This window comes from Sminthopsis crassicaudata, chromosome 3, assembly GCF_048593235.1.
Source record: "Sminthopsis crassicaudata isolate SCR6 chromosome 3, ASM4859323v1, whole genome shotgun sequence".
Lineage (NCBI taxonomy): Eukaryota > Metazoa > Chordata > Mammalia > Dasyuromorphia > Dasyuridae > Sminthopsis > Sminthopsis crassicaudata.
In genome coordinates this window covers 464305644-464377326 of record NC_133619.1, presented here as the reverse complement: position 1 = coordinate 464377326, position 71683 = coordinate 464305644, and the positions used below count along the sequence as shown (strand labels likewise).

General features: G+C 40.2%; 6 protein-coding genes across 6 annotated transcripts; all 6 read left to right on the top strand.

The window, feature by feature from the left end:
- The first annotated feature begins 6273 nt into the window (after nt 1–6273).
- LOC141559685 (E3 ubiquitin-protein ligase TRIM11-like) lies at nt 6274–8336 on the top strand. The gene has a single exon (XM_074297426.1). The coding sequence runs from the start codon at nt 6378–6380 to the stop codon at nt 7872–7874; it is 1497 nt and encodes a 498-aa protein (XP_074153527.1). The 5' UTR covers nt 6274–6377; the 3' UTR covers nt 7875–8336.
- Nucleotides 8337–23370: 15034 nt separating this feature from the next.
- LOC141559683 (E3 ubiquitin-protein ligase TRIM11-like) lies at nt 23371–25260 on the top strand. Its single transcript, XM_074297425.1, has one exon. The coding sequence runs from the start codon at nt 23421–23423 to the stop codon at nt 24909–24911; it is 1491 nt and encodes a 496-aa protein (XP_074153526.1). The 5' UTR covers nt 23371–23420; the 3' UTR covers nt 24912–25260.
- A 7230-nt stretch (nt 25261–32490) lies between these two features.
- Nucleotides 32491–34499, top strand: LOC141562975 (E3 ubiquitin-protein ligase TRIM11-like). The gene has a single exon (XM_074303434.1). It carries the CDS (start codon nt 32491–32493, stop codon nt 33985–33987), a length of 1497 nt encoding a protein of 498 aa, XP_074159535.1. The 3' UTR covers nt 33988–34499.
- A 7067-nt stretch (nt 34500–41566) lies between these two features.
- LOC141562974 (E3 ubiquitin-protein ligase TRIM11-like) lies at nt 41567–43575 on the top strand. Its single transcript, XM_074303433.1, has one exon. The coding sequence runs from the start codon at nt 41567–41569 to the stop codon at nt 43061–43063; it is 1497 nt and encodes a 498-aa protein (XP_074159534.1). The 3' UTR covers nt 43064–43575.
- A 7068-nt stretch (nt 43576–50643) lies between these two features.
- LOC141562973 (E3 ubiquitin-protein ligase TRIM11-like) lies at nt 50644–52652 on the top strand. Its single transcript, XM_074303432.1, has one exon. It carries the CDS (start codon nt 50644–50646, stop codon nt 52138–52140), a length of 1497 nt encoding a protein of 498 aa, XP_074159533.1. The 3' UTR covers nt 52141–52652.
- A 9067-nt stretch (nt 52653–61719) lies between these two features.
- Nucleotides 61720–63579, top strand: LOC141559682 (E3 ubiquitin-protein ligase TRIM11-like). Its single transcript, XM_074297424.1, has one exon. It carries the CDS (start codon nt 61720–61722, stop codon nt 63214–63216), a length of 1497 nt encoding a protein of 498 aa, XP_074153525.1. The 3' UTR covers nt 63217–63579.
- Nucleotides 63580–71683: the final 8104 nt, after the last annotated feature.

Below are 71683 nucleotides of genomic sequence, written 5' to 3'. Positions count from 1 at the left end.
TGTAGAAATTATATGTAGATTAGGCTTTCATAGAGACTGGGATAAGGTTTTTTTTGGTTGGATCATAAATTGAAAACCTTCTACAATTAGATGAGCTCAATTTACCTTAATATTTTGTCAGTATTTTATAAGGATTTTTTTTGTTTGCTTACTTAAGCCAATATAAAAATGTTGGTAAGTTAGGATATAGCTAAAACGAATCCTTTTGATGAACTGAATTTAAAAATAACATGTTTACATAATACCTCATTATGTAGTCTATTTTCTTTGTCTAATACTTCTCAACATATATTTCATACTCTATAAGAGAGTTGTTTTTGTCTCAAGCTCATTATTTCCATTAAGACTAGAACTCTTAGGAGTAATTTTTTTAGGATTCATTTCCTGTGTTTTTTTCATAAAAGAAAAAAAAATTAAATTATGATGTGCATTATGATTGAACCTTAGCCAAGTTCAGAAATGCCTGTGTCCTAAAAATAGCAAAATATGGAGTTAATTTATTGTCAAATAGTAATCTATAATTTAGATTGATAAAATATGCAACACTTTTTACAAATTATTAATTTCCTTTATTCAGCAAGCACTTATTGTTATAGCACTGTACACAGAATATTGTGCTAAGATTAAAGGATCACACAAAGTTTAAACAATATATAAATCCCTACCTTCCAAGAGCTCAAATTTTGGAAGTAAAAACATAGATGTACATAACTATACTACAGAACATTATTTTACTGGAGAGGCAAAAGAAAATGATATTTGAAATTTGGGGAGGAAGGTAATATCATTTCCAATCAAAGTTATCAAAGAAGCTGTTTTGAAGGGTAAATAGAGAGCTATTGAAGATTTGGAGAGGAATGTGACATGTATGGAGTCATACTTTAGGGATATCCATTTGATAGCTATGTACTGGGTAGACTGCAGAGCAATTGGAGACAAAGCTACCAATTGGAAACTAGTGCAATAGTGCAAGTAAGTGAAGATGGAAGTGGTCAATACTGGAGAGACTGCAAGAATTCTGGGACAGTAATCCTAACTTTATTGGTTAAAATAGAAACTAGCCTCACAATTCTGGGGTAGGGGAATGTGAAAGTGCATTTGTGAGGAAAAATGTTCCTTTACCTGGTGATCTCAGTGCTGACCCCAAAGCAGTCAAAGATATGAAGAAAGATGCAATGCAATCCAAATATTTGGAGTAGTGATTTTTTGAAAATAAAGAACTACAATCAGAATCCATCCATGAGGAATGGCAAGAAACTTTGGTATATGGATATAATTCTCTATTTTGCTTTAAGACATAATAAACATGAGGAATTCAGGAAAAAAACATCAGATTTCATAAGAATTACTGCAAAACTAAAAACAAAATAGAACCTAGAAGAACAACACGTATGATGATTACATTTGTGTAAATGAAAAGAACAAGATGGATAGTCAAAATCTGAATAATTATAAAATCTAATTTTAATCCTTTAATAGAGATAATGGAGTATACCATCCTCCTCTTCACTGAAGGCTATGGCAACAGAATGTTGCATATGTTGATAGACATGGTCACAATTGATAGATTGAATTAAATTATTTTTATTTGTTGAAGGTACAATTTTGAGGGGAAATGAATGGGATATAAAAAAGTCTCAATATACTTTTAAAGTAGAGGAAGAAAGAGTTATAAAGATGTGGTGTTCTCTTTGGGGTCTCTGGGAGCAACCTTCGTTTCAGTTCAGTAATCACCACAAGAACTGTAGCCAGGTGGTAAAGTCCAAAATTTTTATTATCTCCTTGCCTGGGGCTTGGGCCAGCTTACTTGAGGTCCTCCTAAATGTATCTTGGTTTCTGTGGTGGAGGCAGGAGGACTACCACAACCACTGTCTCTGTCTAGTTCTGATTCTGACTGAGTTTGTCTGAGCTTATATGCTCTCTTATTATAGGTGTGAATCTTGTAGAACTATATTAAGTAATAACTACATATATTGAACTACCATAATCTTTATTAATTCCACTGACTTAACACCTTGTAAGAATCCTTTGTTTCAGATTCAAAGTTCTAGGCTATAACATAAAGATATGTTACAATAGCCCCTTCATGAATCAAAAGATAGAATGAAGTCAAAGTGTTTTGAAGGCTGCATCAGCCACTCTTGAAAATGAATTGGATTTGGGATTTGAGGAAAAGTATGTAATAATGATTTATTATCAAGTTTTTAGATCTGGATGAATAGAAGACTGATGGTATTATTAAAAAAAAATAGTAAAGTTTAAAGGAAAAATGCATTCAGTTTAATATAATAAATTTTATTTTGATCATGGTGAATTTCAGATGCTGGCAGAATGTAGAGTGTGAAACTTCATACAATATAGCAAATATTAGAATTGGGATTTGAACTAAGGCCCCTAGACTCCAGAACTAGTGTTCTTTATAATTTTTCTCACCATCTTTCTTGATAATACACCTTAAGACATTCACACAAATGGGTATGGAAAATATTTGATGGTATTTGATTGTCCATTCAACTTCCCTAGGGTTAACTGCACTTCTCATAAAGCTATTGAAGAAGAGGGGAGAGAGAGAAAAGAGCTGAACTGAGAGCAGAAGATGTTGCTACCAAATGTTATTTGTGCTTATAAGTGTTCTTGTTTTCTGGAGGTCTCTGGGGCAGCTTTCTTTTCAATATAATAATCACCAGGAAAATAGACAGATGTTAAAGTCCAAAATCTTTACTTGGTCCAGATTAGTTTTCTTGAAGCCGTTCAGATGGGCCTTGGTCTCAGTGGGCAGAGCAGAAGGACAGGCCAGCCACCATGGCTGATGAATTTGGAAATGAACCTCTCTGAGTTCCAGGGCTTGTGCTTCTGCCTCCAGCCACCATAAAGGTGGACTATGGAATGAATCTGTCTCTCAGCCCCATCCTGGCTGAGTTTGTCTTAGCTTCTATGCTCTATTCTCATTACATTATCATAGGTGTGAATCTTGTGGAACTATGTTAAGTACTAAGTACATGTACTGAACTAGAGAACTATTAATCACCATGCTAAACTAGATAACCATTGTCTTTATCAATTCTACTGAGTTAGCACCTTATCAGAATCCTTGTTTTAAATACAGAGTTCTAGCCCATAACACCTCCCACATTATTTTCTTTTAGAACATAGGGAGTCACACTCTCCCTAGCTTCTCAGAGAGTTGAGAATACCAAAAATGAAGTGAGCAGGCACTTCCTGACATCTCATAAAATGGGGGAGAAAACTAAAAAAGGAGGTGATCACACCCTCCCTGACACCTCAGGAAGGGAGATGAAAACCCCAAAGGAAAATGAGGACTCAAACCAGAGTAGTGGGTTTCTGAAGGGTCTTACTGGAAACAGGTATGAATAAATCCATCAACCTGGGAAGTATTACATAGCAAACAACACAAATCAACATGAGGAATTATACATGTTCATAAATCCTAGAAATAGTCCAAAACCAACCTATTGTCCATTACTTCAGGTATCAGAGAATCCAATAATTCCTACAAGTTTTGAAGTCCTACAATAGTCTCATCATGTGTAAGGGAATCCAATGATTCCTGCAGATGTTGAAGTCCTTAATCAGTCTTATCAACAACTTTTCATCATAGGGAATCCAATGATTCCTGCTTGTTTTAAAGTCCTGCACTAAAATTTAGGCTCATTATCATCCATCCTTTTTCAGTGTCAGATGTTTCTTAGATTTTCTCCTTTGTATTCTACATAGTTCACTGTACTCTGAAAGCCACAAGTTTTGTCCAGGCTCTAAACATGTCCTTGCTATGGATTTCCAATCACTAGGGATTAAAATTTCATAAGCCAAAATCTCTGGTACCATCATAATATAATTTTACATAACATAATATAGCCCCATAAAAAGTACAATCCTTTATCAAATCTTTAATTTTTTCTAGATCAAAGGAGTCAAACTCTTCAATAACAGGGTATGCTTCGATAAAATCTGATATATCCTGTCTTTTTTTTTTTTTTTTCCTTTACCTAGTGCCTTTTGTAATCTTGTCATAGGCTGCTTCATAGGTGCTTCACAGATTATGTCACTGCCCCACCCCTCCTCCTTCTTCCTCCACCCATAAAGGGTTAATTGAAGGAAGTAGGTCAGCGGTTGGAGAATGCCCTAATGGCTCCTACTGTGAAGCAGAAGTGTACTTAACTCCTTTCTTGGCTAATTCTTCATCCTTTTCACCTGGTTTATCTGGATCCTTCCCCCACCTGCACTTTCTTCTTTTTCCTTATTCTATATGTAATTTCCTAATTAGGCAGGTATCATTCTTATTAACATTTCAGCTAAGAAAAAGGGAATTTTGAGAAAGAAAGAAAAAAAAAAAAAAAGAAGAAGCAACTAACAAAAGAGGTGGAAACAATTTGTCAGGATTCACTTTCAGTTTCCAGTCATCTTTCTAGATGCAGATGGCTCTTTCCACATCAAGATTTTGGAAATGGTCTAAATCATGTCATTTATGAAGAGTCATTCCATCAGACTTGATCAATCCATAATTCCATATCTTCATATTATAGTGTACAATGACTCTTGGGTCTACTCACTTCACTAAGCATCATTTCATGGAAGTCTCTCCAAGACTTTCTGATCTTAACCTGCTGATCATTTCTTATAGAACAATAATTAAGGTGACTCCTTAATAAAGGTTTTTTTTAACTTGATTTCTTTATGCATCATTTTGATGTTTTCATCATTTTGACTTCAAATGTAAAAATCTTCAAATATTTTCCCTGAATATATAATAGTTAAAAAGACCTTATGCCTATGTGTCTGCCATCAAATGCACATTAAAGAAGGTGGAATTTCTGAGAAAATCCTCAGATACAATGCAGGTTACATTCCTTTTAGGAACTTAAAGATGTTTTTTTTTTTTTTTTTTTTTTTTTCCGGACTGTGTCTTTACCAAAAATCCCCTGGCAGCCATTCCTCTGTTGCTTAGCTCCTTCAGCCTTCAGGAAGCTAATCTTGAGGAAACAGAGGAAGAGTTCACACCAAACCTTCACTTTAAAGCTAGTCTACTTAGTTGAACCTTTAAGAAATGACAGTATCCTGATATTGCCTTTGGGAAAGCAAGATGGAGTCTGTACATCTGGCTAGTTGTGGCTTTGAAGCAGCTCCAGGAGCTCTTTGTGAGCATCCAAAAACTCTTCATTTACCTTCCTTCCTACTCCCTTCTGCCTTAGGTTTTATGATTTCTGCCATAGTCCCTTGAAAGTGATGTAAAGTATGGGTCTTCTGGGTAACCATGCAGCGTGAAAGTTTGAGCTTTTGCACTCCTACAAATGTATTATACAAATGTATTATATCTTCTCAAGGAGCTGAGGGATCAAACATGTTGCATTATTCCAATGGAGAAGGGAGAGACAACCTTCCCACTAGATTGGGAGATAATGAGACTAGAGAGGGAAAATTTAGAGAGTCAAAGAAAGGGTTGTAATAATGAATATCAAATGAGATACCCAGAGGCAGGGCAAGAAAAGAGAAAATAAATGCTCACAGGAAAAGAAAAGATAAAATATAAAGATAAACATAAATCCAGAGAACTCCAACGTTCAACTCTCCACCCAAGAGGAGATAAAGAAATGTATATGCTTATAGAGCTATTGTCTCACTTTGAATAGGTAATTAGCCTTAAGTACTCAACTGTCTTCTCAGAGTTTCAGGCCTCTAGAGGAAGACCCTCAAGAAGATAAAGCTAAGTCCAGAGAACTTCAATGTCCAACTCTACACCCAAGAAGACATGACAAAATACATCTTTCCTCTGGAGAAGACAACAAAAATTAACATGAAATATTTCAAATATTTAGTGTGGAGGCTGCATCACTTCAAAGAACTACATTTTTTTCTATTTTTCTTTATTTTTTGTGATCCAGGACTACTTGTTGCCTATTTAAAAGCATGAATTATGCTCAGAACTCAGAGAGATGTAAAAATAAAAGCTGCCTAATTAATTTTATTCTTTCAAAGGAATCTTCATGCTAAATGTTTTCATGGAACATGCAGGAAAAATCTCTACTGTGCTTAGTCCCACACATTCCCCTGTCCCTCTAAGCCAAGGTGATTATTTTATTCATTCATACTTCTTGGTGTGTAGAAAATGTGCTTATGTGCTTTTCTTTCAAATAAAGCTTTTGAAAACCAGATGAAGGTATTGCACTCTTGAGGAGACCAAGGAGGCCAGAGGGGAGATGAGCACTGTGGGTGGATGGTAGGAAGAGCTTGGTTGCTGCCTCTTGCACTCAGGACTTTCTGAGGTGAAAAGAAGCCTCCCATTCAAAAGGAGGTCAAAGAGTTCACACCTTGAAGGAGGGTGGGTCTTCTGTGTGCCAGGCTTCTATATAAAGCCAGGGATGAGACAGACTCAGACATTCCCTATCCTGCAAGCAGAGTTCAAGGCTGGGAACTGTGAGGCTGAAGCAAAGATTCTGGGAGAAGCAGAGCAGAAAATGGCCTCTTGCCCAAGCTTGACTCCTTTTGTCCAGGAGGCACTCATCTGCCCCATCTGCAGGGAGTGCTTCACAAACCCAGTGTCATTTGAGTGTGGCCACACTTTTTGTCAAAGTTGCCTCCTCAGGAGCTGTCAGGAGAAGTCTCCCCTTCTCTTGTGCACAGAGTGCAGGAGGATCAACAGGCTGAGGGCTTTCCAAGCCAAGGGCAGTCTTGGGCTGAAGGCTGCTGCTGCCCCAAAGCAGAGAGCCCATTGCTTGCAGGGCCCTGTAGCACACGACAAGTGTGAAGTCCATCAGGAAGTCCGGAAGCGGTTGTGTGGGGAACATCGCCGCCCCATCTGTGTGGCCTGCTCTCAGTGCCAGGGGCCTGAGGCTCCCATCCTCACTGGGATTTACAGGGCTGCAGAGGACTTTAGGAGGAAACTCCCAGAGACTGTGAAAGAATTGTGCAGGCAAAGGGAGAAAGTTGCACAAATGCTGCAGAAGGAGAAGGCCTTGTTGGAAAAGTTGCAAGAGGAGGCAGAGTTTCACAAGAAGCATATTATGTATGCATTCCAGAAAACATTAGAGTTCCTGGAGGAGGAGGAGCAGAAGTGCCTGTCAAAAGTGGAAAAGCAGGGTAGGGCCCAGGTGGAAGCCCAGGAGAGCAGAATTACAGCACTAGTCAAACAGAATGAAGAATTCAGGAAGAGAATCACAGAGTTGGAAGAGGCGTGCATGAATCCTGACCTGGATTTGCTGAGGAATGTGAGAGAAACAGTCAAAAGGAATGAATCTGTGCTTCATGAGGAACCACAAAACTTCTGCCTCAAGAGCATTGTGTGTCCCATCCCTGCAATCATAGAAGCAATTTCCCGTTTCAGAGTGGACATCACTCTGGATCCTAACACAGCTGCCCCGGGTCTCATAGTATCTGAAGATCTGAAGAGTGTGTACAGAGGAGCAATGCAAGGGCAGAGCCTCAACCCTAGTGGGGAGTTGGGAGGTTTGCTTCTGGTTCTTGCTACTCAGTCCTTCATTTCACAGAGATGTTATTGGGAGGTGCAGGTGCCTGGCCACACTTCCTGGTGCCTTGGTGTTTGTAAAATATCACCTTGGCTAGAAAGCTTCTTTACACTTATGGCTATTCATAAAGAAAATGGCCACTATCTTTATGCCATATCCAAGTCCCAGCTGCAACAAAGAATTCAGTTGAGATACCTCTGCCCCAGTGAGTCAGCCTTCAAAGTTGGAATTTTCTTGGACTACCATGGTGGAGACATATCGTTTTATCATGTGAATGAAAGGTCTCTTATTTATACATTCCCCACCATTTCCTTCTCAGGATCTCTCAAGCCCTTGTTCTCTCTTGCAACACAAGGGCTGGTAAATGATTGCTCTCTAACAATCTGCCCCTGATTCAGAGTTCTCAAGTAATGCTTACCTGCTTATTGGCCAACAAGACTTCACACACTGAATTCTCCAATTCCTGTGGGTTCTCTTACCTGAACATCATTGTCAACCTTTCTCCAGCTAAAGATCACAGCCACTCCTTCAGTGTATGTGGGACACTTACTGACTCTGGGCAAGGATTGTTGGGAATTCCCCCTCTTGATTCTTCCAAGAGAAAGAACAGAAAAATTCTAAATTCTGGAATGGCTCCATTGTATAAACAAAATATGCCCCAAACTGAACAACAAAATTCTAGACAGGTTCAAGTAGCTGGCCTAACATGGCAGATTTTCTAAAACATTAAATTATATTTTAGTTATATGGTATGGATCGTGTATATGCTTTTTTGGGGGTTTACCTTCTTCAGGGATCACAGAAGAATGGAAGCTCTATGAGGCCTGGCACTCTTGTGCTTCTTGTACCTACATCTCCACCACCTAAATCATCTTTAATAAAAGATTTTTGAATTGCATAAAAAATTTGTTACTGTCACTGCTTTTTTGGAAGGGTAATTTCTTAACAGATAAATGCAAAATAGGAAAACAATGACCCCACAAAAGGGGATTACAAAGGAAAAAAATCTCCACAGTGTCGCTGGAGGATGCTACATATAAAACAATTCATTTCAAGAAAAATATATAAGAAATAATGTACATTGTGTTTACAATTGTCTATCCTTCTTTCCTTGTTTGTAGATTTGCTTTTGCTCTCTGCTTCTGTGTACCTTTTTTTAACCTGTTTGCCCATTTCCCTCCTATCCCAAGTCCCCCTAGTTTTGGAGATTTGGTCCTAGCACTTGCTACTTAGTCCTTTAAGACAGGTGTCATTGGCAGGTGTAGATACAAGGAGCATTGGCTACATTTAAGAGGGTATAGATTGATATGTACATATCTATACACATACATACATATATATATACATATATATATACACACACATATATATAATATATATATACAAAAACACACATATAAATATATAATATATATATACAAAAACACACATATAGCAATACATGCCATAACTTTGTATATATATATATATATATTTGCACATATATAGACTTCTAAAATCATACACACACACACACACACACACACACACACACACACACACACACATATATATATATATATGTCTTTATGTGTATGCAAATATCCACACCTTCACATACAACTAATTATGCATTCATATACATCTCTTGAATTTTTATTATGGTTGTTTGTATTCTTTTTCTGTGAAACTGGGGGACATCATCCATGTCTATCCATATTTTTCTAAATCCACCAGTCATTTTCTACACCATGTAATATCCTACACTTATATTATGTAGTATTTTGTACTCTCCGGGTTTTGGTAACACACACAACCAACAATTGTGCCTAATTTTCAAGGGAAATTCAAGTACAAAATTAAGGAAGTTACCAACTTCCCTTGAAAAACTGGTTGCTCTGTGTATGTGATTTTAGAAGGAAAACTTCCTTATCAAGTTTACATATATTATTTACCAAATATATTTACTATATATTATATTGATACCTTCAGTATTGTTTTAGCTTTATCAATAAAACATTTTCTCTCTCAAATTTAGGCAATATGTCAATTTTTTCTTTGATATGGCAACTCTCAGGCGATGACATCTCCCTTTACAATGTGTTTTGGCCTCCTTTACCACTTCATGTCTTAGAGTATTTCCTAAAGCATTGAGATGTCATTGCTCCATGATCACATAGCCAAAAGGATTTGAAGCAGGACTGAAAGAGGGATTGCTTTTTTGGAGGTTGGCTCTCTCTCTACCCTTGCCATAGTGCTTTCTTTCATGAATCCTTTAAAATATTATTGGAAAAGAAAAAGTTAGCTTTCTGCTCAGATAGAATGTTTCGATTTTTAATAAAAATAGTATTTGGAATAGTTATATGCTAGCAAAGTGAGTTTTTGTTTTGCCTTTTTGATACAAAGTTATTCATTCATGAAAACAGCAGAAGACACTTATTGTTATGCCACAGTCTCCTTGAGCTGTTCTACCTCAGTTTCCCTGCACTAGTTTCCCTCATTGTCCTGACTGAGTTTCCCTGAATTGTTCTATCTCAGTTTCCTTAACTGTTCTGCCTCAGTCCCTTAAGTGGTAAAACCCCCCTGGTTCATTAAGACTGAGGACCATTTGCTCTAAGGTTATAAATTGTCAATGGGAGAGGAAGAGCAGATCAGACTTTCTGGCTCCTAGCTCCTTCTGCCCCCAAGAATTTATGACACTATCCCTCTAAAATATTCCAAAAGATAAGACTATCTTGGATACTTCACTGACATCTTTACTTCTGTTATTCAGACATTCTGACTCTGGCTTTTAGTAAAAATTTAGTAAAAAAAATTCTGGCTTCTAATTTTTCCCCCTCTTTTTCCTTTCCTTAGTCTGAAAAGCTATAAAAGTGTTTATCATTCCCCCATTCATTACTGGATACTTGGAGATGAGAGTCCTGTCCAGTCAATTAAACTCTCCAATTAATAAAATATTAAAAAACTCTCTAATCTCTCTCTTGCTTCAGCTTCTCTGGCATTACACTATATGCATAGGACCACAAAACATCGGTCTCCCCAACTCCTTGAGAACTTTTCCTTTTTGCCTTGGTCCTGGGGATCCATGACATGAGTTTCTTCCAAGAGTGGATGGATTGTCTCAGGGTGTGTCTTCTCTTCCAAAACCATATACTTCAGTTGTAGCTCTCCACAATTCCTAGATAACACTTGCTATACTGCCTGCTTTTAATAAGAGTAATGTATAAGAACCCCGTTGTTAGGTTTTGGTCATCTTTTAGCTTTATAATCAACCTTGGTTTTGCCTCAAGTGGGAGATGAAAACATTTGGGGCAGGGAGAGAGAAAAATGGTATCAGGGTAGAGCTCAGAGAACCCATGGAAGTGAAGGAGCTGTTCTGGGGCTGGACAGAAAACAATTCTCCTGTCTTTCCCTAAGGTGTCTTCTACCTCTTTGATGACCTTTGGCATCAATCTAAAAATGGCTTCTGGTTTTGGACTCTGAAGTTATCCTGTTTCCTACCCATGTGTGAAGTAAAAGAATGAGTCTGGAAAAAGAAAGGGAAAAGAATTGTTGGGAGGTGTTTTCTCTCTCTCTTTGTATCTGTTTCTTGGGACTCCCCTATCTATTGAAGCAGCACATTCCATTTTTGCATAGCTCTAATTGTTAGAAAGGTTTCTTTTTACACTGACCAAAATCTTCCAGACTAAAACTTTCTCATATTTCATTAGTTCATGTCTTTCAAATGGGTTATCTAGGTTATTAATGATGACATCTTACATTACATGATAAAAAGAAACTAAGGTCAACTAATTCAAGGACCTGATTTTACAGAAGAGGAAACTGGGGCCCAGAGAAGGGGAGATAGTTTTCTAGGTTATAAAGGTACATGAATCCTCTCACCACATCCTTTGACTGGAAGCCATGAAGTTTTTTAAGATTTTCTCAAATAAAATTAGGTGAAAAAAATGTTTTCCTAGGAGATCATCTTACAACTTTTTAACAGGTGAAATAATAATAAACATCTCTGCAGCTTTGAAGCTATTTATAACTAGTTAGGAGGGGAAACAACCTTAAACTGTAAACTTTGGAATTTTAGGCTTATTAGAGACATTAAAATATTGAACATAGGCTGGTCAAAACCTATATCCCAAATTCTAAGGGAACTTGGAATAAAGAGCACTAAATTTCAGAGTTGGAAGGAACTTTAGATTCCAAACCCTCATAATTGGTCAATTCAAACTTCCTCTGATGCAGGAATTCCTTCTACAGCTTTCCTCATCCTGTGGTTGCTAAGTATCTCCCAAAGAGAGAATTCATTCCATTTCAAGGGTGTTTTTTGCCTTATGGTAGAACTATGGTTATTATTATTAATAAAAATAATAGGTCTTATTTTTATGGCACTTCATTGTTGGGGAGAGGATTCTGGGAAGATGGCAGAATAGTTTGATAAATTTCAAGCTCTTCTGATTCCTCAACTGTAACGTGTTCTCCTGGCAGTTACAATCACTAGTCTGTCCTAGATCCACCAGAGTACCTTTGACCACTGTCCTTTGCAGTGTGAGCTCTACCCGGCTCGCCTCCTCTGAGGCCTTCTAAGGTCTCTGGCCACAATCTCTTGAATCTATAGCTTAGTAACCAGTAGCGCACTCAAGAACAACCACATGTAATCTTAAAAGCCTTTATTATACCTACTTACATAATGCCCTAACTGATGCCCTGACTTGTTGGTTCCCTGGTGAACACCTGATCAGAAGACCCATGTGTTCACTACCAAAACCCTTACCTCTTTTGGCTACCCATCTTGGCTTGGCCACCCAGGCTAGGGAGCCAGGGTCAAGAGCACGAGGTTAAAGAGGGCGGTTGCTGCCTGCAGTGGGCTTATATAGGGCCTGTGAGGTCACACACACAGCCAATCAGCGAGAGAGTCACCCATTACGAAGCTATCTCAATATGGCCAGGATCCCGCCCAAGGGCAGTCCTAATATCCACAGAAATTATTTCTGGGCCTCAATCTCCCGATGCACTGTGTCCGCCCATTTAAAGGGCCCTTACAATTCCCTTTCTCTTGTTTTGCGGGAACCGCACATCTCACCAAGCTAAACTTTTAGCACCAGCTATAGTTCACTTGATCCATGAGATGACAGTGTTATGCCCAAGGAGGTACAAAGCAGCAGATCAGTAAACAGAAGTATGACAATAAGAACCAGGCTCAACAGTGGCCCAAGTGTTCAACCCATTCATCAAAGTCATACTCGAGATAAGCCAAAGAGGTTGGATGCCAATGAGGTAGGATGTCAACACTGAGGTGGGAAGTCAACAAGGTAAAACATCACAATTCTAGTTAACAAATATCAGTGGGTAGGTTGTCACAATTCTAGTTACATTTATCACAGTTCTAGACCAATTCTAGTTTCTTACAATTTTCTGTTGCACTTTTCACACTCCTAGAACAATTCTAGCTTATCACAATTCTCAATTGCACTTGTCACAATCCTAGAACAATTCTAGTTTATCACAATTCTCAATTGCACTTTTCACAATTCTAGAACAATTCTAGCTTATCACAATTCTCTATTGCACTTTTCACAATCCTAGAGCAATTCTAGCTTATCACAATTCTCTATTGCACTTTTCACAATCCTAGAGCAATTCTAGATTCACAGGTGCACATAAGCAAAGTCATGTCCAGTAACATTGTCTCAATAACAACGGCAGGTGGGTGCGTTGGTTTTTCACCCACTAATTTAAAAGCATAGTCCTTCAATAGAAAGCATAGGGCAAAGCCTCTCCCCAGGCCACCATATGGCAAGTGGCCACGGGAGAAGCAAGCAGGCCCATTGTCCATTTACAGTCTTTATATTGCGTATCACCCAAAACAGTCCATTTCAGCTGCAACACTGGAACTGTGTCTGGTGTCTCTGGTCACGGTCAGGAGGGGCATCGCTGCCATCAGCGTCTGAAGGGCTGCTGACATCTGGCTGGTCTCTCTGGACTGTTGTCTGGTCCTTCTCTTGGATCCCCAGGTTACAAATGTCTCTGGTGGGGATGAACTCTGCTGCTGGATCTGCACCTAGGAAGGAATGTCCCCGGGGCCCAACTTGGGCCTTTCCAAATGCCATCCAGGCCTTTCCACATCACAGTGGAAACGAAGTTGTTGTCAAAAAGATTAACAAGTCAGACAAAAGTCAGTCTGTCACTTAGCTGCACTTTCTGTGTATGCCCGAAGTGCATTGCTAAGGTAAAATGCAAAGAATTTAAAAATGTAAAACCAAAATAATTTAAAAGTGTAAAACCGAAATAGATTAAAAATATAAAACCAAAATAACTTTAAAATGTAAAATCAAAATACTTTGAAGATGTAAAATCAAAAATTTTTTAAAATGTAAAATCAAAATTTAAAAATTGTAAGCAATCACATATCCCAAAATTCCCTTCTCTTGTTTAGAAGAGAAGATCTTGGGGATAATCTGTGCAGTAATGACTTTACTAGAACACTCGGCTATATCCCTGAATTCTTTTGCCTAAAAATCAAAGTTTGAATTTCTGATACTGAATTGTACTCCAGGAGTGTGAATCAATAAATCTGATATTACTTTTCCTCCTGGGTCAAAGATCACACACTGTCTATTTATTCTAGTGATTAAAACAACAATTTTCCAACCCATTCTAGACATAAACACTGTTTTATAAGTACCCGTAGGGGGTTGGGAAATCAAGCTCACCTGTGGAAGTGGAAAATCCACGAGGTAAGAAAAGAGGAGTTTCAACTCTCCAAAGACGATCCTAGCAGTTTTACAAGTATAAAACTCCACTCTCTCTAACTGCAAGGTCTTGTCCCTGTAAGGTTTCTTAGAAATTAACTGAACTGTATTTTTAAAACTTTTCTGATTATACTCAATACCCCACAATTCCTTTTTGCCTTGGGGCATAAAGCCTACTCCGGTCCTTTGAAATGAAGACACAGGAGTTTTGAATGGATTAATGGGCAGTGCTGATGATATTATCGCCCTTCCTTTTCCTCCTCCCCCTTCTCCCTTGGCCCAAGAAGGTGAGGCAGAGGGAAGAAGAATTGGAAAATTCCCCAAAGGCTGATTTAAAATCAAACCTGAGCTTTGCACATAAAAAGAACTAAACTTCTTCTCAATGAAAGAGTAATCAATAAATTCCTTAAAACAACAATGCACAAGGTAAACCAACAAAACGCTAAGAAGAATTTCTACAACTGAAGTCCATGTGATTCGTTTATTTCCTTCTTTAGTTTCTGCCACTGGTTTGAACTCTTCCTGTTCTATCTGTAGTAACCTAGCTTTTTCTTCTTTCTCTATCTCCATCTGTAGTTTAACCTGCAATTCCAGCAACTCTTGCTGTGGCATTTTATACTCTCTACTGTCATACAATCGCATTAGCTCTAGGTTGCTCCCTCTCCTAGCTCTATTTACTGGGTGTGGGGATAGCCTTTGTGGAGATTACAAGCTTCCTGCTGTTCTTCAGTGGTGATCTTTGTTAAAAGATCTTCCATCTGGCTCTTTAACCTCTTGATATAAGCATTATGTTCAGCTGTGTCCTTGAGTCTGATCCCAGATTTACCTGGGTCCATATTGCTTCTCTGTCTTCCCTCTTAAGTGGCGTTTCTACCGGATCTTTCAGAATCTTAATTCTGAATATTAAATATTTTCAAAACCTGATAATTCCTGATGCGTCCACCACGTTGGGCGCCATTTGTAACGTGCTCTCCTGGCAGTTACAATCACTAGTCTGTCCTAGACCCACCAGAGTACCTTTGACCACTGTCCTTTGCAGTGTGAGCTCTACCCGGCTCGCCTCCTCTGAGGCCTTCTAAGGTCTCTGGCCACAATCTCTTGAATCTATAGCTTAGTAACCAGTAGCGCACTCAAGAACAACCACATGTAATCTTAAAAGCCTTTATTATACCTACTTACATAATGCCCTAACTGATGCCCTGACTTGTTGGTTCCCTGGTGAACACCTGGTCAGAAGACCCATGTGTTCACTACCAAAACCCTTACCTCTTTTGGCTACCCATCTTGGCTTGGCCACCCAGGCTAGGGAGCCAGGGTCAAGAGCACGAGGTTAAAGAGGGCGGTTGCTGCCTGCAGTGGGCTTACATAGGGCCTGTGAGGTCACACACACAGCCAATCAGCGAGAGAGTCACCCATTACGAAGCTATCTCAATATGGCCAGGATCCCGCCCAAGGGCAGTCCTAATATCCACAGAAATTATTTCTGGGCCTCAATCTCCCGATGCACTGTGTCCGCCCATTTAAAGGGCCCTTACACTCAACAAATAGAACAAATTTATACCTCAGAGGAACTTTGGCTAATTAGGAAAACCAGGCATAGCTATGCTGTGGGACATGGCCCTGGGCAGGAAGGAACAAGCACACCTGTGAGTATAAAATCAATGGGGCAGAAACAATTGTCTAAACTTCTTTCCTGGTTTGTAGATTTGCTTTTGCTCTCTGCTTCTGTGTACAGTTTTTAAACCTGTTTGCTCATTTCCCTCCTATCCCAAGTCCCCCTAGTTTGGGGGATTTGGTCCTAATACTTGCTACTTAGTCCTTTAAGACGGGTGTTATTGCAGGTGCAGATGCATGGAGCATTGGGTACATTTAAGAGGGTATAGATTGATATGTACATATCTATACACATACATACATATGTATACATATGCATATATATATACAAAAACAAACTTACATAGCAATACACGCCATAACTTTGTGTATATATATATATATATATATATATATATATATATATATATTTGCACATATATAGACTTCTAAAATCATACACACACACGTGCGCATATATATATATATATATATATATATATATATGTCTTTATGTGTATGCAAATATCCACACCTTCACATACAACTACTTATGCGTTCATGTACATCTCTTGAATTTTTATTATAGTTGTTTGTATTCTTTTTGTGAAATTAGGGACATCATCCATGTCTATCCATATTTTTCTAAATCTACCAGTCTTTTCCTACACCATGATATGAGGTTCTTACAGAAGTGCATAGATTGTCTCAGGGTACATGTCTTCTCTTCCAAAACCATGTAGTTCAGTTGTAGCTCTCAACAATCCCTAGATATTAGTGCCTGCTTTTAACAATAATAATGCATAAGAATCCCATTGTAAGGTTTGGGTCATCTTTTAACTTTGTAATCAACCTTGTTTTTGGCTCCAGTGGGAGGTCAAAATCTTTGGGGGAGGGAGAGAGAAAACTGACATCAGGGTAGAGCTCAGAGAATGCATGGAAGTGAAGGAGCTGTTCTGGGGCTGGACAGAAAACAATTCTACTGTCTTTCCCTGAGGGTCTTCTCATTCTGCCTTTATGCCAACATTGAGCTTTCAGATGTCCTACTTTACCACATTTAAAGCACTGACTAGACTCTCTGGAAGTCCCTTGCCAAACGGGATCCTGTATTCCCATGTTCAGATGTTGAAAAGTCTGTATCATAGCTGGCCTATAAAAGGCATTTATGCCCACTGTGGCACAGCGTCTTATGATCTCCTCTAAAGGAGCATCCTGGTGTAGTCTTAGTATAATTCTTCTACAAACCTCATTAGCATTTTTTTTCCCTGAGGCTGGGGTTAAGTGACTTGCCCAGGGTCACACAGCTAGGAAGTGTTAAGTGTCTGAGGCCAGATTTGAACTCAGGTCCTCCTGAATTCAGGGATGGTGCTCTGTCCACTGAGCCACCTAGGTGCCCCTCATTAGCATTTTCTATAGCAATTTGCCTTAATTCCTGTAGCTGTCTTTTCACCCATAGTTCCTATGGCAGTTGTCTGCAGACGTCCCACAAAATCAGCAAAAGGTTCATTTGGACCTTGCTCTATTTTCATGGAGGCCTCCCTTCTTTCTTGTCTTCCTGGGAGGAAGCCCCATGCTTTGAGAGCAGGAGAAGCAATTTGCTCATATGCCTCTAGGGGGTAATTAATCTGTGCTGAAATATCTGCATAAGAAACTACACCTGTGAGTTGCTCAAAGGTGATTGCTGTATTAACTCTGATTTGCCTATTTTGCTGGGCTTGTATCCTGAATAATTCACTATACTCTGAAAGCCACAACAAGTTTTTTCCAGGTTCTGAACATGTTCTTGCTATAGATTTCCATTCAGTAAGGGTTAAAATTGCATAAGCCAAATTCTCTAATAACATCTTAACATAAGGTGATGTGGACTTATAAAGAGTGAAAAGAAAGAAAGCCTTTTTCAAATCTTCAATAATTCAATAATTTCTGGATTAAAAGGAGTGTATCTTCTCCTGAAGATTTAAGCTGTTCAATCACAGGATAAGTTTCAAAACTTATCAAATCAGCTGCGTTGTGTCCTTCCTCTTTGGCTGTAAGTAGTGCCTTCTGGAATTTTGTCCTGGGGGAGGAGCAGTAGTTGCTGAGGGGAGGTGCTGGTGGTATTCCTGCCCTTCCCCCTCCTCCTCCCTCCACCCAAGGAGGGTCAAGAGCCTGCTCCAGTGTAGGCTCAGGCAAAGCTGAGCTGTGAGAATGAAAATCACCATAACCTTTAATTTCACTCAGTCCTCATGCCTCTGGGTGATTTTTTCCAGTACCCTCCATCTTCTCTTCCTTCTTCTCCCCATGCTTCCTTGTCCAGCTGTTCTAATAAAAACTTTTCTTTTTCTTAGAATGTGGGGATTCTTTAACACTGATTGTATAATGTTGTAGAGTTAGAATGTTTCCTTAGAAATGGAATCAGGACCATTGTCTAAGGAATATTCACTTAGTTGATCTGCTACTAGTTTCCAATGATCTGCCTCTATTTCTTCTTCCTTGAAGAATCAAGGGGACCTGCACTCTAATGTTTGTGAGAGTCCTCCAATCTGCTCCCAAGTTACAAGCAAACCTTGTCTCTTTTTTAGCTAAGAATGTTTTCTATAGAGCAACTTTGGGGTGGGGGGGTGGGAATGGAGTTGGGGGGGGGGGAGGGAGGCTCTTTTCCTACTCTCTGCCCTTAAGAAAGGTTCCTGCTTGGCTGTTTTAATACTTACCCTACTTCCTGGTCACAGGGACTTCTTCACTGAAGTAACAATTGACCTTCCTGAAGGTCCTTAAGTCCACATGGGGGCACCAAATGTATTGTCCAGGCTAATTCTTTAATGTCCAGCCTAGCTCCTTGGAGTGCCTCAGCATCAGTCAGAGTCAGAATCCATAAAAATCCTTGGACTTTAGTGGGAGAAGTGAAGGAGGCAGGCAAGCTGCCACAAGGCTTGTAAAAGATGTATCCTGGATTCTGGAGTCCCTGGTCTCCAGCTTCTCTCCTCCATACCCCTCAGCCAAGTGACCCTGACCTCTCTCCCTCCCTGCAATTCTTGTTACCATTGTCTGACCACCAAACATTCAGCAAGCCTCAAGGATGAGAAGAGCCATCCTCTAAGTGTATGCATACAGAGACATTATCTCACATTGAATACAGGATTACCCTTAAGTACTAAATTGTCTTTTCAGTGTTTCAGCCCTCTACAGGAAGACCCTCCACAAGTTAACCTAAGTCCAGAGAACTCCAATGTTCAACTCTCCACTCAAGAAGAGATGAGGAAATGCATGTTTTCTGTGGAGAGCACAGCCAAAATTACCAAGAAATACTTCATGTATTCCGAATGGATGCTGAATCACTACAAAGAACTCCATTTTTCTCTTTCTCTTTAAGGGTTGTGATCCAGAATGACTTGGTGCCTATTGGAAAAGAAGAACTATGCTCAGAACTCAGAGAGAAGTAAAAATAAAAGCTGCTTAATTAATGTTATTCTTTCCAAGGAACCTTCATGCTAAATGTTTTCAAGGAACATGCAGGAAAAATCTCTGCTGTGTTTAGTGCCACACATTCCCCTGTCCCTCTAAGCCAAGGAGATTATTTTATTCATGAATACTTCTTGGTGTGTCGAGCATGGGATTATCTTCATACAATACAGCAAATATTAGAATTGGGATTTCAACTCTGGCGCCTAGACTCCAGAACCAGTGTTCTTTATAATCTTTCTCACCATCTTTCTTGATAATACTCCTTTAGACATTCACACAAATGTATATGGAAAATATTTGATGGTATTTGATTGTCCATTCAATTACCCTAGGGTTAATTGCACTTCTCATAAAGTTATTGAAGAAGAGGAGAGAGAGAAAAGTGCTGAATTGAGAGCAGAAGAAATTGCTACCAAATGTTATTTTTGCTTACAAGGGTTCTTCTTTTCTGGAAGACTCTGGGGCAGCTTTCTTTTCATTACAGTAATCACCAGGAGAATAGCCAGGTGTTAAAGTCCCAAATCTTTATTGTCTCCTTTCCTGGGTCCTGGTTAGCTTTCTTGAGGCCCTTCAGATGGGCCTTGGTCTCAGTGGGGGAACAGAAAGACAGGCCAGGCAGCAGGACACTGATGAAGTTGGAAATGAACCTCTCTGAGTTCCAGGGCTTGTGCTTCTGCCTCCAGCCACCATAAAGGTGGAGTATGGAATGAATCTGTCTCTCAGCCCCATCCTGGCTGAGTTTGTCTTAGCTTCTATGCTCTATTCTCATTGCATGATCATAGGTGTGAATCTTGTGGAACTATGTTAAGTACTAAGTACATGTACTGAACTAGAGAACTATTCACCACCATGCTAAACTAGATAACCATTGTCTTTATCAATTCCACTGAGTTAACACCTTATAAGAATCCTTGTTTCAAGTAGGGAGTTCTAGCCGATAACACCTCCCACATTCTTTTCTTTTAGAACATAGGTGGTCACACCCTCCCTAGCTTCTCAGAGTTGAGAATACCAAAAATGAAGTGAGCAGGCACTTCCTGACATCTCATCAAATGGGGGAGAACACTAAAAAAGGAGGTGATCACACCCTCCCTGACACCTCAGGAAGGGAGATAAAAACCCCAAAGGAAAATGAGGACTCAAACCAGAGTAGTGGGTTTCTGAAGGGTCTTACTGGAAACAGATAAATCCATCAACTTGGGAAGTATTACATAACAACCAACACAAGTCAACATGAGGAATTATACATGTTCATAAGTCCTAGAAATTGTCCAAAACCAGCCTATTGTCCATTACTTCATGTGTCAGAGATTCCAATAATTCCTGCAACACTTGAAATGCTGCAATAGCCTCATCATGTGTAAGGGAATCCAATGATTCCTGCAGATGTTGAAGTCCTTAATCAGTCTTCTCTACAACTTTTCATCTCAGGGAATCCAATGATCCTGCTTCTTTTAAAGTCCTGCACTAAAATTTAGGCTCAACAGTAGCCATCCTTTTTCAGTGCAGATGTTTCTTAGATCTTTTCCTTTGTATTCTACAAAGTTCTCTATACTCTGAAAGCCACAAGTTTTGTACAGGTTCTAAACATGTCCTTGCTATGGATTTCCGATCACTAGGGATTAAAATTTCATAAGCCAAAATCTCTGATACCATCATAACATAAGATTACATAACATAACATCGCCCCATAAAGAGTACAATGCTTTATCAAATCTTTAATTTTTTTCTAGATTAAAGGAGTGTATCTTCTCCTTTGTTGACCTGAAGAGTTAAACTCTTCAACAACCGGGTATGCTTCGATAAAATCTGATAAAATCTGATATTTCCTGTCCTTTTTTTTTTTTTTCCTTTACCTAGTGCCTTTTGTAATCTTCTCATAGGCTTCTTCATAGGTGCTTCAGAGATTATGTCACTGCCCCTCCCACTCCTCCTTCTTCCTCCACCCATAAAGGGTTAATTGAGAGGAGTAGGTCAGAGGTTGGAGAATGCCTTAATGGCTCCTATTGTGAAGCACAAATGTACTTAACTCCTTTCTGGTCTAATTCTTCATCCCTTTCACCTGGTTTATCTGGATCCTTCCCCCACCTGCACTTTCTTCTTTTTCCTTATTCTATATGTAATTTCCTAATTAGGCAGGTATCATTCTTATTAACATTTCCGCTAAGAAAAAGGGAATTTTGAGAAAGAAAGAAAAAAAGAAGAAGCAACAAACAAAAGAGGTGGAAACAATTTGTCAGGATTCACTTTCAGTTTCCAGTCATTTTTCTAAATGCAGATGGCTCTTTCCACATCAAGATTTTGGAAATGGTCTAAATCATGTCATTTATGAAGAGTCAGTCCATCAGACTTGATCATCCCATAATCTTCATATCATAGTGGACAATGACTCTTGGATCTACTCACCTCACTAAGCATCATTTCATGGAAGTCTCTCCAAGACTTTCTGATCTTAACCTGCTGATCATTTCTTATAGAACAATAATTAAGGTGACTCCTTAATAAAAGTTTTTTTTAACTTGATTTCTTTGTGCATCATTTTGATGTTTTCCTCATTTTGACTTCAAATGTAAAAATCTTCAAATATTTCCCCTCAATATATAATAGTTAAAAGAACTTGTGCCTATGTGTCTGCCATCAAATGCTCATTAAAGAATGTGGAATTTCTGAGAAAATCCTCTGATACAATGAAGGTTATTCTCCTTTTAGGAACTTATACATGGTCTGATTTTTTTTTTTTTTCAGGACTGTGTATTTACCAAAAATGCCCTGGCAGCTATCTCTCTGTTGCTTAGCTCCTTCAGCCTTCAGGAAGCTAATCTTGAGGAAACAGAGGAAGAGTTCACACCAGCTAGTCTGCTTAGTTGAACCTTTAAGAAATGACAGTATCCTGATATTGCCTTTGGGAAAGCAAGGTGGGGTCTGGACATCTAGCTAGATGTGACTTTGAAGAAGCTCTTTGTGAGCATCGAAAAACTCTTCAGTTACCTTCCTTCCTACTCCCTTCTTCCTTAGATTTTATGATTTCAGCCATAGTCCCTTAGAAGTGATTTAAAGTAATGGTTTTCTGGGTGATCATGCAGTGGGAAAGTCTGAGCTTCTGCACTCCTGACTCCCCCTAAAAATGTACTGTATCTTCCCTAGGAACTGAGGGACCAAACATGTTGCATTACTCCCATGGAAAAGGGAGAGACAACTTTGCTACTAGATGGGGATATAGTGAGACTAGAAAGGGAAAATTTAAAGAAGCAAAGGAAGGATTGTAATGATGGATATCAAAAGAGATAGGCAGAGGCAGGGAGAGAATACAGAAAATAAATACTCACTTAAATAGGAAGACCCTCAACAGGATAAATATAAATCCAGAGAACTCCAATATTCAACTCTCCACACTAGAAGAGATAAGCAAATGAGCCTCTCATCTAATTATATGTTTATATAGCCATTATCTCACATTGAATAGGTGATTAACCTTACATGCTTTAGTATCCAATTCAAGCTCACCTTTTCTGAGTTTCAGCCCTCTACAAGAAGACCCTTCATAAGATAAACCTAAGTCCAGAGAACTCCAATGTTCAACTCTCCACTCAAGAGGAGATGAGGAAATGCATCTCTTCTGTGGAGCGGACAGCAAAAATTTCATGAAATATTTCATACACTTAGTGTGGATGCCAAATCATTTAATAGAATTATATTTTTCCCTTGCTCTTTATGGTTTGTGATCCAGGATCACCTGTTATCTATGGGAAAGCATGAACTATGTTCAGGACTGAGAGAGATGTAAAAATAAAAGCTGCTTAATTAATATTATTCTTGAAAAGGAATCTTCATGCTAAATGTTTTCAAGGAACATGCAGGAAAAATCTCTGCTGTGTTTAGTCCCACACATTCCCCTGTCCCTCTAAGCCAAGGTGATTATTTTATTCATTCATACTTCTTGGTGTGTGGAGCATGGGATTATGTGCTTATCTTTCAAATAAAGCTTTTGAAAACCAGATGAAGATATTGAACTCTTGAGAAGATGCCCACTGTGGGTGGATTTTAGGAAGAACTTGGTTGCTGTCCCTTGCACTCAGCACTTTCTGAGGTGAGAAGAAGCTTCCCATTCAAAAGGAGGTCAAAGAGTTCACACCTTGAAGGAGGGTGGGTCTTCTGTGTGCCAGGCTTCTATATAAAGCCAGGGATGAGACAGACTCAGACATTCCCTATCCTGCAAGCAGAGCTCAAGGCTGGGAACTGTGAGGCTGAAGCAAAGATCCTGGGAGAAGCAGAGCAGAAAATGGCCTCTTGCCCAAGCTTGACTCCATCTGTCCAGGAGGCACTCACCTGCCCCATCTGCAGGGAGTGCTTCACAAACCCTGTGTCATTTGAGTGTGGCCACACTTTTTGTCAAAGTTGCCTCCTCAGGAGCTGTCAGGAGAACTCTCCCCTTCTCTTGTGCACAGAGTGCAGGAGGATCAACAGGCTGAGGGCTTTCCAAGCCAATGGCAGTCTTGGGCTGAAGGCTGCTGCTGCCCCAAAGCAGAGAGCCCGTTGCTTGCAGGGCCCTGTAGCACATGGCAAGTGTGAGGTCCATCAGGAAGTCCGGAAGCGGTTGTGTGGGGAACATCGCCGCCCCATCTGTGTGGCCTGCTCTCAGTGCCAGGGGCCTGAGGCTCCCATCCTCACTGGGATTTACAGGGCTGCAGAGGACTTCAGGAGGAAACTCCCAGAGACTGTGAAAGAATTGTGCAGGCAAAGGGAGAAAATTGCACAAATGCTGCAGAAGGAGAAGGCCTTGTTGGAAAAGCTGCAAGAGGAGGCAGAGTTTCACAAGAAGCATATTATGTATGCATTCCAGAAAACATTAGAGTTCCTGGAGAAGGAGGAGCAGGAGTGCCTGTCAAAGGTGGAAAAGCAGGGCAGGGCCCAGGTGGAAGCCCAGGAGAGCAGAATTACAGCACTAGTCAAACAGAGTGAAGAATTCAGGAAGAGAATCACAGAGTTGGAGTACATGAAACCTGACCTGGATTTGCTGAGGAATGTGAGAGAAACAGTCAAAAGGAATGAATCTGTGCTTCATGAGGAACCACAAAACTTCTGCCTCAAGAACATTGTGTGTCCCATCCCTGCAATCATAGAAGCAATTTCCCGTTTCAGAGTGGACATCACTCTGGATCCTAACACGGCTGGCCCGGGTCTCATGGTATCTGAAGATCTGAAGAGTGTGTGCAGAGGGGCAATGCAAGGGCAGAGCCTCAACCCTAGTGGGGAGTTGGGAGGTTTGCTTCTAGTTCTTGCTACTCAGTCCTTCATTTCACAGAGATGTTATTGGGAGGTGCAGGTGCCTGGCCACACTTCCTGGTGCCTTGGTGTTTGTAAAATATCACCTTGGCTGGAAAGCTTCTTTACACTTATGGCTATTCATAAAGAAAATGGCCACTATCTTTATGCCATATCCAAGTCCCAGCTGCAACAAAGCATTCAGTTGAGATACCTCCGCCCCTGTGAGTCGGCCTTCAAAGTAGGAATTTTCTTGGACTACCATGGTGGAGACATATCGTTTTATCATGTGAATGAAAGGTCTCTTATTTATACATTCCCCACCATTTCCTTCTCAGGACCTCTCAAGCCCTTGTTCTCTCTTGCAACACAAGGGCTGCTCAATGATTGCTCTCTTACAATCTGCCCCTGATTCAGAGTTCTCAAGGAACACTTGCCTGCTTATTGGCCAACAAGACTTCACACACTGAATTCTCCAATTCCTGTGGGTTCTCTTGCCTGAACATCATTGTCCCCCTTTCTCCAGCTAAAGATCACAGCCACTCCTTCAGTGTATGTGGGACACTTACTGACTCTGGGCAAGGATTGTTGGGAATTCCCCCTCTTGATTCTTCCAAGAGAAAGAACAGAAAAACTCTAAATTCTGGAATGGCTCCATTGTATAAACAAAATGTGCCCCAAACTGAACAACAAAATTCTAGACAGGTTCAAGTGCCTGGCCTAACATGGCAGATTTTCTATAACATTAAATTACATTTAAGTTATATGGTATAGATCGTGTATATGCTTTTTTGGGGGTTTATCTTCTTCAGGGATCACAGAAGAATGGAAGCTCTATGAGGTCTGGCACTCTTGTGCTTCTTGTACCTACATCTCCACCACCTAAGTCATCTTTAATAAAAGATTTTTGAATTGTATAAAAAAGGTGTTGTTGTCACTGCTTTTTGGAAGGGTAATTTCTTAACAGATAAATGCAAAATAGGAAAACACTGACCCCAAAAAGGGGGATTATAAAGGAAAAAAATCTCCACAGTGTCGATGGATCATGCTACATATAAAACAATTTATTTCAAGAAAAATATGTAAGAAATAATGTACATTGTGTTTACAATTTTCTCTCCTTCTTTCCTTGTTTGTAGATTTGCTTTTGCTCTCTGCTTCTGTGTACTTTTTTTAACCTGTTTGCCCATTTCCCTCCTATCCCAAGTCCCCCTAGTTTTGGGGATTTGGTCCTAGTACTTGCTACTTAGTCCTTTAAGACAGGTGTTATTGCAGGTGCAGATGCAGGGAGCACTGGCTACATTTAAGAGGGTGTAGACTGATATGTACATGTCTATACACATACATACATATATATAGACACACACACATATATATATATACAAAAACATAGTAATATAGCAATACACACCATAACTATATTTGCACATATATAGACTTCTAAAATCACACACACAAACACACACACATACACATATATATATATATATGTCTTTATGTGTATGCAAATATCCACACCTTCACATACAACTACTTATGCGTTCATGTACATCTCTTGAATTTTTATTATGGTTGTTTGTATTCTTTTTGTGAAACTGGGGACATCATCCATGTCTATCCATATTTTTCTAAATCTACCAGTCTTTTCCTACACCATGATATGAGGTTCTTCCAGAAGTGGATCGATTGTCTCAGGGTACATGTCTTCTCTCACAAAAGCATATAGTTCAGTTGTAGCTCTCAACAATCCCTAGATATTAGCTCCTGCTTTTAATAATAATGAGGCATAAGAATCCCATTGTCAGGTTTGGCTCATCTTTTAACTTTGTAATCAACCTTGTTTTTGGCTGCAGTGGGAGGTCACAATCTTTGGGGGAGGGAGAGAGAAAACTGGCATCAGGGTAGAGCTCAGAGAATGCATGGAAGTGAAGGAGCTGTTCTGGGGCTGGACAGAAAACAATTCTACTGTCTTTCCCTGAGGGTCTTCTCATATGCCTCTAGGGGGTAATTAATCTGTGCTGAAATATCTGCATAAGAAACTACACCTGTGAGTTGCTCACAGGTGATTGCTGAATTAACTCTGCTTTCCTATTTTGCTGGGCTTGAATCCTGAATAATTCACTATACTCTGAAAGCCACAACAAGTTTTTTCCAGGTTCTGAACATGTTCTTGCTATAGATTTCCATTCAGTAAGGGTTAAAATTTCACAAGCCAAATTCTCTCATAACATCTTAACATAAGGTGATGTGGACTTATAAAGAGTGAAAAGAAAGAAAGCCTTTTTCTAATCTTCAATAATTCAATAATTTCTGGATTAAAAGGAGTCTATCTTCTCCTGAAGATTTAAGCTGTTCAATCACAGGATAAGTTTTAAAACTTATCAAGTCAGCTGCATTGTGTCCTTCCTCTTTGGCTGTAAGTAGTGCCTTCTGGAATTTTGTCCTGGGGGAGGGGCAGTAGTTGCTGAGGGGAGGTGCTGGTGGTATCCCTGCCCTTCCCCCTCCTCTTCCCTCCACCCAAGGAGAGTCAAGAGCCTGCTCCAGTGTAGTCTCAGGCAAAGCTGAGCTGTGAGAATGAAAATCACCATAACCTTTAATTTCACTCAGTCCTCATGCCTCTGGGTGATTTTTCCAGTACCCTCCCTCTTCTCTTCCTTCTTCTCCCCATGCTTCCTTGTCCAGCTGTTCTCCTGAAAACTTTTCTTTTCTTAGAATGTGGGGATTCTTTAACACCAATTGTATAATGTTGTAGAGCTAGAATGTTTCCTTAGAAATGGAATCAGGACCATTGTCATTGTAATATTCACTTAGTTGATCTCCTACTAGTTTCCAATGATCTGCCTCTATTTCTTCTTCCTTGAAGAACCATGGGGACCTGCACTCTCAGGTTTGTGGGAGTCCTCCAACCTGCTCCCGAGTTACAAGCAAACCTTGTCTCTTTATCAAGCTAAGAATGTTTTCTATAGAGCTCCTTTGGGGTGGGGGTGGGGATGGAGTTTGGTGTGTGTGTGGGGGGGAGGCTCTTTTCCTACTCTCTGCCCTTAAGAAAGGTTCCTGCTTGGCTCTTTTAATACTTACCCTACTTCCTGGTCCCAGGGACTTCTTCACTGAAATTAAAATTGACCTTCCTGAAGGTCCTTAAGTCCACATGGGGGCACCAAATGGATTGTCCAGTCTAACTCTTTCATGGCCAGGCTAGCTCCCTGGAGTGCCCCAGGGTCAGAGTCAGAATCCATAAAAATCCTTGGACTTTAGTGGGAGAAGTGAAGGAGGCAGGCAAGCTGCCACAAGGCTTGTAAAAGATGTATCCTGGATTCTGGAATCGCTGGTCTCCAGCTTCTCTCCTCCATATCCCTCAGCCCAGCGACCCTGACCTCTCTCCCTCCCTGCAATCCTTGCCTACCATTGTCTGACCACCAAACATTCAGCAAGCCTCAAGGATGAGAAGAGCCATCCTCTAAGTGTATGCTTACAGAGCCAGTATCTCACATTGAATACAGGATTACCCTTAAGTACTAAATTGTCTTTTCTGAGCTTCAGCCCTCTACAGGAAGACCCTCCTCAAGTTAACCTAAGTCCAGAGAACTCCAATGTTCAACTCTCCACTCAAGAAGAGATGAGGAAATGCATGTTTTCTGTGGAGAGCACAGCCAAAATGACCAAGAGATGCTTCATGTATTCTGTGTGAATGCTGAATCACTACAAAGAACTCCATTTTTCTCTTTCTCTTTAAGGGTTGTGATCCAGGATGACTTGGTGCCTATTGGAAAGGAAGAACTATGCTCAGAACTCAGAGAGATGTAAAAATAAAAGCTGCTTAATGAATATTATTCTTTCCAAGGAACCTTCATGCTAAATGTTTTCAAGGAACATGCAGGAAAAATCTCTGCTGTGTTTAGTGCCACACATTCCCCTGTCCCTCTAAGCCAAGGAGATTATTTTATTCATGAATACTTCTTGGTGTGTGGAGCATGGGATTATCTTCATACAATACAACAAATATGAGAATTGGGATTTCAACTCTGGCGCCTGGCCTCCAGAACCAGTGTTCTTTATAATTTTTCTCACCATCTTTCTTGATAATACTCCTTAAGACATTCACACAAATGTATATGGAAAATATTCGATGGTAATTGATTGTCCATTCAACTTCCCTAGGGTTAATGGCACTTCTCATAAATCTATTGAAGAAGAGAGGAGAGAGAGAAAAGTGCTGAACTGAGAGCAGAAGAAGTTGCTACCAAATGTCATTTTTGCTTTCAAGGGTTCTTCTTTTCTGGAAGTCTCTGGGGCAGCTTCCTTTTCATTACAGTAATCACCAGGAGAATAGCCAGGTGTTAAAGTCCCAAATCTTTATTGTCTCCTTTCCTGGGTCCTGGTTAGCTTTCTTGAGGCCCTTCAGAGGGGCCTTGGTCTCAGTGGGGGGAGCAGAAAGACAGGCCAGGCAGCAGGACACTGATGAAGTGGGAAATGAACCTCTCTGAGTTCCAGGGCTTGTGCTTCTGCCTCCAGCCACCATAAAGGTGGACTAGGGAATGAATCTGTCTCTCAGCCCCAGCCTGGCTGAGTTTGTCTTAGCTTCTATGCTCTATTCTCATTGCATGACCATAGGTGTGAATCTTGTGGAACTATGTTAAGTACTAAGTACATGTACTGAACTAGAGAACTATTCACCACCATGCTAAACTAGATAACCATTGTCTTTATCAATTCCACTGAGTTAGCACCTTATAAGAATCCTTGATGTAAGTATGGAGTTCTAGCCCATAACACCTCCCACATTCTTTTCTTTTAGAACATAGGTGGTCACACCCTCCCTAGCTTCTCACAGAGTTGAGAATACCAAAAATGAAGTGAGCAGGCACTTCCTGACATCTCATCAAATGGGGGAGAACACTAAAAAAGGAGGTGATCACACCCTCCCTGACACCTCAGGAAGGGAGATGAAAACCCCAAGGGAAAATGAGGACTCAAACCAGAGTAGTGGGTTTCTGAAGGGTCTTACTGGAAACAGATAAATCCATCAACCTGGGAAGTATTACATAAGAAACAACACAAGTCAACATGAGGAATTATACATGTTCATAAGTCCTAGAAATAGTACAAAATCAGCCTATTGTCCATTACTTCATGTGTCAGAGAATCCAATAATTCCTACAATTTTGAAATGCTGCAATAGCCTCATCATGTGTAAGGGAATCCAAAGATTCCTGCAGATGTTGAAGTCCTTAATCAGTCTTTTCTACAACTTTTCTTCTCAGGGAATCCAATGATTCCTGCTTGTTTTAAAGTCCTGCACTAACATTTAGGCTCATTATCAGCCATCCTTTTTCAGTGTCAGATGTTTCTTAGATCTTCTCCTTTGTATTCTACATAGTTCTCTATACTCTGAAAGCCACAAGTTTTGTCCAGGTTCTAAACATGTCCTTGCTATGGATTTCCAATCACTAGGGATTAAAATTTCATAAGCCAAATTCTCTGGTACCATCATAACATAAGATTACATAACATAACAGCCCCATAAAGAATACAATGCTTTATCAAATTTTTAATTTTTTCTAGATCAAAGGAGTGTATCTTCTCCTTTGTTGACCTGAAGAGTCAAACTCTTCAACAACAGGGTATGCTTTGATAAAATCTGATATATCCTGTCCTTTTTTTTTTTCCTTTACCTAGTGCCTTTTGTAATTTTCTCATAGGCTGCTGCATAGCACAGATTATGTCACTGCCCCTCCCCCTCCTCCTACTTCCTCCACCCATAAAGGGTTAATTGAGGGGAGTACGTCAGAGGGTGGAGAATGCCTAATGGCTCCTCTTGTGAAGCACAAATGTACTTAACTCCTTTCTGGTCTAATTCTTCATCCCTTTCACCTGGTTTATCTGGATCCTTCCCCCACCTGCACTTTCTTCTTTTTCCTTATTCTATATGTAATTTCCCAATTAAGCAGGTAGCATTCTTATTAACATTTCAGGTAAGAAAAAGTGAATTTTGAGAAAGAAAGAAAAAAAAAAAAGAAGCAACAAACAAAAGAGATGGAAACCATTTGTCAGGATTCACTTTCAGTTTCCAGTCATTTTTCTAAATGCAGATGGCTCTTTCCACATCAAGATTTTGGAACTGGTCTAAATCATGTCATTTATGAAGAGTCAGTCCATCAGACTTGATCATCCCATAATCTTCATATCATAGTGGACAATGACTCTTGGTTCTACTCACTTCACTAAGCATCATTTCATGGAAGTCTCTCCAAGACTTTCTGATCTTAACCTGCTGATCATTTCTTATAGAACAATAATTAAGGTGACTCCTTAATAAATGTTTTTTAACTTGATTTCTTTGTGCATCATTTTGATGTTTTCCTCACTTTGACTTCAAATGTAAAAATCTGCAAATATTTTCCCTGAATATATAATAGTTATAAAGACCTTGTACCTGTGGGTCTACCATCAAATGCACATTAAAGACTGTGAGATTTCTTAGAAGATCCTCTGGTACAATGCAGGTTACAGTCCTTTTAGGAACTGATAGATGGAATTTTTTTATTTTTATTTTTTCAGGACTGTGTCTTTACCAAAAATCCCCTGGCAGCTATCTCTCTGTTGCTTAGCTCCTTCAGCCTTCAGGAAGCAAATCTTGAGGAAACAGAGGAAGAGTTCACACCAGCTAGTCTGCTTAGTTGAACCTTTAAGGAATGACACTCTCCTGATATTGCCTTTGGGAAAGCAAGATGGAGTCTGGACATCTAGCTAAATGTGGCTTTGAAGAAGCTCTTTGTGAGCATCGAAAATCTCTTCAGTTACCTTCCTTCCTAGTCCCTTCTGCCTTAGATTTTATGATTTCAGCCATAGTCCCTTAGAAGGGTTGTAAAGTATTGGTTTTCTGGCTGACCATGCAGTGTGAAAGTTTGAGCTTCTGCACTCCTGGCAGCCCCTAAAAATGTATTGTATCTTCCCTAGGAGCTGAGGGACCAAACATGTTGCATTACTCCCATGGAGAAGGGAGAGACAACTTTGCTACTAGATGGGAATATAGTGAGACTAGAAAGGGAAAATTTAGAGAGGCAAAGGAAGGGTTGTAATGATGGATATCAAAAGAGATAGCCAGAGGCAGGGAGAGAATGCAGAAAAAAAATGCTCACATAAATAGGAAGACCATCAACAAGATAAATATAAATCCAGAGAACTCCCATGTTCAACTCTCCACACAAGAAGAGATGAGCAAATGTGCCTCTCATCTAATTATATGTTTATAGAACCATTATCTCACATTGAATAGGTGATTAGCCTTAAGTGCTTTAGTATCCAATTCAAGCTCACCTTTTCTGAGTTTCAGCCCTCTACAGGAAGACCCTCCACAAGATAAACCTAAGTCCAGAGAACTCCACTGTTCAACTCTCCACTCAAGAAGAGATGAGGAAATGCATGTTTTCTGTGGAGAGCACAGCCAAAATGACCAAGAGATGCTTCATATATTCCGTGCTGAATCACTACAAAGAACTCCATTTTTCTCTTTCTTTTTATGGTTTGTGATCCAGGATCACTTGGCGCCTATTGGAAAGGAAGAACTATGCTCAGAACTCAGAGAGATGTAAAAATAAAAGCTGCTTAATTAATATTATTCTTGAAAAGGAATCTTCATCCTAAATGTTTTCAAGGAACATGCAGGAAAAATCTCTGCTGTGCTTAGTCCCACACATTCCCCTGTCCCTCTAAGCCAAGGAGATTATTTTATTCATTCATACTTCTTGGTGTGTGGAGCATGGGATTATGTGCTTTTCTTTCAAATAAAGCTTTTGAAAACCAGATGAAGATATTGCACTCTTGAGGAGATGAGCACTGTGGGTGGATGGTAGGAAGAGCTTGGTTGCTGCCCCTTGCACTCAGCACTTTCTGAGGTGAGAAGAAGCCTCCCATTCAAAAGGAGGTCAAAGAGTTCACACCTTGAAGGAGGGTGGGTCTTCTGTGTGCCAGGCTTCTATATAAAGCCAGGGATGAGACAGACTCAGACATTCCCTATCCTGCAAGCAGAGCTCAAAGCTGGGAACTGTGAGGCTGAAGCAAAGATCCTGGGAGAAGCAGAGCAGAAAATGGCCTCTTGCCCAAGCTTGACTCCTTTTGTCCAGGAGGCACTCATCTGCCCCATCTGCAGGGAGTGCTTCACAAACCCAGTGTCATTTGAGTGTGGCCACACTTTTTGTCAAAGTTGCCTCCTCAGGAGCTGTCAGGAGAACTCTCCCCTTCTCTTGTGCACAGAGTGCAGGAGGATCAACAGGCTGAGGGCTTTCCAAGCCAATGGCAGTCTTGGGCTGAAGGCTGCTGCTGCCCCAAAGCAGAGAGCCCGTTGCTTGCAGGGCCCTGTAGCACATGGCAAGTGTGAGGTCCATCAGGAAGTCCGGAAGCGGTTGTGTGGGGAACATCGCCGCCCCATCTGTGTGGCCTGCTCTCAGTGCCAGGGGCCTGAGGCTCCCATCCTCACTGGGATTTACAGGGCTGCAGAGGACTTCAGGAGGAAACTCCCAGAGACTGTGAAAGAATTGTGCAGGCAAAGGGAGAAAATTGCACAAATGCTGCAGAAGGAGAAGGCCTTGTTGGAAAAGCTGCAAGAGGAGGCAGAGTTTCACAAGAAGCATATTATGTATGCATTCCAGAAAACATTAGAGTTCCTGGAGGAGGAGGAGCAGGAGTGCCTGTCAAAGGTGGAAAAGCAGGGCAGGGCCCAGGTGGAAGCCCAGGAGAGCAGAATTACAGCACTAGTCAAACAGAGTGAAGAATTCAGGAAGAGAATCACAGAGTTGGAGGAGAAGTGCATGAAACCTGACCTGGATTTGCTGAGGAATGTGAGAGAAACAGTCAAAAGGAATGAATCTGTGCTTCATGAGGAACCACAGAACTTTTTCCTCAAGAGCATTGTGTGTCCCATCCCTGCAATCATAGAAGCAATTTCCCGTTTCAGAGTGGACATCACTCTGGATCCTAACACGGCTGGCCCGGGTCTCATGGTATCTGAAGATCTGAAGAGTGTGTGCAGAGGGGCAATGCAAGGGCAGAGCCTCAACCCTAGTGGGGAGTTGGGAGGTTTGCTTCTGGTTCTTGCTACTCAGTCCTTCATTTCACAGAGATGTTATTGGGAGGTGCAGGTGCCTGGCCACACTTCCTGGTGCCTTGGTGTTTGTAAAATATCACCTTGGCTGGAAAGCTTCTTTACACTTATGGCTATTCATAAAGAAAATGGCCACTATCTTTATGCCATATCCAAGTCCCAGCTGCAACAAAGCATTCAGTTGAGATACCTCCGCCCCAGTGAGTCGGCCTTCAAAGTTGGAATTTTCTTGGACTACCATGGTGGAGACATATCGTTTTATCATGTGAATGAAAGGTCTCTTATTCATACATTCCCCACCATTTCCTTCTCAGGACCTCTCAAGCCCTTGTTCTCTCTTGCAACACAAGGGCTGGTCAGTGATGGCTCTCTAACAATCTGCCCCTGATTCAGAGTTCTCAAGGAACACTTACCTGCTTATTGGCCAACAAGACTTCACACACTGAATTCTCCAATTCCTGTGGGTTCTCTTACCTGAACATCATTGTCCCCCTTTCTCCAGCTAAAGATCACAGCCACTCCTTCAGTGTATCTGGGACACTTACTGACTCTGGGCAAGGATTGTTGGGAATTCCCCCTCTTGATTCTTCCAAGAGAAAGAACAGAAAAACTCTAAATTCTGGAATGGCTCCATTATATAAACAAAATGTGCCCCAAACTGAAGAACAAAATTCTAGACATGTTCCAGTGCCTGGCCTAACATGGCAGATTTTCTATAACATTAAATTACATTTTAGTTATATGGAATGGATCGTGTATATGCTTTTTTGGGGGTTTACCTTCTTCAGGGGTCACAGAAGAATGGAAGCTCTATGAGGCCTGGCACTCTTGTGCTTCTTGTACCTACATCTCCACCACCTAAGTCATCTTTAATAAAAGATTTTTGAATTGTATAAAAAAGGTGTTGTTGTCACTGCTTTTTGGAAGGGTAATTTCTTAACAGATAAATGCAAAATAGGAAAACACTGACCCCAAAAAGGGGGATTATAAAGGAAAAAAATCTCCACAGTGTCGATGGATCATGCTACATATAAAACAATTTATTTCAAGAAAAATATGTAAGAAATAATGTACATTGTGTTTACAATTTTCTCTCCTTCTTTCCTTGTTTGTAGATTTGCTTTTGCTCTCTGCTTCTGTGTACTTTTTTTAACCTGTTTGCCCATTTCCCTCCTATCCCAAGTCCCCCTAGTTTTGGGGATTTGGTCCTAGTACTTGCTACTTAGTCCTTTAAGACAGGTGTTATTGCAGGTGCAGATGCAGGGAGCACTGGCTACATTTAAGAGGGTGTAGACTGATATGTACATGTCTATACACATACATACATATATATAGACACACACACATATATATATATACAAAAACATAGTAATATAGCAATACACACCATAACTATATTTGCACATATATAGACTTCTAAAATCACACACACAAACACACACACATACACATATATATATATATATATGTCTTTATGTGTATGCAAATATCCACACCTTCACATACAACTACTTATGCGTTCATGTACATCTCTTGAATTTTTATTATGGTTGTTTGTATTCTTTTTGTGAAACTGGGGACATCATCCATGTCTATCCATATTTTTCTAAATCTACCAGTCTTTTCCTACACCATGATATGAGGTTCTTCCAGAAGTGGATCGATTGTCTCAGGGTACATGTCTTCTCTCACAAAAGCATATAGTTCAGTTGTAGCTCTCAACAATCCCTAGATATTAGCTCCTGCTTTTAATAATAATGAGGCATAAGAATCCCATTGTCAGGTTTGGCTCATCTTTTAACTTTGTAATCAACCTTGTTTTTGGCTGCAGTGGGAGGTCACAATCTTTGGGGGAGGGAGAGAGAAAACTGGCATCAGGGTAGAGCTCAGAGAATGCATGGAAGTGAAGGAGCTGTTCTGGGGCTGGACAGAAAACAATTCTACTGTCTTTCCCTGAGGGTCTTCTCATATGCCTCTAGGGGGTAATCTGTGCTGAAATATCTGCATAAGAAACTACACCTGTGAGTTGCTCACAGGTGATTGCTGAATTAACTCTGCTTTCCTATTTTGCTGGGCTTGAATCCTGAATAATTCACTATACTCTGAAAGCCACAACAAGTTTTTTCCAGGTTATGAACATGTTCTTGCTATAGATTTCCATTCAGTAAAGGTTAAAATTTCACAAGCCAAATTCTCTCATAACATCTTAACATAAGGTGATGTGGACTTATAAAGTGTGAAAAGAAAGAAAGCCTTTTTCTAATCTTCAATAATTCAATAATTTCTGGATTAAAAGGAGTCTATCTTCTCCTGAAGATTTAAGCTGTTCAATCACAGGATAAGTTTTAAAACTTATCAAGTCAGCTGCATTGTGTCCTTCCTCTTTGGCTGTAAGTAGTGCCTTCTGGAATTTTGTCCTGGGGGAGGGGCAGTAGTTGCTGAGGGGAGGTGCTGGTGGTATCCCTGCCCTTCCCCCTCCTCTTCCCTCCACCCAAGGAGAGTCAAGAGCCTGCTCCAGTGTAGTCTCAGGCAAAGCTGAGCTGTGAGAATGAAAATCACCATAACCTTTAATTTCACTCAGTCCTCATGCCTCTGGGTGATTTTTCCAGTACCCTCCCTCTTCTCTTCCTTCTTCTCCCCATGCTTCCTTGTCCAGCTGTTCTCCTGAAAACTTTTCTTTTCTTAGAATGTGGGGATTCTTTAACACCAATTGTATAATGTTGTAGAGCTAGAATGTTTCCTTAGAAATGGAATCAGGACCATTGTCATTGTAATATTCACTTAGTTGATCTCCTACTAGTTTCCAATGATCTGCCTCTATTTCTTCTTCCTTGAAGAACCTAGGGGACCTGCACTCTCAGGTTTGTGGGAGTCCTCCAACCTGCTCCCAAGTTACAAGCAAACCTTGTCTCTTTATCAAGCTAAGAATGTTTTCTATAGAGCTCCTTTGGGGTGGGGGTGGGGATGGAGTTTGGTGTGTGTGTGGGGGGGAGGCTCTTTTCCTACTCTCTGCCCTTAAGAAAGGTTCCTGCTTGGCTCTTTTAATACTTACCCTACTTCCTGGTCCCAGGGACTTCTTCACTGAAATTAAAATTGACCTTCCTGAAGGTCCTTAAGTCCACATGGGGGCACCAAATGGATTGTCCAGTCTAACTCTTTCATGGCCAGGCTAGCTCCCTGGAGTGCCCCAGGGTCAGAGTCAGAATCCATAAAAATCCTTGGACTTTAGTGGGAGAAGTGAAGGAGGCAGGCAAGCTGCCACAAGGCTTGTAAAAGATGTATCCTGGATTCTGGAATCGCTGGTCTCCAGCTTCTCTCCTCCATATCCCTCAGCCCAGCGACCCTGACCTCTCTCCCTCCCTGCAATCCTTGCCTACCATTGTCTGACCACCAAACATTCAGCAAGCCTCAAGGATGAGAAGAGCCATCCTCTAAGTGTATGCTTACAGAGCCAGTATCTCACATTGAATACAGGATTACCCTTAAGCACTAAATTGTCTTTTCTGAGCTTCAGCCCTCTACAGGAAGACCCTCCACAAGTTAACCTAAGTCCAGAGAACTCCAATGTTCAACTCTCCACTCAAGAAGAGATGAGGAAATGCATGTTTTCTGTGGAGAGCACAGCCAAAATGACCAAGAGATGCTTCATGTATTCTGTGTGAATGCTGAATCACTACAAAGAACTCCATTTTTCTCTTTCTCTTTAAGGGTTGTGATCCAGGATGACTTGGTGCCTATTGGAAAGGAAGAACTATGCTCAGAACTCAGAGAGATGTAAAAATAAAAGCTGCTTAATGAATATTATTCTTTCCAAGGAACCTTCATGCTAAATGTTTTCAAGGAACATGCAGGAAAAATCTCTGCTGTGTTTAGTGCCACACATTCCCCTGTCCCTCTAAGCCAAGGAGATTATTTTATTCATGAATACTTCTTGGTGTGTGGAGCATGGGATTATCTTCATACAATACAACAAATATGAGAATTGGGATTTCAACTCTGGCGCCTGGCCTCCAGAACCAGTGTTCTTTATAATTTTTCTCACCATCTTTCTTGATAATACTCCTTAAGACATTCACACAAATGTATATGGAAAATATTCGATGGTAATTGATTGTCCATTCAACTTCCCTAGGGTTAATGGCACTTCTCATAAATCTATTGAAGAAGAGAGGAGAGAGAGAAAAGTGCTGAACTGAGAGCAGAAGAAGTTGCTACCAAATGTCATTTTTGCTTTCAAGGGTTCTTCTTTTCTGGAAGTCTCTGGGGCAGCTTCCTTTTCATTACAGTAATCACCAGGAGAATAGCCAGGTGTTAAAGTCCCAAATCTTTATTGTCTCCTTTCCTGGGTCCTGGTTAGCTTTCTTGAGGCCCTTCAGAGGGGCCTTGGTCTCAGTGGGGGAACAGAAAGACAGGCCAGGCAGCAGGACACTGATGAAGTGGGAAATGAACCTCTCTGAGTTCCAGGGCTTGTGCTTCTGCCTCCAGCCACCATAAAGGTGGACTAGGGAATGAATCTGTCTCTCAGCCCCATCCTGGCTGAGCTTGTCTTAGCTTCTATGCTCTATTCTCATTGCATGACCATAGGTGTGAATCTTGTGGAACTATGTTAAGTACTAAGTACATGTACTGAACTAGAGAACTATTCACCACCATGCTAAACTAGATAACCATTGTCTTTATCAATTCCACTGAGTTAGCACCTTATAAGAATCCTTGATGTAAGTATGGAGTTCTAGCCCATAACACCTCCCACATTCTTTTCTTTTAGAACATAGGTGGTCACACCCTCCCTAGCTTCTCACAGAGTTGAGAATACCAAAAATGAAGTGAGCAGGCACTTCCTGACATCTCATCAAATGGGGGAGAATACTAAAAAAGGAGGTGATCACACCCTCCCTGACACCTCAGGAAGGGAGATGAAAACCCCAAGGGAAAATGAGGACTCAAACCAGAGTCGTGGGTTTCTGAAGGGTCTTACTGGAAACAGATAAATCCATCAACCTGGGAAGTATTACATAACAAACAACACAAGTCAACATGAGGAATTATACATGTTCATAAGTCCTATAAATAGTCCAAAATCAGCCTATTGTCCATTACTTCATGTGTCAGAGAATCCAATAATTCCTACAATTTTGAAATGCTGCAATAGCCTCATCATGTGTAAGGCAATCCAAAGATTCCTGCAGATGTTGAAGTCCTTAATCAGTCTTTTCTACAACTTTTCTTCTCAGGGAATCCAATGATCCAGCTTGTTTTAAAGTTCTGCACTAACATTTGGGCTCATTATCAGTCATCCTTTTTCAGTTCAGATGTTTCTTAGATCTTCTCCTTTGTATTCTACATAGTTCTCTATACTCTGAAAGCCACAAGTTTTGTCCAGGTTCTAAACATGTCCTTGCTATGGATTTCCAATCACTAGGGATTAAAATTTCATAAGCCAAATTCTCTGGTACCATCATAACATAAGATTACATAACATAACAGCCCCATAAAGAATACAATGCTTTATCAAATTTTTAATTTTTTCTAGATCAAAGGAGTGTATCTTCTCCTTTGTTGACCTGAAGAGTCAAACTCTTCAACAACAGGGTATGCTTTGATAAAATCTGATATATCCTGTCCTTTTTTTTTTTCCTTTACCTAGTGCCTTTTGTAATTTTCTCATAGGCTGCTGCATAGCACAGATTATGTCACTGCCCCTCCCCCTCCTCCTACTTCCTCCACCCATAAAGGGTTAATTGAGGGGAGTACGTCAGAGGGTGGAGAATGCCTAATGGCTCCTATTGTGAAGCACAAATGTACTTAACTCCTTTCTGGTCTAATTCTTCATCCCTTTCACCTGGTTTATCTGGATCCTTCCCCCACCTGCACTTTCTTCTTTTTCCTTATTCTATATGTAATTTCCCAATTAAGCAGGTAGCATTCTTATTAACATTTCAGGTAAGAAAAAGTGAATTTTGAGAAAGAAAGAAAAAAAAAAAGAAGCAACAAACAAAAGAGGTGGAAACCATTTGTCAGGATTCACTTTCAGTTTCCAGTCATTTTTCTAAATGCAGATGGCTCTTTCCACATCAAGATTTTGGAACTGGTCTAAATCATGTCATTTATGAAGAGTCAGTCCATCAGACTTGATCATCCCATAATCTTCATATCATAGTGGACAATGACTCTTGGTTCTACTCACTTCACTAAGCATCATTTCATGGAAGTCTCTCCAAGACTTTCTGATCTTAACCTGCTGATCATTTCTTATAGAACAATAATTAAGGTGACTCCTTAATAAATGTTTTTTAACTTGATTTCTTTGTGCATCATTTTGATGTTTTCCTCACTTTGACTTCAAATGTAAAAATCTGCAAATATTTTCCCTGAATATATAATAGTTATAAAGACCTTGTACCTGTGGGTCTACCATCAAATGCACATTAAAGACTGTGAGATTTCTTAGAAGATCCTCTGGTACAATGCAGGTTACAGTCCTTTTAGGAACTGATAGATGGAATTTTTTTATTTTTATTTTTTCAGGACTGTGTCTTTACCAAAAATCCCCTGGCAGCTATCTCTCTGTTGCTTAGCTCCTTCAGCCTTCAGGAAGCAAATCTTGAGGAAACAGAGGAAGAGTTCACACCAGCTAGTCTGCTTAGTTGAACCTTTAAGGAATGACACTCTCCTGATATTGCCTTTGGGAAAGCAAGATGGAGTCTGGACATCTAGCTAAATGTGGCTTTGAAGAAGCTCTTTGTGAGCATCGAAAATCTCTTCAGTTACCTTCCTTCCTAGTCCCTTCTGCCTTAGATTTTATGATTTCAGCCATAGTCCCTTAGAAGGGTTGTAAAGTATTGGTTTTCTGGCTGACCATGCAGTGTGAAAGTTTGAGCTTCTGCACTCCTGGCAGCCCCTAAAAATGTATTGTATCTTCCCTAGGAGCTGAGGGACCAAACATGTTGCATTACTCCCATGGAGAAGGGAGAGACAACTTTGCTACTAGATGGGAATATAGTGAGACTAGAAAGGGAAAATTTAGAGAGGCAAAGGAAGGGTTGTAATGATGGATATCAAAAGAGATAGCCAGAGGCAGGGAGAGAATGCAGAAAAAAAATGCTCACATAAATAGGAAGACCATCAACAAGATAAATATAAATCCAGAGAACTCCCATGTTCAACTCTCCACACAAGAAGAGATGAGCAAATGTGCCTCTCATCTAATTATATGTTTATAGAACCATTATCTCACATTGAATAGGTGATTAGCCTTAAGTGCTTTAGTATCCAATTCAAGCTCACCTTTTCTGAGTTTCAGCCCTCTACAGGAAGACCCTCCACAAGATAAACCTAAGTCCAGAGAACTCCACTGTTCAACTCTCCACTCAAGAAGAGATGAGGAAATGCATGTTTTCTGTGGAGAGGACAGCCAAAATGACCAAGAGATGCTTCATATATTCCGTGTGGATGCTGAATCACTACAAAGAACTCCATTTTTCTCTTTCTTTTTATGGTTTGTGATCCAGGATCACTTGGCGCCTATTGGAAAGGAAGAACTATGCTCAGAACTCAGAGAGATGTAAAAATAAAAGCTGCTTAATTAATATTATTCTTGAAAAGGAATCTTCATCCTAAATGTTTTCAAGGAACATGCAGGAAAAATCTCTGCTGTGCTTAGTCCCACACATTCCCCTGTCCCTCTAAGCCAAGGAGATTATTTTATTCATTCATACTTCTTGGTGTGTGGAGCATGGGATTATGTGCTTTTCTTTCAAATAAAGCTTTTGAAAACCAGATGAAGATATTGCACTCTTGAGGAGATGAGCACTGTGGGTGGATGGTAGGAAGAGCTTGGTTGCTGCCCCTTGCACTCAGCACTTTCTGAGGTGAGAAGAAGCCTCCCATTCAAAAGGAGGTCAAAGAGTTCACACCTTGAAGGAGGGTGGGTCTTCTGTGTGCCAGGCTTCTATATAAAGCCAGGGATGAGACAGACTCAGACATTCCCTATCCTGCAAGCAGAGCTCAAAGCTGGGAACTGTGAGGCTGAAGCAAAGATCCTGGGAGAAGCAGAGCAGAAAATGGCCTCTTGCCCAAGCTTGACTCCTTTTGTCCAGGAGGCACTCATCTGCCCCATCTGCAGGGAGTGCTTCACAAACCCAGTGTCATTTGAGTGTGGCCACACTTTTTGTCAAAGTTGCCTCCTCAGGAGCTGTCAGGAGAACTCTCCCCTTCTCTTGTGCACAGAGTGCAGGAGGATCAACAGGCTGAGGGCTTTCCAAGCCAATGGCAGTCTTGGGCTGAAGGCTGCTGCTGCCCCAAAGCAGAGAGCCCGTTGCTTGCAGGGCCCTGTAGCACATGGCAAGTGTGAGGTCCATCAGGAAGTCCGGAAGCGGTTGTGTGGGGAACATCGCCGCCCCATCTGTGTGGCCTGCTCTCAGTGCCAGGGGCCTGAGGCTCCCATCCTCACTGGGATTTACAGGGCTGCAGAGGACTTCAGGAGGAAACTCCCAGAGACTGTGAAAGAATTGTGCAGGCAAAGGGAGAAAATTGCACAAATGCTGCAGAAGGAGAAGGCCTTGTTGGAAAAGCTGCAAGAGGAGGCAGAGTTTCACAAGAAGCATATTATGTATGCATTCCAGAAAACATTAGAGTTCCTGGAGGAGGAGGAGCAGGAGTGCCTGTCAAAGGTGGAAAAGCAGGGCAGGGCCCAGGTGGAAGCCCAGGAGAGCAGAATTACAGCACTAGTCAAACAGAGTGAAGAATTCAGGAAGAGAATCACAGAGTTGGAGGAGAAGTGCATGAAACCTGACCTGGATTTGCTGAGGAATGTGAGAGAAACAGTCAAAAGGAATGAATCTGTGCTTCATGAGGAACCACAGAACTTTTTCCTCAAGAGCATTGTGTGTCCCATCCCTGCAATCATAGAAGCAATTTCCCGTTTCAGAGTGGACATCACTCTGGATCCTAACACGGCTGGCCCGGGTCTCATGGTATCTGAAGATCTGAAGAGTGTGTGCAGAGGGGCAATGCAAGGGCAGAGCCTCAACCCTAGTGGGGAGTTGGGAGGTTTGCTTCTGGTTCTTGCTACTCAGTCCTTCATTTCACAGAGATGTTATTGGGAGGTGCAGGTGCCTGGCCACACTTCCTGGTGCCTTGGTGTTTGTAAAATATCACCTTGGCTGGAAAGCTTCTTTACACTTATGGCTATTCATAAAGAAAATGGCCACTATCTTTATGCCATATCCAAGTCCCAGCTGCAACAAAGCATTCAGTTGAGATACCTCCGCCCCAGTGAGTCGGCCTTCAAAGTTGGAATTTTCTTGGACTACCATGGTGGAGACATATCGTTTTATCATGTGAATGAAAGGTCTCTTATTCATACATTCCCCACCATTTCCTTCTCAGGACCTCTCAAGCCCTTGTTCTCTCTTGCAACACAAGGGCTGGTCAGTGATGGCTCTCTAACAATCTGCCCCTGATTCAGAGTTCTCAAGGAACACTTACCTGCTTATTGGCCAACAAGACTTCACACACTGAATTCTCCAATTCCTGTGGGTTCTCTTACCTGAACATCATTGTCCCCCTTTCTCCAGCTAAAGATCACAGCCACTCCTTCAGTGTATCTGGGACACTTACTGACTCTGGGCAAGGATTGTTGGGAATTCCCCCTCTTGATTCTTCCAAGAGAAAGAACAGAAAAACTCTAAATTCTGGAATGGCTCCATTATATAAACAAAATGTGCCCCAAACTGAAGAACAAAATTCTAGACATGTTCCAGTGCCTGGCCTAACATGGCAGATTTTCTATAACATTAAATTACATTTTAGTTATATGGAATGGATCGTGTATATGCTTTTTTGGGGGTTTACCTTCTTCAGGGGTCACAGAAGAATGGAAGCTCTATGAGGCCTGGCACTCTTGTGCTTCTTGTACCTACATCTCCACCACCTAAGTCATCTTTAATAAAAGATTTTTGAATTGTATAAAAAAGGTGTTGTTGTCACTGCTTTTTGGAAGGGTAATTTCTTAACAGATAAATGCAAAATAGGAAAACACTGACCCCAAAAAGGGGGATTATAAAGGAAAAAAATCTCCACAGTGTCGATGGATCATGCTACATATAAAACAATTTATTTCAAGAAAAATATGTAAGAAATAATGTACATTGTGTTTACAATTTTCTCTCCTTCTTTCCTTGTTTGTAGATTTGCTTTTGCTCTCTGCTTCTGTGTACTTTTTTTAACCTGTTTGCCCATTTCCCTCCTATCCCAAGTCCCCCTAGTTTTGGGGATTTGGTCCTAGTACTTGCTACTTAGTCCTTTAAGACAGGTGTTATTGCAGGTGCAGATGCAGGGAGCACTGGCTACATTTAAGAGGGTGTAGACTGATATGTACATGTCTATACACATACATACATATATATAGACACACACACATATATATATATACAAAAACATAGTAATATAGCAATACACACCATAACTATATTTGCACATATATAGACTTCTAAAATCACACACACAAACACACACACATACACATATATATATATATATATGTCTTTATGTGTATGCAAATATCCACACCTTCACATACAACTACTTATGCGTTCATGTACATCTCTTGAATTTTTATTATGGTTGTTTGTATTCTTTTTGTGAAACTGGGGACATCATCCATGTCTATCCATATTTTTCTAAATCTACCAGTCTTTTCCTACACCATGATATGAGGTTCTTCCAGAAGTGGATCGATTGTCTCAGGGTACATGTCTTCTCTCACAAAAGCATATAGTTCAGTTGTAGCTCTCAACAATCCCTAGATATTAGCTCCTGCTTTTAATAATAATGAGGCATAAGAATCCCATTGTCAGGTTTGGCTCATCTTTTAACTTTGTAATCAACCTTGTTTTTGGCTGCAGTGGGAGGTCACAATCTTTGGGGGAGGGAGAGAGAAAACTGGCATCAGGGTAGAGCTCAGAGAATGCATGGAAGTGAAGGAGCTGTTCTGGGGCTGGACAGAAAACAATTCTACTGTCTTTCCCTGAGGGTCTTCTCATATGCCTCTAGGGGGTAATCTGTGCTGAAATATCTGCATAAGAAACTACACCTGTGAGTTGCTCACAGGTGATTGCTGAATTAACTCTGCTTTCCTATTTTGCTGGGCTTGAATCCTGAATAATTCACTATACTCTGAAAGCCACAACAAGTTTTTTCCAGGTTATGAACATGTTCTTGCTATAGATTTCCATTCAGTAAAGGTTAAAATTTCACAAGCCAAATTCTCTCATAACATCTTAACATAAGGTGATGTGGACTTATAAAGTGTGAAAAGAAAGAAAGCCTTTTTCTAATCTTCAATAATTCAATAATTTCTGGATTAAAAGGAGTCTATCTTCTCCTGAAGATTTAAGCTGTTCAATCACAGGATAAGTTTTAAAACTTATCAAGTCAGCTGCATTGTGTCCTTCCTCTTTGGCTGTAAGTAGTGCCTTCTGGAATTTTGTCCTGGGGGAGGGGCAGTAGTTGCTGAGGGGAGGTGCTGGTGGTATCCCTGCCCTTCCCCCTCCTCTTCCCTCCACCCAAGGAGAGTCAAGAGCCTGCTCCAGTGTAGTCTCAGGCAAAGCTGAGCTGTGAGAATGAAAATCACCATAACCTTTAATTTCACTCAGTCCTCATGCCTCTGGGTGATTTTTCCAGTACCCTCCCTCTTCTCTTCCTTCTTCTCCCCATGCTTCCTTGTCCAGCTGTTCTCCTGAAAACTTTTCTTTTCTTAGAATGTGGGGATTCTTTAACACCAATTGTATAATGTTGTAGAGCTAGAATGTTTCCTTAGAAATGGAATCAGGACCATTGTCATTGTAATATTCACTTAGTTGATCTCCTACTAGTTTCCAATGATCTGCCTCTATTTCTTCTTCCTTGAAGAACCATGGGGACCTGCACTCTCAGGTTTGTGGGAGTCCTCCAACCTGCTCCCAAGTTACAAGCAAACCTTGTCTCTTTATCAAGCTAAGAATGTTTTCTATAGAGCTCCTTTGGGGTGGGGGTGGGGATGGAGTTTGGTGTGTGTGTGGGGGGGAGGCTCTTTTCCTACTCTCTGCCCTTAAGAAAGGTTCCTGCTTGGCTCTTTTAATACTTACCCTACTTCCTGGTCCCAGGGACTTCTTCACTGAAATTAAAATTGACCTTCCTGAAGGTCCTTAAGTCCACATGGGGGCACCAAATGGATTGTCCAGTCTAACTCTTTCATGGCCAGGCTAGCTCCCTGGAGTGCCCCAGGGTCAGAGTCAGAATCCATAAAAATCCTTGGACTTTAGTGGGAGAAGTGAAGGAGGCAGGCAAGCTGCCACAAGGCTTGTAAAAGATGTATCCTGGATTCTGGAATCGCTGGTCTCCAGCTTCTCTCCTCCATATCCCTCAGCCCAGCGACCCTGACCTCTCTCCCTCCCTGCAATCCTTGCCTACCATTGTCTGACCACCAAACATTCAGCAAGCCTCAAGGATGAGAAGAGCCATCCTCTAAGTGTATGCTTACAGAGCCAGTATCTCACATTGAATACAGGATTACCCTTAAGCACTAAATTGTCTTTTCTGAGCTTCAGCCCTCTACAGGAAGACCCTCCACAAGTTAACCTAAGTCCAGAGAACTCCAATGTTCAACTCTCCACTCAAGAAGAGATGAGGAAATGCATGTTTTCTGTGGAGAGCACAGCCAAAATGACCAAGAGATGCTTCATGTATTCTGTGTGAATGCTGAATCACTACAAAGAACTCCATTTTTCTCTTTCTCTTTAAGGGTTGTGATCCAGGATGACTTGGTGCCTATTGGAAAGGAAGAACTATGCTCAGAACTCAGAGAGATGTAAAAATAAAAGCTGCTTAATGAATATTATTCTTTCCAAGGAACCTTCATGCTAAATGTTTTCAAGGAACATGCAGGAAAAATCTCTGCTGTGTTTAGTGCCACACATTCCCCTGTCCCTCTAAGCCAAGGAGATTATTTTATTCATGAATACTTCTTGGTGTGTGGAGCATGGGATTATCTTCATACAATACAACAAATATGAGAATTGGGATTTCAACTCTGGCGCCTGGCCTCCAGAACCAGTGTTCTTTATAATTTTTCTCACCATCTTTCTTGATAATACTCCTTAAGACATTCACACAAATGTATATGGAAAATATTCGATGGTAATTGATTGTCCATTCAACTTCCCTAGGGTTAATGGCACTTCTCATAAATCTATTGAAGAAGAGAGGAGAGAGAGAAAAGTGCTGAACTGAGAGCAGAAGAAGTTGCTACCAAATGTCATTTTTGCTTTCAAGGGTTCTTCTTTTCTGGAAGTCTCTGGGGCAGCTTCCTTTTCATTACAGTAATCACCAGGAGAATAGCCAGGTGTTAAAGTCCCAAATCTTTATTGTCTCCTTTCCTGGGTCCTGGTTAGCTTTCTTGAGGCCCTTCAGAGGGGCCTTGGTCTCAGTGGGGGAACAGAAAGACAGGCCAGGCAGCAGGACACTGATGAAGTGGGAAATGAACCTCTCTGAGTTCCAGGGCTTGTGCTTCTGCCTCCAGCCACCATAAAGGTGGACTAGGGAATGAATCTGTCTCTCAGCCCCATCCTGGCTGAGCTTGTCTTAGCTTCTATGCTCTATTCTCATTGCATGACCATAGGTGTGAATCTTGTGGAACTATGTTAAGTACTAAGTACATGTACTGAACTAGAGAACTATTCACCACCATGCTAAACTAGATAACCATTGTCTTTATCAATTCCACTGAGTTAGCACCTTATAAGAATCCTTGATGTAAGTATGGAGTTCTAGCCCATAACACCTCCCACATTCTTTTCTTTTAGAACATAGGTGGTCACACCCTCCCTAGCTTCTCACAGAGTTGAGAATACCAAAAATGAAGTGAGCAGGCACTTCCTGACATCTCATCAAATGGGGGAGAATACTAAAAAAGGAGGTGATCACACCCTCCCTGACACCTCAGGAAGGGAGATGAAAACCCCAAGGGAAAATGAGGACTCAAACCAGAGTCGTGGGTTTCTGAAGGGTCTTACTGGAAACAGATAAATCCATCAACCTGGGAAGTATTACATAACAAACAACACAAGTCAACATGAGGAATTATACATGTTCATAAGTCCTATAAATAGTCCAAAATCAGCCTATTGTCCATTACTTCATGTGTCAGAGAATCCAATAATTCCTACAATTTTGAAATGCTGCAATAGCCTCATCATGTGTAAGGCAATCCAAAGATTCCTGCAGATGTTGAAGTCCTTAATCAGTCTTTTCTACAACTTTTCTTCTCAGGGAATCCAATGATCCAGCTTGTTTTAAAGTTCTGCACTAACATTTGGGCTCATTATCAGTCATCCTTTTTCAGTTCAGATGTTTCTTAGATCTTCTCCTTTGTATTCTACATAGTTCTCTATACTCTGAAAGCCACAAGTTTTGTCCAGGTTCTAAACATGTCCTTGCTATGGATTTCCAATCACTAGGGATTAAAATTTCATAAGCCAAATTCTCTGGTACCATCATAACATAAGATTACATAACATAACAGCCCCATAAAGAATACAATGCTTTATCAAATTTTTAATTTTTTCTAGATCAAAGGAGTGTATCTTCTCCTTTGTTGACCTGAAGAGTCAAACTCTTCAACAACAGGGTATGCTTTGATAAAATCTGATATATCCTGTCCTTTTTTTTTTTCCTTTACCTAGTGCCTTTTGTAATTTTCTCATAGGCTGCTGCATAGCACAGATTATGTCACTGCCCCTCCCCCTCCTCCTACTTCCTCCACCCATAAAGGGTTAATTGAGGGGAGTACGTCAGAGGGTGGAGAATGCCTAATGGCTCCTATTGTGAAGCACAAATGTACTTAACTCCTTTCTGGTCTAATTCTTCATCCCTTTCACCTGGTTTATCTGGATCCTTCCCCCACCTGCACTTTCTTCTTTTTCCTTATTCTATATGTAATTTCCCAATTAAGCAGGTAGCATTCTTATTAACATTTCAGGTAAGAAAAAGTGAATTTTGAGAAAGAAAGAAAAAAAAAAAGAAGCAACAAACAAAAGAGATGGAAACCATTTGTCAGGATTCACTTTCAGTTTCCAGTCATTTTTCTAAATGCAGATGGCTCTTTCCACATCAAGATTTTGGAACTGGTCTAAATCATGTCATTTATGAAGAGTCAGTCCATCAGACTTGATCATCCCATAATCTTCATATCATAGTGGACAATGACTCTTGGTTCTACTCACTTCACTAAGCATCATTTCATGGAAGTCTCTCCAAGACTTTCTGATCTTAACCTGCTGATCATTTCTTATAGAACAATAATTAAGGTGACTCCTTAATAAATGTTTTTTAACTTGATTTCTTTGTGCATCATTTTGATGTTTTCCTCACTTTGACTTCAAATGTAAAAATCTGCAAATATTTTCCCTGAATATATAATAGTTATAAAGACCTTGTACCTGTGGGTCTACCATCAAATGCACATTAAAGACTGTGAGATTTCTTAGAAGATCCTCTGGTACAATGCAGGTTACAGTCCTTTTAGGAACTGATAGATGGAATTTTTTTATTTTTATTTTTTCAGGACTGTGTCTTTACCAAAAATCCCCTGGCAGCTATCTCTCTGTTGCTTAGCTCCTTCAGCCTTCAGGAAGCAAATCTTGAGGAAACAGAGGAAGAGTTCACACCAGCTAGTCTGCTTAGTTGAACCTTTAAGGAATGACACTCTCCTGATATTGCCTTTGGGAAAGCAAGATGGAGTCTGGACATCTAGCTAAATGTGGCTTTGAAGAAGCTCTTTGTGAGCATCGAAAATCTCTTCAGTTACCTTCCTTCCTAAGTCCCTTCTGCCTTAGATTTTATGATTTCAGCCATAGTCCCTTAGAAGGGTTGTAAAGTATTGGTTTTCTGGCTGACCATGCAGTGTGAAAGTTTGAGCTTCTGCACTCCTGGCAGCCCCTAAAAATGTATTGTATCTTCCCTAGGAGCTGAGGGACCAAACATGTTGCATTACTCCCATGGAGAAGGGAGAGACAACTTTGCTACTAGATGGGAATATAGTGAGACTAGAAAGGGAAAATTTAGAGAGGCAAAGGAAGGGTTGTAATGATGGATATCAAAAGAGATAGCCAGAGGCAGGGAGAGAATGCAGAAAATAAATGCTCACATAAATAGGAAGACCATCAACAAGATAAATATAAATCCAGAGAACTCCCATGTTCAACTCTCCACACAAGAAGAGATGAGCAAATGTGCCTCTCATCTAATTATATGTTTATAGAACCATTATCTCACATTGAATAGGTGATTAGCCTTAAGTGCTTTAGTATCCAATTCAAGCTCACCTTTTCTGAGTTTCAGCCCTCTACAGGAAGACCCTCCACAAGATAAACCTAAGTCCAGAGAACTCCACTGTTCAACTCTCCACTCAAGAAGAGATGAGGAAATGCATGTTTTCTGTGGAGAGCACAGCCAAAATGACCAAGAGATGCTTCATATATTCCGTGTGGATGCTGAATCACTACAAAGAACTCCATTTTTCTCTTTCTTTTTATGGTTTGTGATCCAGGATCACTTGGCGCCTATTGGAAAGGAAGAACTATGCTCAGAACTCAGAGAGATGTAAAAATAAAAGCTGCTTAATTAATATTATTCTTGAAAAGGAATCTTCATCCTAAATGTTTTCAAGGAACATGCAGGAAAAATCTCTGCTGTGCTTAGTCCCACACATTCCCCTGTCCCTCTAAGCCAAGGAGATTATTTTATTCATTCATACTTCTTGGTGTGTGGAGCATGGGATTATGTGCTTTTCTTTCAAATAAAGCTTTTGAAAACCAGATGAAGATATTGCACTCTTGAGGAGATGAGCACTGTGGGTGGATGGTAGGAAGAGCTTGGTTGCTGCCCCTTGCACTCAGCACTTTCTGAGGTGAGAAGAAGCCTCCCATTCAAAAGGAGGTCAAAGAGTTCACACCTTGAAGGAGGGTGGGTCTTCTGTGTGCCAGGCTTCTATATAAAGCCAGGGATGAGACAGACTCAGACATTCCCTATCCTGCAAGCAGAGCTCAAAGCTGGGAACTGTGAGGCTGAAGCAAAGATCCTGGGAGAAGCAGAGCAGAAAATGGCCTCTTGCCCAAGCTTGACTCCTTTTGTCCAGGAGGCACTCATCTGCCCCATCTGCAGGGAGTGCTTCACAAACCCAGTGTCATTTGAGTGTGGCCACACTTTTTGTCAAAGTTGCCTCCTCAGGAGCTGTCAGGAGAACTCTCCCCTTCTCTTGTGCACAGAGTGCAGGAGGATCAACAGGCTGAGGGCTTTCCAAGCCAATGGCAGTCTTGGGCTGAAGGCTGCTGCTGCCCCAAAGCAGAGAGCCCGTTGCTTGCAGGGCCCTGTAGCACATGGCAAGTGTGAGGTCCATCAGGAAGTCCGGAAGCGGTTGTGTGGGGAACATCGCCGCCCCATCTGTGTGGCCTGCTCTCAGTGCCAGGGGCCTGAGGCTCCCATCCTCACTGGGATTTACAGGGCTGCAGAGGACTTCAGGAGGAAACTCCCAGAGACTGTGAAAGAATTGTGCAGGCAAAGGGAGAAAATTGCACAAATGCTGCAGAAGGAGAAGGCCTTGTTGGAAAAGCTGCAAGAGGAGGCAGAGTTTCACAAGAAGCATATTATGTATGCATTCCAGAAAACATTAGAGTTCCTGGAGGAGGAGGAGCAGGAGTGCCTGTCAAAGGTGGAAAAGCAGGGCAGGGCCCAGGTGGAAGCCCAGGAGAGCAGAATTACAGCACTAGTCAAACAGAGTGAAGAATTCAGGAAGAGAATCACAGAGTTGGAGGAGAAGTGCATGAAACCTGACCTGGATTTGCTGAGGAATGTGAGAGAAACAGTCAAAAGGAATGAATCTGTGCTTCATGAGGAACCACAGAACTTTTTCCTCAAGAGCATTGTGTGTCCCATCCCTGCAATCATAGAAGCAATTTCCCGTTTCAGAGTGGACATCACTCTGGATCCTAACACGGCTGGCCCGGGTCTCATGGTATCTGAAGATCTGAAGAGTGTGTGCAGAGGGGCAATGCAAGGGCAGAGCCTCAACCCTAGTGGGGAGTTGGGAGGTTTGCTTCTGGTTCTTGCTACTCAGTCCTTCATTTCACAGAGATGTTATTGGGAGGTGCAGGTGCCTGGCCACACTTCCTGGTGCCTTGGTGTTTGTAAAATATCACCTTGGCTGGAAAGCTTCTTTACACTTATGGCTATTCATAAAGAAAATGGCCACTATCTTTATGCCATATCCAAGTCCCAGCTGCAACAAAGCATTCAGTTGAGATACCTCCGCCCCAGTGAGGCGGCCTTCAAAGTAGGAATTTTCTTGGACTACCATGGTGGAGACATATCGTTTTATCATGTGAATGAAAGGTCTCTTATTTATACATTCCCCACCATTTCCTTCTCAGGACCTCTCAAGCCCTTGTTCTCTCTTGCAACACAAGGGCTGGTCAATGATTGCTCTCTAACAATCTGCCCCTGAATCAGAGTTCTCAAGGAACACTTGCCTGCTTATTGGCCAACAAGACTTCACACACTGAATTCTCCAATTCCTGTGGGTTCTCTTACCTGAACATCATTGTCAACCTTTCTCCAGCTAAAGATCACAGCCACTCCTTCAGTGTATGTGGGACACTTACTGACTCTGGGCAAGGATTGTTGGGAATTTCCCCTCTTGATTCTTCCAAGAGAAAGAACAGAAAAACTCTAAATTCTGGAATGGCTCCATTATATAAACAAAATGTGCCCCAAACTGAAGAACAAAATTCTAGACATGTTCCAGTGCCTGGCCTAACATGGCAGATTTTCTATAACATTAAATTATATTTTAGTTATATGTAATGGATCGTGTATATGCTTTTTTGGGGGTTTACCTTCTTCAGGGGTCACAGAAGAATGGAAGCTCTATCAGGCCTGGCACTCTTGTGCTTCTTGTACCTACATCTCCACCACCTAAGTCATCTTTAATAAAAGTTTTTTGAATTGCATAAAAAAGGTGTTGTTGTCACTGCTTTTTGGAAGGGTAATTTCTTCACAGATAAATGCAAAATAGGAAACATTTACCCAAAAAAGGGGTATTACAAAGGAAAAAAATCTCCACAGTGTCAATGGTTCATGCTACATATAAAACAATTCATTTCCATTTCAAGAAAATATATAAGAAATAACATATATCGTTTTTACAATTGTCCATCATTCTTCCTTGTTTGTAGATTCTTTTGCTCTCTGCTTCTGTGTACTGTTTTTTAACCAGTTTGCCCATTTCCCTCCTATCCCAAGTCCCCCTAGTTTTGGGGATTTGGTCCTAGTACTTGCTACTTTGTCCATTAAGACAGGTGTCATTGCAGGTACAGATGCAGGGAGCACTGGCTACATTTAAGAGGGTGTAGACTGATATGTACATGTCTATACACATACATATACATACACAGAAACACACTTATATGGCAATACATGTGTACATATATATATATATTTCCAAATATAATGATTTCTAAACTCACATATATATATATATATATATCTTTATGTGTATGCAAAAGACCACACATATTTGCACATATATAGATTTCTAATATCACATACGTATATATGTCTTTTTTTGTATGCAAAAGACCACACCTACATATATGACTACTAAAGCTTTCACATACATCTCTTGCATTTTTGTTATGTTTGTTTGTCCTCTTTTTCTGTGATACTGGGGGACATCATCCATGTTTATCCATATTTTTCTAAATCCACTAGTCATTTCGTAAACCATTATAATATCCTGCCCTTATATTATGTAGTATTTTGCACAGTCTAAAATACTTGTGCTTCTCAGAATAGTGTATAATGTAGTTTCCCAGTTCCCCTCTTTTAATTATGACTATTTTTAACTTTAACTTCCTCTGAATGGAATAATTACTACTCCCTGCTTTTTATTTATTTATTTATTTTTTACCTTTACTGCTTCTAATGATTGTTACTATGTTTTTGTGTATCTTTTCTTTCCCATCTCTGCCAACTCCACTCATTCTCCTCACCCCCTTCTTGCCTCAAAAGCCCCTCTATCCCCCTCCCTTCTTTTATTGTTATCTGTAACCCATTCTCACTCATCTACTTGCCTTTCCCATTAATGAGTGAATACTCTTCCATAAGCCCCTTTATCCTACTCTCTGTATGTGCCTGCACAAGGAAAAGGGAAGAGATCAAGGAAAAGCACCCATCTAAATGGCTAGGACAACATTCAACTCATGAAGAAGATTCCGGGTTTTGGCAACACCATGACATGATGTCAGTTTAAAACAGAAAGTATTCTGAAAGACTTCCTCTTTGTTGTCACGAACTTTAGACGACGCCTAATTCAAATGTCAAAATTCGTGTGTGTTGAGGGCTTGTTGTGCATGTGTATTTCTATGAATGCTTACACACACACCCAACAATTGTGCCTAAGTTTCAAGGGAAATTCAAGTATAAATTAGGGAAGTTACCAACCTCCCTTTAAAAACGTGTTGCTCTGTGTATGTGATTTTAGAAGGAAAACTTTCTTAATAACTTTGCAATTCAGCATTGATAGCTTCAGTATTGTTTTAGCTTTATCAATGAAATATTTTCTCTCTCAAATTTAGGCAATATGCTAATTTTTTCATTGATATGGAAACTCTCAATGAAGACATCTCCTGTGCCAATTCATTTTGGCCTCCTTTGCCACTTCAGGTCTTAGAGCACTTCCTAAAGCATTGAGATGTCATTGCTCCAGGGTCACATAGCCAGCATAGGAATGAAGGAATGGGAGGGACTGAAAGAGGGATTGCTCCTTTGGAGGCTGGCTCTCTTTCCACTTGCTGTCTTCTTCATGAAGCCTGTTCATTTTTATTGGAAAAGAAAAAAAGTTAGCTTTCTGCTCAAATGGATTTTTTAGATTTCTAATGAAAATAGTATTAGGAATAGTTATTATATGCTACCAAAATAAGTTTCTGTTTTGGCTTTTTGGTACAAAGTAAGTTATTCATCAAGAGAGCAGAAGACATCTACATGCATAGGACCACAAAACATCAGTCTCCTCCCCTACTTGGGAACTTTTCCTCTTTTCCTTGGTCCTGGGGAACCATGATATGAGGTTCTTCCAGAAGTGCATCGATTGTCTCAGGGTACATGTCTTCTCTCACAAAACCATGTAGTTCAGTTGTAGCTCTCAACAATCCCTAGATATTAGTGCCTGCTTTTAACAATAATAATGCATAAGAATCCCATTGTAAGGTTTGGGTCATCTTTTAACTTTGTAATCAACCTTGTTTTTGGCTCCAGTGCGAGGTCACAATCTTTGGGGGAGGGAGAGAGAAAACTGGCATCAGGGTAGAGCTCAGAGAATGCATGGAAGGGAAGGAGCTGTTCTGGGGCTGTACAGAAAACAATTCTACCGTCTTTCCCTGAGGATCTTCTCATTCTGTCCTTATGCCAACATTGAGCTTTCAGATGTCCTACTTTGCCACATTTAAAGCACTGACTAGACTCTCTGGAAGTCCCTTGCAAACGGGATCCTGTATTCCCATGTTCAGATCTTGAAAAGTCTGCATCATAGCTGGCCTATAAAAGGCATTTGTGCCCACTGTGGCACAGTGTCCTCTAAAGGAGCATCCTGGTGTAGTCCTAGTATAATTCTTCTACAAACCCCATTAGCATTTTTTTTTTTTTTTTTTGAGGCTGGGGTTAAGTGACTTTCCCAGGGTCACACAGCTAGGAAGTGTTAAGTGTCTGAGGTCATATTTGAACTCAGGTCCTCCTGAATTCAGGGCTGGTGCTCTGTCCACTGAGCCACCTAGCTGCCCCTCATTAGCATTTTCTATAGCACTTTGCCTTAATTCCTGTAGCTGTCTTTTCACCCATAGTTCCTATGGCAGTTGTCTGCAGACCTCCCACAAAATCAGCAAAAGGTTCATTTAGACCTTGCTCTATTTTCATGGAGGCCTCCCTTCTGTCTTGTCTTCCTGGGAAGGAGCCTCAAGCTTTGAGAGCAGGAGAAGCAATTTGCTCATATGCCTCTAGGGGGTAATTAATCTGTGCTGAAATATCTGCATAAGAACCTACACCTGTGAGTTGCTCAAAGGTGATTGCTGTATTAACTCTGCTTTGCCTATTTTGCTGGGGTTGAATCCTGAATAATTCAATATACTCTGAAAGCCACAACAAGTTTTTTCCAGGTTATGAACATGTTCTTGCTATAGATTTCCATTCAGTAAGGGTTAAAATTGCATAAGCCAAATTCTCTAATAACATCTTAACATAAGGTGATGTGGGCTTATAAAGAGTGAAAAGAGAGAAAGCCTTTTTATAATCTTCAATAATTCAATAATTTCTGGATTAAAAGGAGTGTATCTTCTCCTGAAGATTTAAGGTGTTCAATCACAGGTTAAGTTTCAAAACTTATCAAGTCAGCTGCATTGTGTCCTTCCTCTTTGGCTGTAAGTAGTGCCTTTTGGAAGTTTGTCCTGGGGGAGGGGCAGTAGTTGCTGAGGGGAGGTGCTGGTGGTATCCCTGCCCTTCCCCCTCCTCTTCCCTCCACCCAAGAAGGTGAAGTTGATGGGGGAGCTTCAAGAGCCTGCTCCAGTGTAGGCTCAGGTAAAGCTCAGCTGTGAGAATGAAAATCACCATAACCTTTAATTTCACTCAGTCCTCATGCCTCTGGGTGATTTTTCCAGTACCCTCCCTCTTCTCTTCCTTCTTCTCCCCATGCTTCCTTGTCCAGCTGTTCTCCTGAAAACTTTTCTTTTCTTAGAATGTGGGGATTCTTTAACACCAATTGTATAATGTTGTAGAGTTAGAATGTTTCCTTAGAAATGGAATCAGGACCATTGTCTTAGGAATATTCACTTAGTTGATCTCCTACTAGTTTCCAATGATCTGCCTCTATTTCTTCTTCCTTGAAGAACCATGGGGACCTGCACTCTCAGGTTTGTGTGAGTCCTCCGACCTCCTCCCAAGTTACAAGCAAACCTTGTCTCTTTATTAGGCTAAGAATGTTTTCTATAGAGCTCCTTTGGGGTGGGGGTGGGGATGGAGTTTGGTGTGTGTGTGGGGGGGAGGCTCTTTTCCTACTCTCTGCCCTTAAGAAAGGTTCCTCCTTGGCTCTTTTAATACTTACCCTACTTCCTGGTCCCAGGGACTTCTTCACTGAAATTAAAATTGACCTTCCTGAAGGTCCTTAAGTCCACATGGGGGCACCAAATATATTGTCCAGTCTAACTCTTTCATGGCCAGGCTAGCACCCTGGAGTGCCTCAGCATCAGTCAGAGTCAGAATCCATAAAAATCCTTGGTCTTTAGTGGGAGAAGTGAAGGAGGCAGGCAAGCTGCCACAAGGCTTGTAAAAGATGTATCCTGGATTCTGGAATCGCTGGTCTCCAGCTTCTCTCCTCCATATCCCTCAGCCAAGTGACCCTGACCTCTCTCCCTCCCTGCAATCCTTGCCTACCATTGTCTGACCACCAAACATTCAGCAAGCCTCAAGAATGAGAAGAGCCATCCTCTAAGTGTATGCTTACAGAGCCAGTATCCCACATTGAATACAGGATTACCCTTAAGTACTAAATTGTCTTTTCTGAGTTTCAGCCCTCTACAGGAATACCCTCCACAAGTTAATCTAAGTCCAGAGAACTCCAATGTTCAACTCTCCACTCAAGAAGAGATGAGGAAATGCATGTTTTCTGTGGAGAGCACAGCCAAAATGACCAAGAGATGCTTCATATATTCGGTGTGGATGCTGAATCACTACAAAGAACTCCATTTTTCTCTTTCTCTTTATGGTTTGTGATCCAGGATGACTTGGTGCCTATTGGAAAGGAAGAACTATGCTCAGAACTCAGAGAGAAGTAAAAATAAAAGCTGCTTAATGAATATTATTCTTTCCAAGGAACCTTCATGCTAAATGTTTTCAAGGAACATGCAGGAAAAATCTCTGCTGTGTTTAGACATTCCCCTGTCCCTCTAAGCCAAGGAGATTATTTTATTCATGAATACTTCTTGGTGTGTGGAACATGGGATTATCTTCATACAATACAGCAAATATGAGAATTGGGATTTCAACTCTGGCGCCTGGCCTCCAGAACCAGTGTTCTTTATAATTTTTCTCACCATCTTTCTTGGTAATACTCCTTAAGACATTCACACAAATGTATATGGAAAATATTCGATGGTAATTGATTGTCCATTCAACTTCCCTAGGGTTAATGGCACTTCTCATAAATCTATTGAAGAAGAGAGGAGAGAGAGAAAAGTGCTGAACTGAGAGCAGAAGAAGTTGCTACCAAATGTCATTTTTGCTTACAAGGGTTCTTCTTTTCTGGAAGTCTCTGGGGCAGCTTCCTTTTCATTACAGTAATCACCAGGAGAATAGCCAGGTGTTAAAGTCCCAAATCTTTATTGTCTCCTTTCCTGGGTCCTGGTTAGCTTTCTTGAGGCCCTTCAGAGGGGCCTTGGTCTCAGTGGGGGGAGCAGAAAGACAGGCCAGGCAGCAGGAGACTGATGAAGTGGGAAATGAACCTCTCTGAGTTCCAGGGCTTGTGCTTCTGCCTCCAGCCACCATAAAGGTGGACTAGGGAATGAATCTGTCTCTCAGCCCCATCCTGGCTGAGTTTGTCTTATCTTCTAAGCTCTATTCTCATTGCATGATCATAGGTGTGATTCTTGTGGAACTATGTTAAGTACTAAGTACATGTACTGAACTAGAGAACTATTCACCACCATGCTAAACTAGATAACCATTGTCTTTATCAATTCCACTGAGTTAGCACCTTATAAGAATCCTTGATGTAAGTATGGAGTTCTAGCCCATAACACCTCCCACATTCTTTTCTTTTAGAACATAGGTGGTCACACCCTCCCTAGCTTCTCACAGAGTTGAGAATACCAAAAATGAAGTGAGCAGGCACTTCCTGACATCTCATCAAATGGGGGAGAACACTAAAAAAGGAGGTGATCACACCCTCCCTGACACCTCTGGAAGGGAGATAAAAATCCCAAAGGAAAATGAGGACTCAAACCAGAGTCGTGGGTTTCTGAAGGGTCTTACTGGAAACAGATAAATCCATCAACCTGGTAAGTATTACATAACAAACAACACAAGTCAACATGAGGAATTATACATGTTCATAAGTCCTAGAAATAGTCCAAAATTAACCTATTGTCCATTACTTCATGTGTCAGAGAATCCAATAATTCCTACAAGTTTTGAAGTCCTACAATAGCCTCATCATGTGTAAGGGAATCCAATGATTCCTGCAGATGTTGAAGTCCTTAATCAGTCTTTTCTACAACTTTTCTTCTCAGGGAATCCAATGATCCTGCTTGTTTTAAAGTCCTGCACTAACATTTAGGCTCAACATCAGCCATCCTTTTTCAGTGCAGATGTTTCTTAGATCTTTTCCTTTGTATTCTACATAGTTCTCTATACTCTGAAAGCCACAAGTTCTGTACAGGTTCTAAACATGTCCTTGCTATGGATTTCCGATCACTAGGGATTAAAATTTCATAAGCCAAAATCTCTGATACCATCATAACATAAGATTACATAACATAACATAACCCCATAAAGAGTACAATGCTTTATCAAATCTTTAATTTTTTTCTAGATTAAAGGAGTGTATCTTCTCCTTTGTTGACCTGAAGAGTTAAACTCTTCAACAACAGGGTTTGCTTAGATAAAATCTGATAAAATCTGATATTTCCTGTCCTTTTTTTTTTTTTTTCCTTTACCTAGTGCCTTTTGTAATCTTCTCATAGGCTTCTTCTTAGGTGCTTCAGAGATTTTGTCACTGCCCCTCCCACTCCTCCTTCTTCCTCCACCCATAAAGGGTTAATTGAGAGGAGTAGGTCAGAGGTTGGAGAATGCCTTAATGGCTCCTAACTGTGAAGCACAAATGTACTTAACTCCTTTCTGGTCTAATTCTTCATCCCTTTCACCTGGTTTATCTGGATCCTTCCCCCACCTGCACTTTCTTCTTTTTCCTTATTCTATATGTAATTTCCTAATTAGGCAGGTATCATTCTTATTAACATTTCCGCTAAGAAAAAGGGAATTTTGAGAAAGAAAGAAAAAAAGAAGAAGCAACAAACAAAAGAGGTGGAAACAATTTGTCAGGATTCACTTTCAGTTTCCAGTCATTTTTCTAAATGCAGATGGCTCTTTCCACATCAAGATTTTGGAAATGGTCTAAATCATGTCATTTATGAAGAGTCAGTCCATCAGACTTGATCATCCCATAATCTTCATATCATAGTGGACAATGACTCTTGGATCTACTCACCTCACTAAGCATCATTTCATGGAAGTCTCTCCAAGACTTTCTGATCTTAACCTGCTGATCATTTCTTATAGAACAATAATTAAGGTGACTCCTTAATAAAAGTTTTTTTTAACTTGATTTCTTTGTGCATCATTTTGATGTTTTCCTCATTTTGACTTCAAATGTAAAAATCTTCAAATATTTCCCCTCAATATATAATAGTTAAAAGACCTTGTGCCTATGCGTCTGCCATCAAATGCTCATTAAAGAATGTGGAATTTCTGAGAAAATCCTCTGATACAATGAAGGTTATTCTCCTTTTAGGAACTTATACATGGTCTGATTTTTTTTTTTTTCAGGACTGTGTATTTACCAAAAATGCCCTGGCAGCTATCTCTCTGTTGTTAGCTCCTTCAGCCTTCAGGAAGCTAATCTTGAGGAAACAGAGGAAGAGTTCACACCAGCTAGTCTGCTTAGTTGAACCTTTAAGGAATGACAGTATCCTGATATTGCCTTTGGGAAAGCAAGGTGGGGTCTGGACATCTAGCTAAATGTGGCTTTGAAGAAGCTCTTTGTGAGCATCGAAAATCTCTTCAGTTACCTTCCTTCCTAGTCCCTTCTGCCTTAGATTTTATGATTTCAGACACAGTCCCTTAGAAGGGATGTAAAGTAATGGTTTTCTGGGTGACCATGCAGTGGGAAAGTCTGAGCTTCTGCACTTCTGACAGCCCCTAAAAATGTATTGTATCTTCCCTAGGATCTGAGGGACCAAACATGTTGCATTACTCCCATGGAGAAGGGAGAGACAACTTTGCTACTAGATGGGGATATAGTGAGACTAGAAAGGGAAAATTTAGAGAGGCAAAGGAAGGGTTGTAATGATGGATATCAAAAGAGATAGCCAGAGGCAGGGAGAGAATGCAGAAAATAAATGCTCACATAAATAGGAAGACCCTCAACAGGATAAATATAAATCCAGAGAACTCCAATATTCAACTCTCCACACTAGAAGAGATAAGCAAATGTGCCTCTCATCTAATTATATGTTTATATAGCCATTATCTCACGTTGAATAGGTGATTAGCCTTAAGTGCTTCAGTATCCAATTAAAGCTCATCTTTTCTGAGTTTCAGCCCTCTACAGGAAGACCCTCCACAAGATAAACCTAAGTCCAGAGAACTCCACTGCTCAACTCTCCACTCAAGAGGAGATGAGGAAATGCATCTCTTCTGTGGAGCGGACAGCAAAAATTTCATGAAATATTTCATATACTTAGTGTGGATGCCAAATCATTTAATAGAATTACATTTTTTCTCTTGCTCTTTATGGTTTGTGATCCAGGATCACCTGTTGTCTATGGGAAAGCATGAACTATGTTCAGGACTGAGAGAGATGTAAAAATAAAAGCTGCTTAATTAATATTATTCTTAAAAAGGAATCTTCATGCTAAATGTTTTCAAGGAACATGCAGGAAAAATCTCTGCTGTGTTTAGTCCCACACATTCCCCTGTCCCTCTAAGCCAAGGAGATTATTTTATTCATTCATACTTCTTGGTGTGTGGAGCATGGGATTATGTGCTTTTCTTTCAAATAAAGCTTTTGAAAACCAGATGAAGATATTGCACTCTTGAGGAGATGCCCACTGTGGGTGGATTTTAGGAAGAGCCTGGTTGCTGCCCCTTACACTCAGCACTTTCTGAGGTGAGAAGAAGCTTCCCATTCAAAAGGAGGTCAAAGAGTTCACACCTTGAAGGAGGGTGGGTCTTCTATGTGCCAGGCTTCTATATAAAGCCAGGGATGAGACAGAATCAGACATTCCCTATCCTGCAAGCCGAGCTCAAAGCTGGGAACTGTGAGGCTGAAGCAAAGATCCTGGGAGAAGCAGAGCAGAAAATGGCCTCTTGCCCAAGCTTGACTCCTTCTGTCCAGGAGGCACTCACCTGCCCCATCTGCAGGGAGTGCTTCACAAACCCTGTGTCATTTGAGTGTGGCCACACTTTGTGTCAAAGTTGCCTCCTCAGGAGCTGTCAGGAGAAGTCTCCCCTTCTCTTGTGCACAGAGTGCAGGAGGATCAACAGGCTGAGGGCTTTCCAAGCCAATGGCAGTCTTGGGCTGAAGGCTGCTGCTGCCCCAAAGCAGAGAGCCCGTTGCTTGCAGGGCCCTGTAGCACATGGCAAGTGTGAGGTCCATCAGGAAGTCCGGAAGCGGTTGTGTGGGGAACATCGCCGCCCCATCTGTGTGGCCTGCACTCAGTGCCAGGGGCCTGAGGCTCCCATCCTCACTGGGATTTACAGGGCTGCAGAGGACTTCAGGAGGAAACTTCCAGAGACTATGAAAGAATTGTGCAGGCAAAGGGAGAAAATTGCACAAATGCTGCAGAAGGAGAAGGCCTTGTTGGACAAGTTGCAAGAGGAGGCAGAGTTTCACAAGAAGCATATTATGTATGCATTCCAGAAAACATTAGAGTTCCTGGAGGAGGAGGAGCAGGAGTGCCTGTCAAAGGTGGAAAAGCAGGGCAGGGCCCAGGTGGAAGCCCAGGAGAGCAGAATTACAGCACTAGTCAAACAGAGTGAAGAATTCAGGAAGAGAATCACAGAGTTGGAGGAGAAGTGCATGAAACCTGACCTGGATTTGCTGAGGAATGTGAGAGAAACAGTCAAAAGGAATGAATCTGTGCTTCATGAGGAACCACAAAACTTCTGCCTCAAGAACATTGTGTGTCCCATCCCTGCAATCATAGAAGCAATTTCCCGTTTCAGAGTGGACATCACTCTGGATCCTAACACGGCTGGCCCGGGTCTCATGGTATCTGAAGATCTGAAGAGTGTGTGCAGAGGGGCAATGCAAGGGCAGAGCCTCAACCCTAGTGGGGTGTTGGGAGGTTTGCTTCTGGTTCTTGCTACTCAGTCCTTCATTTCACAGAGATGTTATTGGGAGGTGCAGGTGCCTGGCCACACTTCCTGGTGCCTTGGTGTTTGTAAAATATCACCTTGGCTGGAAAGCTTCTTTACACTTATGGCTATTCATAAAGAAAATGGCCACTATCTTTATGCCATATCCAAGTCCCAGCTGCAACAAAGAATTCAGTTGAGATACCTCCGCCCCAGTGAGTCGGCCTTCAAAGTTGGAATTTTCTTGGACTACCATGGTGGAGACATATCGTTTTATCATGTGAATGAAAGGTCTCTTATTCATACATTCCCCACCATTTCCTTCTCAGGACCTCTTAAGCCCTTGTTCTCTCTTGCAACACAAGGGCTGGTAAATGATTGCTCTCTAACAATCTGCCCCTGAATCAGAGTTCTCAAGGAACACTTGCCTGTTTATTGGCCAACAAGACTTCACACACTGAATTCTCCAATTCCTGTGGGTTCTCTTACCTGAACATCATTGTCCCCCTTTCTCCAGCTAAAGATCACAGCCACTCCTTCAGTGTATGTGGGACACTTACTGACTCTGGGCAAGGATTGTTCGGAATTTCCCCTCTTGATTCTTCCAATAGAAAGAACTGAACAAGTGTAAATTCTTGAATGGATCCATTGTGTAAACAAAATAAGCCCCAAACTAAACAACAAAATTCTAGACAGGTTCAAGTGTCTGGCCTAACAAGGCAGATTTTCTAAATCAGGCCTGTTTTGCTTCTGGTACCTATATGTCCATCACCTAAGTCATCTTTAATAAAAGTTTTTTGAATTGCATAAAAAAGATGTCATTGTCACTGCTTTTTTGAAAGTGTAATTTCTTCACAGATAAATGCAAAATAGGAAACTATTGACCCCCAAAATGGGGGTTTACAAAGGAAAAAAATCTGCACAGAATACAGGAAGGATCCTACATAAATATCAATTCATTTCCATTTCAAGAAAAAAATATATAAGAAATAATGTACATTGTGTTTACAGCTGCCCGTCATTCTTTCCTTTTTTGTAGATTTTCTTTTGCTCTCTTCTTTTGTTTCATTTTTTTAAACCTGTCTGCCTATTTCCTCCAATCCCAAAACCCCTAATTCTGGAGATTTGGTCCTAGCACTTGCTACTCAGTCCTTTAAGACAGGTGTTATTGGCAGGTGCATATGCATGGAGCATTGGCTACATTTCAGAGGGTATATATTTATATGTAAATATCCATGTCCATATACATACATATATGTATATATACACACACAAACACTACATGCCATAACTATGTGTATATATATATACATACATATATATATATATTTGTTCATATATATATATATTTGTTCATATATATATATTTGTTCATATATATATATTTCTAAAATCACACACATATATATGTCTTTATGTATATGCAAATGTCTACACCTTCATATACAACTACATATTCGTTCATATACATCCCTTGAATTTTTATTGTGGTTGTTTGTCCTCTTTTTCTGTGAAACTGTAGGACATCATCCATGTCTATCCATATTTTTCTAAATCACCAGTTCTTTCCTATACTATTGTAAGATCCTACCCTTATATTATGTAGTATTTTGCACAGTCTAAAATATTTGTACTTCACAGAATAGTGCATAATGTAGTTTTCCTATTCCTCTCCTTTGATTATGACTATTTTAACTTTAACTTTCTCTGAGAGGAACAATTACTATTCCTTGCTTTTTATTTATTTTTTACTTTTACTGCTCCTAATGATTGTTATTATGTTTGCTTGTATCCCTTCTTTCCCATACCTCCTAACTCTTCTCATTTTCCTAACCCCCATCTTGCCTCAAAAGCTCCTTTATCCCCCTTCCTTTCTTTTGTTGCTATTTTTAACCCATTCCCCCTCATTTACAACTCATGCCTTTCCCATAATGCATTCTTTCTTCCGTAAGCCCCTTTGTCCCAATCTCTGTATGTGTCTGCACAAGGAAAAGGGAAGAGATCAAGCAAAAGCAGCCATCTAAATGGCTAGGACAACATTCAGCTCATGAAGAAGATTCTGGGTTTTGGCAACACCATGACATGATATCAATTTAAAACAGAAAGTATTCAGAAAGATTTTCTTCTTGCTGTCACAAATTTAGACAGTCCCAAATTCATATGTGACTATGTATGTATGATGAGGGTATGTTTGTGCATGTGTATTTGTATGAATGAGCACTCACACAACCAACAATTTTGCATAATTTTTAAGCGAAATTCAAGGACAAAATTAGGGAAATTACCAACCTCCTTTGAAAAACTTGTTGCTCTGTGTATGTGATTTTAGAAGGAAAACTTCCTTATTAAGTTCACAGTCAGCATTGATAGCTTCAGGATTATTTTAGCTTTATCAATAAAATATTTTCTCTCTCAAATTTGGGAATATTCAATTTTTTCTTTGATATGGCAATTCTCAGGCGATGACATCTCCCTTTACAATGTATTTTGGCCTCCTTTACCACTTCATGTCTTAGAGCATTTCCTAAAGCATTGAGATGTCATTGCTCTGTGATCACATAGCCAGCAGGATTTGAAGCAGGACTGAAAGAGGGATTGCTCCTTTGGAAGCTGACTCTCTCTACACTTGCCACACTGCCTTTTTTCATAAAGACTGTTAAATATAATTGGAAAAGAAAAAGTTAGCTTTCTGTTCAGATAGATTGTTTCAATTTTTAATAAAAATATTATTAGGAATAGTTATTATATGGTAGTGAAGTGAGTTTTTGTTTTGGCTTTTTGATACAAAGTAATTTATTCATCAAGAGGGCAGAAGACACCTATATACATAGGATCACAAAACATTAGTCTCCCCAACTACTTGGGAAGTTGTCGTCTTTTCCTTGGCCCTGGGGATCCATGATATGAGTTTCTTCCAGGAGTGGATCGATTGTCTCAGGGCATATTTCCAAAACCTTATACTTCAGTTGTAGCTCTCCACAATCCCTAGATAACACTTGCTATACTGCCTGCTTTTAATAAGAATAATGTATAAGATTCCCATTATTAGGTTTTGGTCATCTTTTAGCTTTGTAATCAACCTTATTTTTGCCTCAGGTGGGAGGTGAACACATTTGGGGCAGGGAGAGAGAGAAATGGCATCAGGGTAGAGCTCAGAGAACCCATGGAAGTGAAGGAGTTATGCTGGGGCTGGACAGAAAACAATACTATTGTCTTTCCCTGAAGGGTCTTCTTCCTCTTTGATGACCTTTGGTATCAACCTAAAAATGGCTTCTGGTTTTGGACTCTGAAGATATCCTGTTCCCTACCCATGTGTGAAATAAAAGAACAGTCTAGAGTGGAAGTCCTACAAAAGGGAAAATAATTGTTGGGAGGTGATCTCTGTCTCTCTTCTTATCTTTTTCTTGTGTGTGTGTGTGTCCAGATCAGGTTCAAGACAATTTTCAGGGAAGGAGTTAAACGAATTTTCTGTTGGAGGAGACCCTTTGTCATTAGTGGCCAGGATGCTGAATAGATAGCATGAGTTTTCCAAGGCAGCATGGAGCTGGCTGCCAGTAGGTCATCTGCAGGAACAAGGTGTCAGAGTCAAAGACCTGAAGATCCATCTTGTCCCCCCTGGGGTCCATGTGACAGAAGGCACTCTCCAGGCCATAATAGGTGGCACTGAGCACCCTGTCCAGAACCAGCCATCCGAAGAGAGTGCCTCAGCCTTGCATCGGAGACCCCATGGGACTTGTCCTCTCCAGGGGGGGTTGGGGGGGGGTGGATAGGTGTGGGTGGGGTTGTAGTCATGGAAGGTGCTCAGGCTTTCCTCAGCACACATGGCCTGTGGACTGGTTGAAGGGCAGGAGCAAGTCCCTGGATAAGAGGTGCGGTTCAGTAAGCTCATTTCTGTGGTGTGGGGGGATTCTTTGCTGTTGGAGGAATTCAGAGCACTTGTGAGGGTCTTTTGGGTGAGTGCCAACAACAGGGCGCTAGCTGTACTGATAAGCGCCTGGACTTCTTTGTTGAAATTTTCCATGGCAGAGCCCGCAGCTGCCTGGGTTGCCATTGCAAGGGCGAATGCTGCTGCAGACCTTCAGAGTCCAGAACATGGAGCAGGGTGGAGCGAGGTTTGGACCCTGGGGTCGCCCAGAGAGAGGAGGCAACAGCTCTGGTGGGCACCATGGAAACACACTATTCTCTGGCTAGAGAGGTGGGAAAACTCAAAGTGGTTTCCTAATGTCTATGTAATGTGTTCAAAGCACCCATCTTTAATATACATGTTTATAAATACAAATTTTCTTCTCCTTTCCCCCTCCCTTCCCTAGATGGCAAGCAATACAATATATGTTATACATGTTAAAATATGTTAAATCCAATATATGTAAACATATTTATACAATTCATATACCACATTACCACATTTTGTTCAGCTATTGAAACAGTTCCAATTCTTTGCCATCACAAAAAGAGCTACTATAAATATATTTGTACAAATAAGTTTTCTTCATTTTATTTGATCTTTTGGGGATATAGGTTTAGTAATGGTATTGCTGGGCCATCGTTCAGTAATTTTCAGTTCTGTCTTACTCTTCATGATCCAATTTGGGGTTTTCTTGGATATTATAATGATTTTTTATTTTCTTCTCCAGCTCATTTTACAGATGAGAAAATGAAGACAAACAAGGTGAAGTGACTTGCCTATGATGTCCCAGCTAGGAAGTATCCAAGGTCATATTTGAATTGAGTCTTTCTGATCCAGATCTGGCACTTTATCCACTTTGTTATCTAAATATTAAATAAAATATTGCACTCCAATTCTTTGAAAATCAGTAATTCATACTTATATTTAACGTGAACAAATTGTTCACTTTAACATTTAAAAAAAAAAAAAAAGAAAGAAAAACTTCTTCCTTTAACCATTTTAATGCTAATGGGGTAAAAAAAAAAAAATGGTCTTAGAGTCACTTGTATTCAAGTCCCAGTTTTTTATTAGTTACATGATTTTGGATACAACTTTTCTAAATCTTTATTAAATGGAGACCATCCAATGGAAAGGACATTGGTTCTGAGATCAGAGGATTTCAGTTTAATATTTATCCTGGTGATTGTTATATTTGATTTGGGGCAAATCAGTATCTCTAAGTCTCAGTGTTTTTATATTTAAAATGAAGAATTTGGATTATGCTACTTCTGTAGAAATTGCAGCTCTAAATCTGTAAACCTATTTGCTCCTGCCCTACCTACTTAATTTATAATGATCAAAAAGTATATTATATTTTTGGAATCCTTGGTAAACTTTAGAGCACTATACAAATGTGAGGCACTATAACTACTATTTTTACACCATGATTATAATAAAAAAATATTAATAATTTGATATGACATTGCTCAAGATATTTTTTAAAAAGAGAATTATATAAGCCATATTCCTATAATAGACAAGCTAAGCCCAATGCTGAAATAAATGATCATGTGGAAGCACATTTCTCAACCTTAAATAGACTAAGAAATAGGAAAATATATTTTTCGCTGACTATAACTCTTGACCTATCTTGCCTAATCATGTAGGATTTCTGTTGTTATCAGCATGAGTACCAAGAATTGTGAGGAAACAGTGGGATGTGAGAAGTAAAATATAGGGTGAGATAAAGTCGATTTAAATTCAACATAATGGCAGAGGGCAGAAAGCCCTCTAGAGTCTTAATCCCTGCTAGTTACTAAAGCTTCAACATTCAGCTCCTTCTCTTGCTTTCTTTTTTATTCTTTATCAGTTATTAACCTATTTAGAGATGTGCTGGGAAATAACAACAACTGGCTCTGAAATGGAGCAGCACACTTTTAAGTTTAAACTATACAATTAATATTTTTTCATCACTATGTTAAATCTAGAAATCAACAGAAAAATAAACCAAGCCCTAATTTGGAGTTTTCCAATTTCCAAGGCATAATTATTCAAACTGAAAATCAAACAATCTGCTTGTAGAAGTTGTGATACCACATTCCTGACACTAATTTATTATCAAAAATATTTGTATGAACATCCCATTCATTTTGATACAGGAGAAAGGGAACAAAACCCAGGTACATTATAACATAAAAATTTCGGTTTTAAAAAATTTAGAGTACAGATAAAAATTTGTAATAAACAGGCTTGCAACTCGTGGATATGCCAGTTTAGGGGACAAAAAGACAACAACTTAGAAATATTCAATTGGTTCTTAAAGGAATAGTAAGATATTTGTATGACAATGCAAGCGACAGTTCAAAGAATTGTGTGCTTCCTGAGGAAGTGGAAAGCATAAACTTAGAAAGTGGAAAGCATAAACTTAGAATTATATATCAAGGAGAGGAACTCCTGAAATTTCTATTTCATTTTCAGTTTTATTGCATCCACTTAAGATTATCTTAGTTCTCTATCCTAGTAGTTGTTTAAGCTCAATAAAGAATATTGGGAAATAACATTGTAGGAGACATTCTTTGATGTCAATATGGTAGTAGATTTCCAATACAATGGCATAGGGAACTATGCTTGGAACTTTGCTTTCTAACATTTTATTAGGATCAAGAGTGGAAAAACTTCTGGCAGACTGAAACATTGGTCTGAATATAATATTAAATGTAACAGGGATAAAAAATAGTGCTTAGCAGATTAAAAAAATCAGTTTCACAAATACAAGATGGAATAAAATGGCTAAAGGGCACTTCATCTGTAAAATTCCAGTTTTAATGGAATTTATTGAACTAAGATTTTAAAACGAGTCAAGAGAGTGATAATGATATACATAGAAGTGTTATGGGGCTTAAATGAGATGATGGAAAAGATGCATTTTACAAATGTTAAAGTGCTATGTAAATTCCAGATATTATCATATCATAATCATCTTCTTCCAGTCACTGGGCATCCAGTCTCATAATTTCACTGAACATCACACTGAATTATTGAGATCAAGTAATGTTTATAGAGTAAAAAAGGAGTATGGTATTAAATATTTAACAACTAAGCTTTTTAAAACACACACATACAAACTTTAACTATTAATCTTTATTATTAGCATTTTCTTAAGTTTCTGAAACCTAAGCCAGCAAAAAAAGTCCTACTTTATAGCAGTTGCTAATTTCTAAGATGAAAATGCTTATACTGAAAAATTAACAAGTAGTTCTAGGAAAATCCATTAGAGTAGGCTCCAGCACATTCCTGGTGATATGATAGTAAACAAGGCTGATACAATCTTAGACTACATTAAGAGAAACTTAGTGGCAAGAATAAGAAGGAAGTGAAATAATTTTGCTGCAATTTCTATTTCAACCACATCTAAATGCTTGTATTTAGTTCTGGATATCAAAGTTTAGGAGTAATATCAATAAATTTGTTAGGCATGTTCAGAAAGGAGTAATAAAAACGGACTCAAAAATATTCTGTGGAAATATAAGAAAAGTGTTAGTAATTTAACACTTGCAATGAATTGAACCTGATTAGAAAACTAAGGATGAGAAATGGTGTTTTTTCAAAGATATTGGGTGAAAAAAGATGTCTGAAGAAGGATCAAAGTGTTAATGCAATGATGATAATAGATGACAAATAGAAGACAAAAAACTCAATTTACTTTGTTTCCATTTTCTTTGTCAAAAATTCTTTTTACTTTTAGGAATAGTCCATGATAGATAAACCTCATTTCCCTTGTTGATATTTTTATTTAATAAATTAATCATGGAAATACTATAGTCTGTATAGTTTTTAATATAGTATTTAGCTAAAACTCTTATACTAATCTTATGGAAAAGGTGAGGAAATGTGGATTGGAAATAGTACATTTAGATGAATTTGAATTTGGTACTTGTTGAAAGGTGAGATCCAAAGAGTGACCATTGATAGTTTAATGTCAACTGAAAAAGAGGGCTTGTTAGTGATCTGTGGTTGGGGGTGTTCTATTTAGTATTAGAACCCATAAAATATTGGAAGAATTTTAGAAAATGTCTGTTTTGATTGGGCAGGAGAGGAGGTGGCCAAATGCAGGTACAGCACTGGCAAGGAACCAGGGTGTAGTGGTGTCTGTTTACTGGGAAATCAACTGGAAAGCTCTTAGACTACTCTGTCCTGACTACAAATCAGTGGATCAGCATATTAGCTGTGAGACATCCAAAGAAAATACAAAAGACAAATAGTGATCTTCTGAACCTTAGAAAAACCAAGAACCTCGCCACACCCACTCAGCACCAGAAGTCAGTCAGCAGTACTAGCCTCAGAGCAACCTAAAGCAGTTGTCACCTGTGGAGGAAGCTAGGGACAATCTTCCTTTTGCCTTAAGACCAGACCTCAATCTTTAAAAAGAACTCTGACCATATTTAGCTTTTATGGAGAAAGAGAAATATAGACCTCAAATCCTGAGGATCTTAAAAACAAATTATCTGCAGATGGAGCCCCAAGGGATGATAAGAGTTGGACCCCATCTCAAAAGGATTCTTGGAAGAATTTAAAGATGATCTTAGAAAACCGTTAGAAGAAAACTGAGGAAAGGAAATGAAATTTTTGTCAGAGAGTTTGGGAAAGGAAAAGCAGAAATTATCTGAAGAAAACTCCTTAAAAATAGATTTGATGAAATGGAAAAAGCATATAACTTCTAACAAAATAGATACAAAAAAGAAACCAATTTATTGAAAAACAGAATTCGTGAAATGGAAAAAAAAATGTGATTTAAAAGTTCAGTTGGTCAAATGCAAAAGGAGATTAAAAAAGCTAACTGCAAAAAAATAATTCACTAAAAATTAGACATGACCAAATGGAAGTAAATGACTTAATGAGAATTCAAGAATCAGTCAACTCCCCCCCCCCAATGAAAAATTAGAAGAAAATGTAAAATACCTCACTGTAAAAACAACTGACCTGG

Excerpts from the sequence above, each read along its gene's own strand:
- LOC141559685 (XM_074297426.1), top strand. The coding sequence starts at position 6,378 with ATGAGACAGACTCAGACATTCCCTATCCTGCAAGCAGAGTTCAAGGCT.
- LOC141559683 (XM_074297425.1), top strand. The coding sequence starts at position 23,421 with ATGAGACAGACTCAGACATTCCCTATCCTGCAAGCAGAGCTCAAGGCT.
- LOC141562975 (XM_074303434.1), top strand. The coding sequence starts at position 32,491 with ATGAGACAGACTCAGACATTCCCTATCCTGCAAGCAGAGCTCAAAGCT.
- LOC141562974 (XM_074303433.1), top strand. The coding sequence starts at position 41,567 with ATGAGACAGACTCAGACATTCCCTATCCTGCAAGCAGAGCTCAAAGCT.
- LOC141562973 (XM_074303432.1), top strand. The coding sequence starts at position 50,644 with ATGAGACAGACTCAGACATTCCCTATCCTGCAAGCAGAGCTCAAAGCT.
- LOC141559682 (XM_074297424.1), top strand. The coding sequence starts at position 61,720 with ATGAGACAGAATCAGACATTCCCTATCCTGCAAGCCGAGCTCAAAGCT.